This window comes from Mauremys reevesii, linkage group 1 (genome assembly GCF_016161935.1).
Source record: "Mauremys reevesii isolate NIE-2019 linkage group 1, ASM1616193v1, whole genome shotgun sequence".
In the NCBI taxonomy this organism is placed as follows: domain Eukaryota; kingdom Metazoa; phylum Chordata; order Testudines; family Geoemydidae; genus Mauremys; species Mauremys reevesii.
The window spans coordinates 38,044,969-38,117,057 of record NC_052623.1 but is presented as its reverse complement, the minus strand read 5'-3'; the positions used below and the strand labels follow the sequence as shown (position 1 = coordinate 38,117,057).

General features: G+C 43.6%; 1 protein-coding gene across 1 annotated transcript; it reads left to right on the top strand.

The window, feature by feature from the left end:
- The first annotated feature begins 37,943 nt into the window (after positions 1–37,943).
- TMEM123 (transmembrane protein 123) lies at positions 37,944–69,631 on the top strand. Its single transcript, XM_039519781.1, has 6 exons — positions 37,944–38,231; positions 50,583–50,645; positions 55,026–55,055; positions 61,894–62,064; positions 64,676–64,829; positions 69,158–69,631. The coding sequence occupies exons 1-6, from the start codon at positions 38,150–38,152 to the stop codon at positions 69,180–69,182; spliced, it is 525 nt and encodes a 174-aa protein (XP_039375715.1). The 5' UTR covers positions 37,944–38,149; the 3' UTR covers positions 69,183–69,631.
- Positions 69,632–72,089: the final 2,458 nt, after the last annotated feature.

The following is a 72,089-nucleotide window of genomic DNA, read 5'->3' as shown; positions in this document are numbered from 1 at the left end:
ACACAAAGGGATGTAGATTCACCTATCTACTGTGATAGACTCAGGCCAGTTGAGAACAGCAGAGTAGTCCTGTCCGCCCACTGCTAAAGGACCTCCCCCCAGCCTAAGGGGAGGATCCACAGGTCTTTGATACCAAATAAATGCGTGGGACAACTAATAAAAAAAAAAAACACAGGATCAGGAGTGAGGTCATAGGGCTAAACGAAGGGAACCTGATGGGGATACCGAGCAGAGAACCCCAGACAACGCCCACTGCTCCTCAAAGGCGTCAAGGGAGCCAGCGGACGCTGCCCAGAGGAACTCTGCCCGGATGCATGAACAGATGGAGGAGCGGAAATAGACCCCACAGTCGCAGTAAATCCCGTCAGCCAACCTCCTCTCCCTGGTTTTGTAGATGGCTAGTTTGGCCAGGGCTAAGAGGAGGTTGATAACGAGATCCCACGACTTTGTGGGGCCATGGTTGGGGAGTGCATAGATGAACAGGTGAGGGGAAAAGTGCAACCAAAAACGCAATAAGAGATCTAAGAGGAGCCGGAATAGGGGCTGCAACCTGGAGCACTCTAGATAAATGTGCACCAGGGTTTCCTTCATGCCGCAAAAGGGGCAAGTGTTTGCGACAGGGGTAAACCGCGCCAAAGTACACGCCCGTGCTCATGGCCCTGTGAAGGAGCCACCAACTGATATCCCCAGCGGCCCATGGGACCAGGGCGGAGTACAAGCTGGCCCACTGGGGCTTCTCACCCTCGAGAGGTGGCAGGAGGTCCCGCCACTTTGTGTTGGGGCGGGACGCGAGGGTGAGGAAGTGAAGAGTGTGGAGCACGAGCATGTACAGATGTTTCCTTGGCGCGGTCTGAAAAAGAACCGGCTGCAGGTCGAGCAGCCAGCTCACAGTGAAAAGGCGGGGTTGGGGGGCGGTTGGGTCCATGGGGCAGGGGCCCGATGAAAAGGTCCACAGGGCCTGGGGTGGAGGGTGGGCGGGGTGTGCCCTCTCACAGGACCCGGTCGAGGTTGGCCTGAGCAGCGGGCGATAAAGTGGCCTTCACCTCCTGAAGTACTCGCTGGGGAGTGCGAGGTCTGGAGAGCCCCATGCACCGGGCGAGCGTCAGGGGATCCAGCCAGTCTCCCCGGTCGTAGTCCAGGAGGTCTCTGACCCTGGTGACTTCTGCCAAGACCAGCCTCTGGCGCACCGCGGGGGACTCCGCCACCTGCACATGGAGCTGGGGGTTGTGTAGCAGGGGCTCCGTGAGGGGATCAGCCCCCACGGTGGCCGCCATGGACCTGGTAATTGAAAACAGCTTCCAGGTCTGGAGGAGGTCTTGGTAGAAGACCGGCAGCCCAGAGAGGTCTCATGGAAGACCTCTCGGATGGAGAGATCGTATCAGAGCCCTCGGAAGCAGCGCAGAAAGGCGTGCGCCAATATGCTCCACACCGGACTACCCGCACCATAAAGAAGCCGCTGCAGGGCCTGGAGGCAGAAGACATGGACCTGAGTGCGCAGGCACTTCAGACCCTGCCCTCCCTCCTCCAGGGGCAGGTGGAGGGCCCCTGCAGAGACCCAGTGCGTTCCTGGCCAAAAGAACTCCAGAATCACCGTCCGGAGGTTGGCCAGGAAACCCGGGGCCGGGACCAGGGTGTTGAGCTGGTACCAGAGCATGGACAGGACTAGCACCAGTGTCCTCCCTTGGAGGGAAAGGCACCAGAGTAGTCCTGTCCATTTCCAGAGCGGCTCCATCACCCTGCCCTCTAAGCCATGCCAGTTCTCCGGCTGAGACAGATGTGTGGCAGAAAGGTAAACGCCGAGATAGAACTTCATCAGGCATAGCTGTGGTCTCTCCTCTGTTCTGGGGAGGCAGGGGCCTGGGGTGTAGAGACAGTCAGGAATAGAGACCTCTCAGGGTCAGACCCATGACTTATCTTGGATTCTGGTGAGGCAGCCATGGACCAACCTGGCTGGAACTGACTCAGCAGGAGGGCAATGAACTGAGGGGAGAATTTGGGTCTCCACAGCAGGCGGGAATAGCAGAGCTCCCCTGGCATTGGGAGGAAGATTCCTTTTGCTTAGTTAATACATCACTGTTGGTCTTAACATTGAAACCTCGGGGTCTGGGTCTTGCAGGTGCAGCAGAAGTGTGACCCAGCTCTGTCTAACCTGGTCGGCAAAATAGGCCTTCCATTTTCTCTTTGTCAAGCGGGCCAGGCTGCCAAATAGGACAAAGGTCAATGAATGAAGAGCATCATCCTCCTACAGCCAAGAAAGCCCCGCAAGTTAGCAAGTTGGTAACTAAGGGACAATCACATCATGCACCTCACACAGCCACCTCTTCTATGAGAAAGTAGAGTGATTCCAACTACAGCTAGTTGGAAAAACTTTAACCAATTTTTTGTTCGAATTTGCTGATTCCTCAAAATATTTTAGAGACTGTTCAATTTTGATGACATTCCTCCAAAAGCCAGGCAGGGGTCCTTAGAAACCTACCTGGTGTCTTGCCAGTGCACCCATCCAGCTCCTTGGCAGCCAATCTAGCAGGCTGACTGGGAACATGGGCTTCCAGGCCCCCAGCTTCTGGGACCCTGGGAGTCCTGGCTCTCAAATTTGCAATTCCCTGGCACCTCTAGCTCCTCAGAGTTTCCCAGGTTTCCAGCACCGGGATAGTCTGAGAGCAGACTGCCCTGGGCCAAGGTTTCCAATAGAGCTCGGTTGAGAATAGTAATTCTGTTTCACAAAGAGTTTTGAAGTTTGGGGAAAGGGGTTCCCACAAATAGGAACAAAACCAAAATTTGAAATCTCAAAATTCTCTGCAAAACGGAATTATCATTCCAACCCTCTCACATAAAAATGGTATAGAGCAGGCCCAACACTCTATTGTACTCTGTAACCCCCTTTTCATGGTTATCTAGCTACCTAATCTAGTATTCAGACTTTCTTTGAGGTTCTCAGTGGAAATATAGAAGAAAAGAAGAGTGAGACTGTGGGAGCAAGGATGTCATCCCCACCCTCCTAATGTTCTCCTCCTTGTAGCACGGCACAGACTCACCCCTGCGGCGCCTCCTGCTGGTCATCATTGGGAATTAGCTTCTTCAACCCAGGAGCGCCCTCTGCAGGCCGGTGATCCGCTTGCCGTTGGCCCCCGTGTCCCTCCCAGGACCCCGGTGCCCTTGTCTCAGGGTTCTGCCTCCTGCAGTACTCCACAGTCTCACTGCGTTCCCCCCCACCCCCCGGGGAACCCCCATCCCCTATCCCCACGTTGCCTCAGTCGTGGCTACTGCCAGTCTCTGTTTAGCCCCCACATCCTGGAGCAGACTGCAGTCTATCAGCCGATCATCACAGGCAACAAGGGGTTTGGACTGGCTGCCTTTACCCACCCTCCGGCTGCCCCTCTGCAAGCCCAATACCTAGAAGGCCTAGAACTAGGTCCTGCAGCCTGGGGAGTTGCTGGCCTAGGGCTTCCCAACTCCTAAGGCCTTTCCCCAGCCCTGCCTCTCTCTAGGTCCCCTGGGTGAGTTCCCCAGCAGCCAGGCCTGTCTCCCTCTCAAGTCAGAGAGAGACTGCTCCCTCTGGCTTCCCTGGCCTTCTTATAAGACCCAGTTGCTTAGTTTGGGGCATGGCCCCAGCTGCAGCCACTTCCCCTAATCAGCTGAGGTTTTACTCCTTTGCCGAGCCCCAGCAGGGCTTTTCCAACCCCTTCCGGGCTGGAGCAGGTGTTCACCCCACTACACTCCTCCATAAAACACCTCTCTTCCCTGGGGCCTAAAATCTCTTCACTCTGACATGAGCAATGCCCAGGCAGTCCACATCACACATTGTAAATGGAGTCTAATCAAGATCAGTTGAACTGGGGTTGGAGAGTTCTGTTCACATACATTGTCAAAGTAGGTCCGGATCTGTTGGGTGAGGTCTCTGAAGGAAGAACCTACATCCTTCTCCTTCAGGACTTTGGCTGGTGCTTTCATGCTCTCGCCAATGACTTCAGAACTGAAAGTGTCATTTAAGGCCCTGCTCAGTATGTCCAGAAGAAACTTTTTGTGCTTTTTCACCTGTACAAACATATGATATTAAAGAACACTTATCACTGATCACACTTCTAATAAGTTTTCTTTAGCAGTTATGAAGCTGTGGGAATTTCATCTACCTCCACCCCCAGAGACCTACCGCTATATTTCAGACCAGGTGCTAGCTACAATGAGCCCAACTCAGGGCCATAATACACCTGTGTAATCCTATTATTAGATTCCTAGTTACTTAGATTCCAAGGCCAAAAGGGACCATTGTGATTATCCAGTCTGACCTCCTGCATAACATAGAACTTCCCCAAAATAGTCTCTGTTTGAACCAGAGTGTATCTTGATTTTAAAATAGCTAGTGACAGAGAATCCACCACAACCCTCGGTAAATTGTTCGAATGGTTAATTAAAATTACCATTAAAAATGTATGCCTTATTACCAGTCTGAATTAATCTAGCTTCATTTTTCCCCATTGAATCATGTTATACCTTTGTTTGCCAACGTGAAGAACCCATTATCAAAATTTGTTCCCCATGTGAGTAGTTATAGACTGTCCTCAAGTCACTCCTTAACCTTCTCTTTGTAAAGCTAAATAGATTGAGCTCCTTGAGTCTATCACTAAAGGAGTAAGTAAGAGGTGCGGACTCACCCCTGCAGCACCTCCTGCTGGTGACTTCCAGGAATTAGCTCATTCCAGCTCCGGAGCACCTCTGCAGGCTGGTGATCCGCCTGTCCTCTGGCCCCCGTGTCCCTCCCTGGACTCCGGTGCCCCTTTAACTAGGGTGCTCCCCCCGCCAGCAGTACCCCCACAATTCTGGGTCTCCCCATTCCAGGGGAACCCCCACCCACTATCCCCACTTCGTCTCAGAATATGGCTACTGCAAGTCACCATCTAGCCCCGGCTCCCTGGGGCAGACTGTAGCATACACACCATTCAACACTGGCAAAGCAGGGTTTGGACCCACTGCCTTTGCCTACCCCTGGGCTGCCCCAGTACCTGTTGGCCTTATGCTAGGCCGCAGCCTGGGGCTTTCCAGGCTGGAGCACCCCAGCTCCTCTGCCTTTCCCCAGCCCTGCGCCACTCAGGTACCCTGTGTCTAGCTCCCTGCAGCCAGGCCCTTCTCCCTCTACAGGCAGAGGGAGACAGACTGGCTCCCTGCCTCTTATAGGAGCCAGCTGAGCCTACACTCCCCAATCAGCCCAGGCTTTTTGTCCCAGCCACAGCCCTCTCCTGGGCTATTTTTAACCCCTTCAGGGCAGGAGCGCTCTGTATCCCTGGGCTGCCCTGCTGGCTGGAGCGCTCCCCCCTTTCTCTGGCTGCCTTGCTGGCTGGAACTCTTTCTCCCTTTCTGAGCTGCTGCTGGCTGGAGTGCTCCTTCCCTGGACTGCTGCTGAGTGCGGGGTCGAGAAGGCCTTGCTGGCTAGCCCTCACTCCCCCACCTTGGAGGGAGAAGCAAGGACCCCACCACCACCACTACAATCCTTCCTGCCTGGCCACCAGGGTTGCTGGGGCTGCTGCTGCTGGCGCTGTTTGCCCTGGGGAGCTGCTGGAGCCTAGAGGAGGAAGAAGAGGACTGAGAAGACCACCGGCTGCTGAGGGAGCGCACGGGACTCTGGAAACCACTGTGGAGGGGGCCATCAAAGACTGAGTAACTCTTTAACTGTGCTTTAGTGATGGGGGTTTAGTCTGTGTTTGTGGGGGCACAGGGGGTGTGGCGTGGAGCCTGCCGCCTGGTCCATCTATTCCCCACCCCAACCATCACCGTTGCCCCCTCCACCACCCCCGCAGGCCACTTACCATCTGCCTTGGTTTCTACCTCTGGGACTCAGCTGCTCGCCTGGCCTGCCACGCCCTATTGCCACTGTTTGGGCCTCCAGCAGCAGCCAGCCCCATATTGACTTTGCACAAGTGCTCATGGGTGCACGCACCCCCCTCCCCCGAACTGACCCCTTCCCCTCTGCACCAGGCCCCCTAGCTTTGCCTCTTGTTGCCTGCCCCGTTTGCCCCTCGTAGCCTTCCCCCTGCCCAGCTTCAGTTTGTTTGCCTGCCCCGCCCGTCTCCCTTTGCAACTTTGTTTGTCCTGCCCCAGCTCTGAAGCTAGCCCCTTGGTCCCTCTGCCCCACTCCCAGCCTGGTTGCTCCCCTCCCTCTGCGGCCCCTCACCCTGATTAACCCCTCCCCTCATGTGCCCATGCCCCCTTCGGTGAGCTTGTGCTTCTCCCCTGTTTGGCCTAGTGCATTGTGTGCAGCCTCTGTAAACTCTGAACAACTATTTCCCTTGGTTTCTCTAGTTATGCTGCATTCTATTCAGTATTCTCTCTTATCTTCTCAGGCGCCCCATAGACTAAATTTCCCAGGCCTCTTACAGCCATTTGACAGATAATGCTGTTCCTATCATGTGACCTTTCTTCCAAGATGTGTAAGACAGACTTAAGGAACTTCTTCTCCCTGAGCATGGGATCACTCATTAGCTGAAATAAAATCAACATGTCCATTAGCCCCAATATGATCATTAAGATTGGGAATATAATTTGAGCAGACATGGAATACACTAAAACCAACAATGAGTCCTCCTACACCCACAGTCTCGTGGATATAGACTAATATGGCTACCCCTCTGATACTTGGCACATAATACACTGTAACTTTATTATTCCACACAAATGAGAAATGTCTTAAAAACATGGCACTTTCCTTTTGGGCACTATAATAGGGATCCACTCACCTCTTGAGAGCCTCTTAGTGGCTGGATATGGTACCACAGTCCTTTTCTCACCCCGGTGCATCCTGCCAGCCAACCTCAGTGAGTCTTCTGTGGCTCAGGCCTCTGACTGAGTCCCAAAATCCAAATGACTCCCTTCTGGGGTAGTCAAGAACAGTCCCATTGCCCTCACAAGGGTCTCCAGCCCCAACTCTGGGTCCTTTAAATTCTGCCCTTTGTTCAAGCTCTCAATAACATTGTCCCCTTCATGGGGCTTATGCCACTGTAGATGGCAGGGGAACCTGGGCCTGCCCATAACTCTGGGTTCCAAACCATTAATCCTATAAACAGTAGCTAGGCACTGCTTAATTTCAGTTCATTGTTACTTCTTCTCTGGGCTTCTTCCTACCAACCACTTTTAGCTTCACCCTCACCTCAGGGTTAAAGTTCTTAGGGACTTTCTTCCTGCAAACCCAGCTTAAGCAAATGCTGCCAGAATCAAACTCTGGCTAGCCTCTGAATTTCTGTGGCCAGAGAGCAGCACCCTTTCTTGCCAGGAACTGACCTGCTAAAGCCCTGCAGCTCCTTTTATCTGAGCCTGATGGGCTCTGGTTGGCTGCTTTCATGAGGGCTCTCTAGACAGACCCAGGTTTGTGGCTCTTTTCCTGGGGCAGGGTGTAGTAGGACCACGGGGCCTCTTGTAAGGAGCCTCAAAGCCCAGGTACAGCCCATCAAAGGCACAGATCGATTGTTTTTCTTAAAACCAGATGAGCCCCTAAGATAGTTGCTTAGCATAAGTGGGAAATATGATGCAGCTGTTAGAGGAAGGATGTGGAAAGGGAGGATGGTCCAGCAGTTAGCACACTAGCCTAGGACTTAGAAGACCCCAGGTTCAATTTCCTGCTCCCTCGAAGACTTCCTGTGTGACCTTGGGTAAGTCACTTAGCCCATCTGTGCATCAGTTCCCTGCCTGTAAAATAGGAATAATAGTGCTTCCCTACCTCCCAGGAGTGTTGTGGGGATACATACATACATACATTAAAGAGTTTTGAGGTACTCACATATTACAGTAATGAGAACCTAAGATAGATGTTAATGTATTTGTATGTTGCTTGTTTTATAATATTAGGACACTAGGTTCATTCAGAAGATCTGCTGAGCTAAACCAAAATCAGGAGCTGTTGGTTAGTATCAGCACTAGGACTTGGCAGAAGAGGTCCGTTAATTCAAACTCCTCTGTCTTTATCTCTCTCAGCCAGCACCAATGGTTGTGTAGCTAGTATAGGCAATGACAGCAATAAAAATAACAGAGAGAGAATGACTCAAAGGTATAATGAAGTTCCTTGTGAGGTTTCCATATAAAGGAGGATCCATTCTACTATCTAAAATGACAATTACTCCTATGAACTGAACTGTACAACTCCCAAAAGAAAGGCATACATCAAACAGTCTAATGGTGAAACTGCTCTTCAGAGCCCTGTGTTTGACCTGGGCAAAGAAAGCTGTGCTGGTGACTCGGTGGTTTTCTGTTGGGGAATTCGCCCAGGGGAGGAGGCTCTGTATGCTCTCAGGTGTTATTAGTCCAGATTTTAGCAGAACACTGGAAGACAAAAGAAACCGCTTATGGGGTAGATTGAACACTTCAAAAACTCAGCTGCTCTGAGCATACAGCTCTGATATCTATGAGTGGGAGCTGTGTGTTTCCATCCAGGGCACCCCCCACAAAGCTATAAACTGGAGGCTCCCTCTCAGCTATTCTATTTGATAGTGATTCCCAAGGATAAAATGATGCCTCCTAGATCTCTTACCTAACCAGCAGACACACTCCCTCATGGTGAGTCTTGGGGTTTTCAAGAAGAATCCAAGTTCTCTGCTTCCTGAGCATTCTCACCAGTCTCTCATTCCCACCCTTGAAAAGCACAGACTCTAATGCTTCGATAGAAAGCCTGGGGAAAGAGAGACACAGAACAGCAGCAATCAGTAGGAAGGTGCAGCCTGAATAGAATCAGGAAGCCCTGGTTACTTGTCAGGTCTGCTGTTCATCAACAGTTTATCCATTGGCAATATCCTGGAGACCAGCGTCCCTGGAAGGACTTGATGCCGGGAGGTAAGTTTCAGTCTCATACATCTCATACGACTAGTTTTGCTAGGGACAACATTTTGCAGTCATTTTTCCCTTTCTGCAAGGAGTATGGGCACTAGCAGAGTACAGTGATATGGAAAAGACACATGATCAGGACCCAAAAACTGGAGGCATAGAGTGTGGTGATCACTAATGGACATTTTGGAGTCATATCTCCAGATATGATGTGACAGAGTGCTGAGGGTTTGCACCTGAGTCAGCACTCTGGTCACTATTAGTACTAATTCGGTTCCTCACAGAAGGCCTAATTGGACAGAGGTGTACCTGATTACGAGGTCAGATTGGGGCTAGTGAGTCAAGGAACCAATCATTCCATTAACAGGGAAACTATATAAAAGGACATGGGCAGGAGCCCTTTGAGGGGAACAGACAGAGAAAGAAACTTGGGTGACCAGATATCCCAATATTTGGGACTTTATCTTATACAGGTGCCTATTACCCCCACACCCCACCCTCTGTCCTGATTTTTCACACTTGCTATCTGGTCACCCTAAGAGAAGCACAAAGACAAAAAGCTAGGAGAACCTGACAAAGTGAGGTCTCTGAGTGGAAACATCTTACCCCCGACTTTTGGAGAAGAGTTTAGAAAGTTGAGATACAATATAAAGGTGCTATGTATTGGTAGGGGGATTAAATAGACTACATGTTGGTGCTTACAAGCAAGAAAGTCTCAAAGCGGTCTGTGTTTGTGGAAGATGTGGGGGTGCGACACCCCCCTCTGTCACAGCTAGAGGCTCATCAGGGATTTCCCTGTTATCTATGCAAATGGAGAACCTGTTGGAGAAGCTGGTTTGGCAGTCCGGGTGATGGAGGGAACACTGAAATGGGTGGTGAAGCAGCAAAGAGAAGTGTAGTACAGGGGTTCTCAACCTTTCTGTTTCTGAGCCTCCCCCCACCCCCAACATGCTATTAAATACTCCATGGCCCAGTTACAGGCCTCTGCCCTGCCAGGCATCAGAGTTTGGGGCTCCTGGCTCTGGTCTTTAACCCCATGGGGTGCTGGGGCTCGAGGCTTCAGTTTTCTGCCCTGAGCCCCAGCTAGTCTAATGTTGGCCCTGCTTGGTGGACCCCCTGAAACCAGCCCGGTTGAGAACTGCTGGTGTACAAGACCCTGAAGACCTTCAAACAATCCCACCATGCAGAAAAAAACCTACCAGGCAAGCAAAGGCTGCAACAGCAAAAGAGCCTGCAGGAATTTATAGAGGAGCAAGCCCAGGTCTGGCAACAACTCCTCCAAAGTTTGGCAAGTCCTGTGACAGGAAATGGAAACCAGGCACAGAAGATCAGACTCTGTAAAATGGGACCTTCGAACAACCCTGATGTGTTTTTGGTTACTCTTAAAGGAGCGGCAGTGAGTCCTCATAGGGACAGAACAATATGGACCCTTCGACTGACACCCTATTTAACTGGGGAAGCACATATATGGCTCTTAGTGATTAGCAGGCAAGAGATTATAACATGATTAAGGCAGCCATGCTGGATTAGGTGGGGCCTCTCCACAGAAAAGTACTGCCAGAAATGTAGAGTTGAAAGGTGGATTGAGGGATTATGCCTCTGTGAATTTGGACAGAAATTAACAGATTGGGCCACTTATTGGTAAGGCCAGATACTCAAACTGTGGGGGAGATCATGGACCGCATGATTCTGGAAGTTTCTTCAGAGTCTCCCTGAGCATACCCGAGTATGGGTTACGTGGCACCAGCCAGTTAATCTGGAATCCCACAGTTAAAGTCACAGAGGAATTTGCAGAGGTGGACGTTCTCAGAGTGAGTCAGTGATTTAAGGGACTAGATTTGAGAAGGACCAGAGTGCTTACAGCTGGGAAGGGCAGCAAGAAGAAGAGGGAGAAGCCTCAAGGAACTGTAGTGGGAGCTTGGCCTACAGTGTGCTTCCGACATGAAGGACATCTAAAAGAGACTGTCCTGAAATGGACTGTAGGTGTGCACAGTTTTGTGGTTGGGACGAGACCCCCAGTCAGGGAAGAAAAAAGGAAGTACCTACCAAAAGGGTAGGGAGGAGCCACCAAAGGGACTAGTGGGCACAACTTCATCCTACTTGCTAATCAGGCAGGAGTTAGTGAAACCCCACTGGATACTTCCCAGAGGTAGAATCAAAACTGAATGTGTAGAGGGATAGAGAAAGATGTGGAAGTAGAGAAAGAACTGACAGGGATTTGAAGGGGATTTCAATGCATGACCGTCTCTGTTAGCAAGAGTCAAGCTAGCTGTAACCCGAATAACGCGAGATTTGTAGAAGCGAGGATTGTGTGAGGCGAATGGGAAAGAACTGTGTGAGAAATTGTTGTGACCTTGTGTTAGATATGGAATGTAGACTGTAGTCTAAATGGAATTGAGCAAAATAAGATATCAAACCTATGTATAATTGAGCAAAATAAGATATATAACCTATGTATAAACAAAATGCAGCTGTTGCTTATTATTATATGTAACAAAAGGTATAAATGCTTGCTGCAGTTGTTTACCTGTAGAGAGACCTGCCTAGGAGGGGGAAACCTTGTGTCCTAGTGCACTCTCTCCCTCTATGCAATTGCTTGAGAATAAAGTATCTGACTTTCCTGCACCCAACCAGAGAGTGAGAACTATGTTTTTCTCCGACAATTTGGGGGCTCGTCCGGGATGGCAACACCTACTGAGACAACGGCAGCTGCTGCAGATCGTTCCCCTTCGGACCCCATGGCGCCACAAGAGAGGTATGAGACCTTTGGAAATCTCTATTGGGGTGTCGGAGGAGGACTGTCCATGGGGCCGTCTGTCCCTGTTGGGCTTATGCCATCTGAATTTATTGACTATGCAGCAAGATCAGATGCAGAGCGTTGCTGGGGAACTGTTTTGCTGCCCCCAATAAGGTTAGTTTATGTGGTGCTGGGGACTTAGTTTTGCCACCCCCAATAAGGTTAATGCATAAGGGAAATCCATTAGGTATGCACCGGTGCTGAGGGGTTTTTACCGCCTCAAGAGGAGTCGTTACTGCCTCATAAGGAAAAGTGTATTGAGTCTGAACATAAGGTACAGATGCATCATGGTATTTAGAAACAGAGGCCTTGGTATGTGTGTGTGTGTGTGTGTACACAGTGTGAATGAGAGTTGCCGGAAGACGCCCAGAGTATTCTGCGAAGCAATAGCTCATGACCAGAAATATTCTAAAGCAAGTCCAGTAACTCCACCTAGTGGATCTGTAGAAGATCCAACCCACGGTGGGCTGACTCGGCCTGGCATCGTCTGGCGAGGAAGCTACCTGGGTCTAGGATTGTGTGAACCCATCTTTCCTCCCCTTTCCTCTCTGTGTGAGCCACTGACAGTCTGATCATCTCACTGAAAGCAATGAGAGTAAGCAACGCCATCTCTCAGAGACTAGCCGACACTGTTTGCTGAAGGGAGGTGTAGGAGGGTCATGGCCATCCATGTTTACCCTCCTGAGTGAGTGCCCTGTAGGATGAGACCCTTAGTTTCTGAGCCACTAGTGGACAGGGCATTCTCCCTGTGTGTAATTGGAAAATGGGTGGGGGACAGTCTAAGCATTCTCCCTCACCCCCTAAGGGTACCCCAGCATATTACATGTACGAACATTATGGTCCTAAAACCTGCAGGTATTTAGACATTGGAATGTTTACACACATGAAAATCATCTAAACAATGCCCACTAGAAGGTACCTTCAATCTAGTAAGTTCATACATCTCGGAGGAGCTTTTAATCACCAAAAAAAGCCTCTGACACACAGTGGGAGTAATTTGTCTATTGAGGAAAGGAACGGGTTAATTTGAAATTCAGCTTGGCCCAGAGATAAAGAGAAAGTTGCTCTGCGTTCAAGGTCAAGAATCAACACAGACCATGCTAAGTACAAAGAAAACTGCTTTTGGCCTCAGCTGGCTGTGAAAGCATATAGACAGAGGCAAACCAAAGGCAATACAAGTTACAGGACTGAGATTACATTTGCAAAGCTCAACTGTCCAGTGAGATCCAACAGTCTGCTTTTGCCCTAGGAGATCCCAGGGTGTAAAAGAACAGCCCTCCCAAGAGCGGAAGCATGTTGGAAATTCTGGACAAGCTGTATACAGGATAATCTCCTGTCCACCTCTCCCGCTTCTCTGAACGTTATACACAGACGTGGCCAGTCTGGCTGTACGTGTGTGAGTATGAAAGTGGCTTAGGGCTTGGGGAATTAATGTTTTTTTTCCCTGAGTGATGTGGTAGCGTTCCCAACACTCTCTGTTGTTGTTTTATTATTTTATTAATGAAGCTTTAAAATTCAGTCATATGGTGTGTTTTCTTTATCCTCCCCCAACGATCCTGCAGTGTCAGCCTGATCACCTGACACAAGGGATAGATTGGTAACGGAAATCGTCACAGTTTGGTGGGCAATTGAGAAGGGGGGAGCCCTGCAGAATGCACATCATCTATTTGTTTTTCCCTTGTTGTTTTATGTTTGCTTTGCTTGGTATTGTTGGTATTATATGTTGAGGATTAAGAACATAAGAACATAAGAAAAGCCGTACCGGGTCAGACCAAAGGTCCATCTAGCCCAGTATCTGTCTACCGACAGTGGCCAATGCCAGGTGCCCCTGAGGGAGTGAATCTAACAGGCAATGATCAAGTGATCTCTCTCCTGCCATCCATCTCCATCCTCTGACGAACAGAGGCTAGGGACACCATTCTTACCCATCCTGGCTAATAGCCATTTATGGACTTAGCCACCATGAATTTATCCAGTCCCCTTTTAAACATTGTTATAGTCCTAGCCTTCACAACCTCCTCAGGTAAGGAGTTCCACAAGTTGACTGTGCGCTGCGTGAAGAAGAACTTCCTTTTATTTGTTTTAAACCTGCTGCCTATTAATTTCATTTGGTGACCCCTAGTTCTTGTATTATGGGAATAAGTAAATAACTTTTCCTTATGCACTTTCTCAACATCACTCATGATTTTATATACCTCTATCATGTCCCCCCTTAGTCTTCTCTTTTCCAAACTGAAGAGTCCTAGCCTCTTTAATCTTTCCTCATATGGGACCCTCTCTAAACCCCTAATCATTTTAGTTGCTCTTTTCTGAACCTTTTCTAGTTCTAGAATATCTTTTTTGAGGTGAGGAGACCACATCTGTACACAGTATTCGAGGTGTGGGCGTACCATGGATTTATATAAGGGCAATAATATATTCTCAGTCTTATTCTCTATCCCCTTTTTAATGATTCCTAACATCCTGTTTGCTTTTTTGACCGCCTCTGCACACTGCGTGGACATCTTCAGATTAAAGGTGTGCCCACTCTCAGTTGCAGTAAGTCTGAGAACCAGAGAGGGGTTTAGCGTTCCTCTCTCCACCCTGGTTGACCAGGAAGGGTGTCAGGTGGCTCTACCTCGAGTCATAGCAGGACTGGGCAATAGAGAAGTTGGAGAAAAGGGAAGAGATGTGTACTTGATAACTAGAATTGAACAATTAAGAGCATAGATCATGAACCAGGTAGCAATTCAAACCTACGCCCAGGGCAAGTTGCAAACCTTGGGACAGGACTTCCAGGCAGAAAAGGAAGCACTGGCTAAGCAAGTACCAGTCCTTAAGGGACTTGTCAAAATTTAACCATTTGTGCTCAGCATACGCCATAACAGCTGTGTGTTTGCCACAAGAGAAAATTGAATAGCTAAATGCCAATGGGCCATGTGTTTTTGCCCAGGTGGCAAGCCTCACGGGGAAGGACTTGGATAGCCTTGTGAGTAAGAATGTTTAAGGGAAGAGACCAGGAAGGGTGCAGGCTAGTTCAGAAGCCCACCCTTCTAACTAAATTGGTAGTGGAACACGCCTGTGGAAGGGACGGTTCAGGGAGGAAAAGCAGGATCAGGCCCAAGCGGGCAGGCAACAGATAGAGAGATTGGAAAACAGGTTGGAAACTTTGAGGGCATAGTGGAAGGAAAGGAGTAAGTAATTATAAGCATGGGGATTTCAAATCCCCAGGACAATAATTGGAATGGTAAAATCTGAGTTGATTGGGTGTCGTTCTGAGAGACAAGCAAGTGATTTAAGGAAAGACAGTGAGAAGTTGACTCTGTAGTTAGAGGGAATCAAGCAGTGAAACTTGGTAGGAATGTCTGTAAGTAAACCAGGCAAGAGGTTATTTATGTGGAATTATTCAACTATGAATAATTTAGTCAAATTTGCTGAAGAACACTCCTGCTGTGTACAATCTGTGTTTTATAAGTTTGAGATGAATTGGTATTGTTTTAAAGTTGCAAAACCGAGAATACTTTTGCCAGACACAGGAAACTAGTGTTGTTTAATATGGTATTTAGCATTTAATCCTTAAGGTGACTTAATGCTTTACAAGATTTAAAATGTTTTAAATAAAGACAAAAGGTTGTGGCTGCAGCAGGGTAGTCAAAGCCAGGAGAATAAAAGATTTGAATTTCTTTTTGTGTAACAAAATAGCAGATAAAAGATCTGGTAAAGAGAGAGGACAGTGCCCCTGGCTCTGTGTGGTCAAGCTGTCACTTTACTAGGGGTGCATGGAGATTTTGTAGGCACAAAAGAAACAGTTACACCTTGTGTAGAAATTAATGTGACTAGTGTTGTGGAAGTTGAATTATGGAGGAAATGTGCATCTTCCCCAGAACATGTGCACTGTATATTGTAGCAGGGATAAAAGAAATGCAAACCTACCATGCTATTTAATTAAAATTCTATTAGGCTCTAAGGGGCACTATACGAAATGTTTTCTTTCAGATCACTGTGTGTTTGAAAGCAGGAGTTAGAAGTAAAAGGCAATCAAAATTTTGGTAAAGTTAATTGTGTCCCTTTTTAAGTAAGAATCTTTAAGCCGTGGATAGCTTTGGATCCAGAAACAAGCCAGAAAGCATCTCTATTAATGCAAATTATCTAACTGATAAGGTAGAAGCCACTGAAACTGGGCTGCCTATGAAACAAATACAAGAAAATATGGGGTGATTCCTCTGTTTTGCCTGAAATCAACTAGAATATTTGTATATAAAGGAAATATTTTAAGCAATGACTGACTGCCCAGAAAGGGTAGACCTCTGTTTTTTTGTCTTTCAGATGCCAGCTGAACAGCATTCAATGTACCATGCATTTACTGGCACAATAGGAATTATGTTCTGTGTTCTATTTCCTGTCTTGTGATGTTTGTCTCATGGCCAGAATTGTTGTGTTTAACATGTTCATAAGACAGTCTAGTTCAAAATTAAATAGAAGGGTTAAATCAAAAAGCAGATACTTATTTTATTCAACTTGGAATACAAAGTGTTTGTATAAATCAGGAAAATGTGACATACTAAAGTCTAATACATTTGCTTAAGTAAGAAAAAGAAACTTCATTGGCCAGATCTTTTAACTGAAAAATTATTGTTAAATTTGCAGTCTTTGGAAGCAAGGACATGAAAGGTTAACCCACTCCCCATATTGCACATGGGATCCTTCTGGCTACCTCATATTTCTAGCCAGAGGGCTGGGGAGAGAGGAAGCTATTGGACACCAGAGGTTGTACTGAGTGGACTCCTCAAAAGTGGGTGTGCTTGTCCTGGCTTGTTGTTCCAAAGCTCTGTAATAAAGTTATGTTACTGGAAGGGTATATGTGGCATACATTGAATAATAAGACTAATGTACTGTATAATGGCAATGTGTATGTGTTCATTGTTGGGGGAAAAAGTGTATGAGTGAAGAGTGGAAGTTTCCTTTGTAGGTTAAAAGAAGCCAAGAAGGGGAGAAGGAAAAAGAACAGAACGAATTAACTGGAAAAAAAATAGCTAGCATGCTCAGTCCAAAGATAAGACACTGGCCCCATTCAAGGACACTGTTCACAGCTAAGACTTGGCTGATAACCAAGAAAAGGCGGGGCTTGAATGTGCCCAAGCAGATGTAAAATCTGCAAACACTGCCAGGCATTAATGAAATGTGTCGGGTTTCTTTTCTCACAGGTAAAAGAAGCATTATGTAAAGACCCTAGCAGCCCTGCCATTTATTGAAACCAGGAGACTGAGGCTACATAAGGTCCATCAACAAAAGACTGCTCTGGCTCCACACTGGAAAGGCCCTTACCAAGTCCTGCTAACTACCAACGCCACTGTAAAGTGTCAAGGACTGACTACCTGGACCTATGCTTCTCACTGGAAAAAAAAACAAAACCCTCCACCTCGGGAGGATTCTCCTATTGATGATTAGCCTATTTCACCTTCTAGCTCTGCTGTGCCTTCTGGACAGCAGGGAAAAAGGACAAGGTGAAGTACTAGTAACCTCTTCCTTGTCCACTGACAGACCTACTGTGCCTCTGGATTTTTCTAGAAGAAGCAAAACCATTACAGGGTGATGTGCTGGTAACCTCTCCCCTGTATGATGCTGAACCACAACTGTTTCAGGAAAAGAGAAGAAAGAACACTCACTCCACTGAAACCACCAAAGTCTGGGGATTCCTGCCTACAAAAGACATTAAGAACTGATCCTGGTGGAGAAACAAAGAATTATACACTGGCAGGAAGAAACTTGTGGGATCTATGCTTGGGAATGTGGTATTGATTGGATTTTGGGGTTTATTCTACAGGCTGCGCCCTGTGGTTTGGATAAGTCCTTTGGCATGTATTGCCCTCTCACATTGCATTTTAAATGACAAGTACCAAAGGCATCTTGTTGCCACTGCCATCTCCTCCATTACACTATTACCCTGTAATACATCCAAATACAGACAATGCCATATATTTGATAAAACCAATGGCAAAGGCCTTCACACTTTGGTGATTTATTTAAACATTGTTTGGAAAAAGAGAAAAAAAAATTAAAGTTCTTTCTCTACTTCCACAGGGACAAGAAATTCTGCCCCATGACGGAGGTGACTCTGGAAATCAAGGGGAAGTTTAGGCAGAAACATGTAGGGGTAGTGAATGGATTGCCCCACTGCTTTCTACCGGCCATGGACTGGGATCCCTTTCCAACAGGGACACCAAGGCATGTATGAAGGCCCAGGAGGGTGGATATTAGGAAAAAAAATTCACTAGGAGGGTGATGAAGCACTGGAATGGGTTACTTAGGGAGGTGGTGGAATCTCCTTCCTTATTGGTTTTTAAGGTCAGGTTTGACAAAGCCCTGGCTGGGATGATTTAGTTGGGAATTGGTCCTGCTTTGAGCAGGGGGCTGGACTAGATGACCTCCTGAGGTCCCTTCCAACCCTAATCTTCTATGATTCTGTGATTCTATGAAATAAAACCTGAAGGGCCATGTAAAGAGGAAATAAATGTAAAGGGGCTGGAGGAACCTAGACACAAGAGTACAAGCCACAGAGGTGATGATGGAGAAGTTCCCCAAGAGACAAGAAGGAGGAGAAAGAAAACAAAAGTCAAGGAGTAAAGGTGACTTAAGATCATCCATTGGGGTCTGTAGCAGGGTGGTCCCCTGCTCATTCCCTGAAGGGCTTAAAACAGCCAGGAAGAGGGCTTGGCAGGGAAAAGCTAAGCTGATTGGGGAAGTAGCCACAGCTGGGCCATGCCCCAATCAGGCCTAGCTGATCCCTATAAAAGGCTGTGAGCCAGAGGCCCAGGGAGAGTCTCTCTCTCTGGCTGTAGAGGGAGAAGGGCCTGGCTGCAGGGAGCTAGACACAGAGTACCTGAGTGAAGCAAGGCTGGGGAAAGGCAGAGGATCTGGGGAGCTCCTGCCTGGAAAGCCCCAGGCTGTGGCCTAGCATAAGGCCAAGAGGTACTGGGGGTTACAGGGGGCAACCCAGGGGTAGGCAAAGGCAGCAGGTCCAAACTCCTTTGCCTATGATGAGTGGCGTGTACATTGCAGTCTGCCCCAGTGAACAGGGGCTAGATGGACACTGGGCAGTAGCCAAAACTGAGGCAAAGTGGGGATAGTGAGTTGGGGGTTCCCCAGAGAGGGGAGACCCAGATTGGTGGTGTACTGCCAGGGGGCAGCACCCCAGTTAAAAGGGCATCGGGGTCCAGGGAGGGACATGGGGCCCAAGAGGACAGGCAGATCACTGGCCTGCAGAGGGCGCTCCTGGCTGGAAAAAGAGCTAATTCCTGAGGACAACCAGCAGAAGGTGCCGCAGGGGTGAGTCCGCACATCTATAGGGTCAAACAGTCATCAGAGCCCTTGCCACCAGGATCTCAGGAGCTAGCATCCCTAGAACACTTTGGAGGGACAGGGACAGGAGGCAGAGGGGAAAGAACAAACCCCACCAACAAACAAAGAGGGAATATGCGGAGAGAATAGCTCAACAGGCAGCCCTTGGTGTGATGATCTGTGAGCAAAGACAGAATTATGAGCCATCCTTCACTTAGGAAGTAGATGGACAGTGAGTTTACTTCATGAAAGAGGGGTTGCTATCAGGCTTGGTTGAGAACTTTGGGTGAGAAACATCTTTAGACAGGAGGATAACCTGTTGGTTAAGTTTAGTCTCTAGGAGCATGTTATGATTTAATTTTACATATAACCATTTTTTGCTTGCATTCTTACTCACTATCACTGGAATCTTTGTTCTTTGATAATTTCTGTTCTTGTTTTCACTATAAATATACCTAAGTGCTGTGTGTTTTGCAGTATAGAGTATAAGTAATAAAATATAAAGTATAGAGTCTAAAGTATAAGTAATAAACTAGTGTGTATTGTTCCATTGGGAACAGCAGGCCTGGTAATTCTGTGGGCGTTCAGTGGATAAAGGTCTGGACAGTATACGGAATGGTCAGAAGACTCAGGGGTTGGTGTGTGCTATCACTAACTTGTACAAAGAGACTGAGACCTGAGGAGGCCTGGATGGCAGTGTTTGTTTTGCCAGAGGCTGGTAGTTTCAGGGAACTGACCCACAGCAGGCACAGACAAGACTAAGGGCAGGTGATGGTAAGGTACCTCATAACCCTGGGAACTCCTGGGGAGTATCACACAACTCTATTGGAATTCTCTTTGTTTCTCTCCCTTCCTTCTAATTACTGGCAAGGGTTGCCCTCAGTAAGTTGTTGTCCTTTTCGGAATAACTGCCTCCGGCCGCTCATCCTGGGCAAGGTTCGGCTGACCTGCTGCAGGAGAACAGGAAACAACTCTGGGAATAGCTCCTGCACAGCTTTGCTTGACTGCAGAACATGGTAAAAAATGAGATCTCTTCCCAACACCATCACACCCTTTCTCCCCTTCTGATATCTGCTGTACTGTACTAAATTCTCACTTCTGGGAGTAAAGGACAGTTACCTGTTCCGTAACTGGTGTTCTTCAAGATGTGTTGCTCAGGTGTATTCCACAGTAGGTGTACGTGCTCGCCACGTGCACCGGTGCTGGAAGTTTTTCCCTCAGCAGTAACCGTATGGGGGTAGCACCACTGCAAGCCCTGGAGTGGCGCCTCTATATTGCGCTATAAGGGGATTATGCCAGTGTAGAAAAAATGTGGGAGGGAATGCCTGAAAGGGATAGTGTGATTTCTTATGTGGATGATGTCCTGGTCTGTACACAAACCCAGGGACAAGAAGGGCGCTCTCCTGACCAACAGGGGGCTGAGTTGATTCTCAAACTTCCAGCACCCACTGATGTAACCGCTCTCCTTCCTGGGCATGATTAACTTTTCCAGAGATTTTATAGAAGAGCTTTCAGAAAAAGCAGCCCTGCTGCATGAAATGTTAAGGAAAGAGGCAGAATGGACGTGGGATCCACAGCAGCAGGAAGCCATGGCCCAGTTAAAACAAGCCTTGGCCCAAGCCCCAGCCCTATCATATCCATGGGTAGGAGAACCATTTGTATTACAACTAGCAACTACAGACAAGGGAATGGGAGCTGTGCTAAGCCAGAACCATGGGACAGGTCTCCGACCTGTAGCTTATGCCTCCAAGACCCTGAGTGAGATAGAGAAGGGGTTCAACCCATGTGACAAGGAGGTCTTGGCACTCGTTTGGGCACTACAGCATTGGGAATACCTGGTGGGTTTGTCCCCTGTGTTACTAAAACAACCCACTCCCCAGTGAAGTATGTACTCACTGGTAAAATCAACAATGTCCACGTATCTAGCCCTCAATTGGCAAAATGGACCCTTGCTTTGTTAAACAAAAATGTAGATATGGAAAAAAACCCAGTACTGTCCCCAATACCTTACAGCCTCCTGATAGAGAGGGAAGAGCATGAATGCCCATTACCTGAGCCACTGCCTCGGAAGCCGTCGCTCTTCGAGGGAGGGGCTGTGTTAAGTGAGATGCTGGGAACAGCAGATGTTGTTTGGTTTGTGGACGGCTCTTGTTTTTACGAAAATGGCCAGCCGCATGTGGGCTTCGCAGCTGTAAAAGTGCCTACAGGTGAGGTGCTGAGGGGACAGTGTACACCATATTCTGCCCAAAGAGCCAAAATTGTGGCTATAGTAGTAGCACTGGAAAATACCCCCACCACTCAGGAGGTAGCCACTTTCACAAACTCAGACTGGGTCCTTCGGTCCCTAGCAGATTGGGTTCCAGAATGGAAAAAGAGAGGGATGAGTTCAGCAGAAGGGAAACCCATAGCCCATGCCGACAAACTGACTGACTTGTGGGCATTGGCGGAGGCCTGGGATACTGTAGTACACACAAAAAGGGGACTAAGGTGTCAAAATGGAATAATTGGGAAGATGAGGAAGCAAGGAGGGGGGCCAGAGAAGGAAAATTGTGGCAGCCAAGAAATGGGGAAGGTATAGCTCCTATAGCAGCAGCCAAAAAAGGAGACTCAGTTCACATAGATTTAATAACCCTCCAAAGCCACGATCCCAGCCTGACAGAGTTAGTGAAAAAGGGAAAGCACTGGGAGTGGAAAGTGTGGCAGAATGAATCAAAATTAATTATGGCATCTAAAGAAGGGGAACAAAAAGCAGTCTAGGTGGTTCCTGCAGCCTTAAAAACAGAAATGATTTCCCTAGCTCACGATGGGGGACACCTAGATGTAGAGAAAACTTTAACCCAATTGCAGGCTGCTGGACACAGATGAGCAGCAACGTGGAGCAGTTTGTAAATAACTGTCTACAATGTGCAGCCAATAATGCTGATCCCAAAATAATCAAAGGACCTCTGGGACATCAGAGAATAGAGGGACCATGGGCCCGACTGCAAATTGATTTTATTCAGCCCCTGCCCAGGACACCAAGAGGTAATCAGTATTGTCTGGTGATTGTTGATCCCTTTACTAAATGGACTGAGGCTATCCCTACTCGAAATAACACAGCTCAAACCACAGCTCGGATGCTTTCTGAACAAGTAATAACCAGATGGGGCCCCCCGAGGGAAATTGATTCAGATCAAGGGCCCCACTTTACTGGGGAAATCACAAAAGGAATCTGCCAAGTGTTTAGGATTAAACAAAGGCTACATATAGCTGGATACCCCCAAAGTTCAGGCCAAGTGGAGTGAACTAACCGTACTCTCAAAACAGCTCTCAGAAAAGTAGTAAACCAGCAAGGGAAAGATTGGGACCAAAGACAGCCATCAGGATAAATGGCAATCAGGGGGTCCATGGCATTGCATGGAGTAACTCCATTCAAAGCGATGACTGGGAGAGATATGTGTCTCCCAGAACAATGGTGGGGGGATGGAATGCCACCTGACAACCTACAACCCCGCATCCTCATGGACCAATGGATGCAGCAGCTGTTAAAAGTTGTTGCTGACACCCATTGGCAGGTTGCTATAGCCTTGGGAACTAACATTCGGAAAATGGACAAAAGAATGGGTCCCGTCTTAAATCCCCAAGAATGGCAGGTAGGAGACGTGGTTATGTATCGACAAGTAAGGGAAAAAAGCATATAATCTCAGTCCTATTTGGGCAGGACCTGTTAGAATCTGTAACAAGGCTAGTCCCACTGTCTATCAGCTAGAAATTCGGTCAGGAAAGAAAAACGTACTGAAGTGGTTTCACTCCTCGCAGCTAAAAAGATGGAAGGGAAACCATCCCAGTCAGTCTTAGAAGAAGCCCAGCGTCAGGCCCAGGTACTCCCAGCTTGGGAGAAACACGATTCAGACATCAGTAAGTCTGAATAAATATTAACTCTAAGATGCTTTACTGCTCCCTCCCTCTTGAAGGGGTCAGGGTGGAAGGAACAGTCTATGTGTGTTTTGTTTTGCAGTCCTCTGTCAGCAGATATCTAACAACCCTGCCTGCAACATGATCCTGGCTATGTATGTTGCTATCTGGATTCTTGCGTTTGTGGGTCTATGCGCTTCTGATGTTGGTGAACCAAAAGCCGTCGTGATCGAGACATGGGAGAACCATGCATGGAAGACACTGGAGTGTGAAGTAAACAATACCCTTGACATTGCTCCAAGTCCCACATATGTCTCAGGGGAAAGCCTCCATCTTCTTGGACCCACAGATGGATATAACCCCACTTCCGTGAGGTTAAAAGGTTTGAACAAAGTAAACATCACTGTCGGAATGAGTGGGGAAGCAACATGTATAATGGTTTGGACTATGTATATGATAGTTCACTTTGGCGGCTAAAGAATCCCAGAATGATTAGGGGAAACATCACTATCCTCATGCATGCCATAATATCTCCTTCCCCTTTTGGGCCTGGGAGAGCAGATTTATTGGTGGGAGGAACTGGAAAATACTACCCAGATAAATTAGGCTGTCGTTGGGTGGGAACAAACAGGCTGCTGCATAATTGTAACCAACCTAGGTGTGTGCAGCTGTGGACTGACCTGCCTGAGAAAACAGCCCTTGGAAACAAAACAATCCGATTTAAATTAAAATATGCTGTCTACCTCACTGGGAAGCAGACGAATTTGGAAAAAATAAGAATTGCAAATAGTCACACCAGGAGGGGAATGGAAGAGCCTCCTATCCTGTTCCAACAAGAACCAGTGGCCACTCAAAGAGGAGCTCCTATCTCTCCGATGTAGAGAGCAGCATCAGTTAATCTGATGTGCTAGTGAGGAAATTATCAACGTGCGGGTTAGCATGACATGAAAATGGCTTCTGCGAGGGCCTCATGGTGTAAAAAGTTGCAATATTTGGGTTTTGAACCCACCAGTCACCAATTTAATCGGTCCCTATGTTGTCCGAACCAATGTCAAAAAGCAATTGGTGACTGACCCTACTCACTCCCTCAAAAAGGTCATTCTAGACCTAAGTTTGACAAAGGTTTCAGTGATAGAGCCCTGGTGTAAGCAATTTGTTCCACCCTTATTTGAAGGTTGGAAAAATTGGATGGAAACACACAATATTCCCAAACCAGACAGTTCTAGCAGGGAACATAGAAGGGTAAAAAGAGACTTATGGGGAGCAATTGGAATGGGAGGAGCAGTCCTTAACAGCATTAATGAGGAGGTTCTTGCAAACAAGATGAAAGCAATGGGAGCTCACATAAAAGATTTGGCTACACCTATTAGGGTATCATTCGAGCAATTAAGCTCTCTGCAATCCCAAGTAGCAAATATCTTAGAGGAATGGGGAAAAACCCAAGAGGAAGACCATTGTTGCCTCTTGCAGGCTGTTGGCACTCTGCAAGCTAACACTTCTTTAGCTATGGCATGTATGCAAATACAAGTATGGATGATTGATGTAGTAAAAGATATGATTCGCAATGGTATGAATGGGGTGCTCCCAGTAGAAATCAGAAGCTTCATTTGGAAATATTCCACCCAAATTGAAAGACAGTTACAGGCCTGGTGGAAAATGGTAAATTTCACCTATAATCAAGAGTCAGAGGAAATCACAGTCTTTGTTTTGCTAATGTCCCAAGCAGAAATAAAATGGGTTTCTCCAGTTGTGGCTTTAGGCCTCAATATTAATCAAACCATAATGGAACCTATCGACCACAGAGTGTGGGTGGTGAAAGATGATCAAAAATGGAAAACAGTAGAATTGGGAGCCTGTTTAGAGAAATCTGAAATTGGATATGAATGTAACAAAAATGCCCTCCAACCTCAGGATGTGTGTTTGGAAGTAACTGAAGGAAAATGCCATTATGCTATTAACCCATTTGTAAGTAACAATTCTGTGTTTTGTGTATCTAGAAAATCATTGTGTATGTCTTAGAAGTTGGTGTCCTACATTTCTTGTTAATTTTGTGCATAAAGTAAATCATAATTCTTATGAGATTAAATGTTTCTGTCATATTGTAGCAATTAGGATATGTGATTTTGAATTTCATGTACCCGAATTTAAATATAGTCAGTTAAAAGTGTCTTATACTTTGTATTCTACTGTAAAACCTGTGCCCCTTGGAATGGATCTATCTGCTTTACAAACATTGCTTGTACACCCTGATTTACAGAGCCAGTTACATACTGCAAAACAGGAAGTGCGCAGAGTCATGGTTACCGTGCATCATAATGCCAATGAAATTAAACACGTATTTGCCAGAATTGGCCAGGACCTGTCGCACCACTGCTGGGAAGTGTTATTGGGATGGTCCCCCACTGGCACAGGCATCCTGAATTTGGCCCTATACCCCTTCATAGTAATCTTGGGGTGCCAAATAGAAGTGGTTTTTGTTACCAGCCTAATGACTTGCTGGACCTGGCGCAAAATCTAGCAATTGCAAGTCCCCCAACAGATGAGTCAGTGGTTACTGCCACTGGCACTCCTACCCCAGGGAAAGGAACATATCGAATTTGTCACCCCTCCGTCAAATGGGAAAGGAGGCTAAGGTGATCGCTTGTCAATTGCTGTGCTGGTGTGCTAGGTATGGGATGCCAACAAGAAGATAATTTCCTCGGTCTCGGCTGAGAGCCTTGAGCTTTCATTGGATCTCAACTCAGGCACATCCAGAAAAGGTATGACAGCGATCATGTAAAGGCCCCCTTGTGTGGAAGGTGACCTTTAAGAAGGGGAAACTGTACAGGGAGATTTTGGCAAACCAGTGAATTGCCTGAAACCACTATGGCTTATTGCTAAAAGCAACCTAGTCAGCAGGCTGTAAAGTGGCCATGCAGCTTGACCAAGGCAGGAGGGGAGGGAGTTTGGGGTGCCACAGAAAGGGCAGCTTGACCCCGCGTCCTTCCTGATAATTGTGTTGAAGTTGCTGAAACATGCATTTTAAAAGAGCAGGATGTGCCCCAGGAATGTCTATTGGGGTCTCAAGGCTGCAAACTCTGGAAAAACCAACACCTGGTTAATCAATAATCAGAAGGAACCTCTTGCTTGACCATTGAAACTGCATACTTAACGAGTTTTCTTTAAGGGACATGTCATTCTATTACTAATGTATAAATAAGGGTGGGGGGAAGTTTGAGGTAGTTGGGCTCTTTTTGGACTCTCCCTCAGGATACATCTTGCGGTCCCCACCGGCAGATGGAAGATTTGGCCACCGGAAGCCTGCTGCTGTGTCACTCAAGAGCCACACTCAGCTTTGATAACTATCAAGGGTTGGGGGTATTTTACTAACTTGTTGCGGACGTGTGTAAGTGCGTGAGACTAAAGTTTAGCTTTAAGTAAAAGCACTCTTGTGTTGTCCTGTTTGTGACAGCCATCTATTGGTCGGACGGCCATGTCTCCCCTGATTTATTTCCTGACACCACCTCACACAGAGTAAAAGTTACCAAGAGCTTTGGATTGAAAGAACCCTGGGTAACAGTGCCAGCATATAACTAATATAATGCTACATATTGAGGGAACTTTCTCCCTGATTCAGAGTCTGATGTGACTAAGCCCCTATTCCATACCATTGTGTAAACTGGGGACTTGTAGAATTGCACAAGATGGAAAGTATACAGCGGTACACAGTTGAAGCCTACTCCATTTTTAGTACATAAACAGGAGGCCATTCTGCAAGAAGCTAAGGGCATGGTCAGCACAGAGAGTTTGCCTGTCTTTGCGCTGGTGTTATGCACCCCTCACCGTCTTTACCTGGCTCCATAAAGTCGGGCCTTTCAAAAATGCAGCATCATGTAGGAGCACAGGTAGTTGTAATAATGCTTGTTCATTGCAGCTGTTAACATCAGAGCAAGGCATCCACATATAAGTCCACTACAGATGGACCAGTGATAGGGAGAGTGTTCATGCATGTGACAAGTAACACCATGAACTATGTAATGCCACAGAACAAATTAAGATCAATAACAGAACAACATTATGTGTGGCAAAGCCATGACAAACACTGTGCAGGCATCAAGGAGCTCATAAATTAGCACATCATCACCCAAACACTTCCTCAGCTCAACTTAGATCTTGGGCAATAGTAGACCCTCAAAAGGAGGCCACAGCTTTACACCCATGGTCACCGTGGTATTAATTGGCTGCATTTTACAAGAGCTGGATCATCAGTTGACTTTGAGTGTATTTACAGGGGGCAAGATTTTCACAACACAAGCCTTGTGCACACACACATACAGTGTTCTGCAGCAGTCCAAGTTGAGTTGCAGCAATGAGCAGTGGGATCCTGCCCGTAGCAGGTCTTGGGCTTGTAATTCATACACTTCTCTCACTAATGAGGATCAACAGATCAACCTATACTGAATGCAGCCTGACAATACACCATTACTTAAAACACATTAGTCAGAGAGGATGATAAATATTCCATTTATGTACATTATGTACAAGGCCCAAAATGTCTGAGGATGCAAGAAAACAAATGTGGTAAATACAGAAAATGCATTACTGCAAAAATAGCTAGCAGATTGACTCCTGCTAGCAAGAATCTTCTGTGCACTGTACAGTAAAATATTGGGCTTAACCCAACTCAGTGCTAGGTTGAATTAAAGTCAGTCAAAGTTTTGTCTGAGTAGGGTAAGAGCCCAGATCCTCAAAGGTATTTAGACTCCTAACTTCCACTGAAATCAATGGGAGCTAGGAGCCTAAATATCTCTTAGGATCTGAGCAAGGACTGTAGAATTTGACCTGATAACAACAATAATAATTTGCATTTCTAGAGAGATTTTCTTTTCAAAGCATTTTACAAACATGTTTTATAACTCTCTGCTTCAGTAAAACCCATTATTAACAGACAATTACATTTTTCCATCACAGGACAGACAAATCCCTGATATTCTATGAAATATGAGAGTGAAGATAACACAATTTATTAAAGGGATTTTAAGCAGGTTCTTGTATGGAAAAAAAATTAAAAGATCCAGCACTCTATAGATGACTCTGCTTAGCTGTGTGCCTTGTGGCTTAAAGCAGAATTCCAAGAACATTACTTCGCTGTTTGAAGTAGTTCCTCAATAAATGACAACTCAAAATATCTGCTTCCACCTAGTGGTGCAGGTTTGCATAACATATGTTATTTATATTCCCTTTATTAGATATCTTTGCCTAAAGGATAAAATACATCAGAATCTACAGAGACAATTCACACTTCTGCACAAAGCCACAACAGCACTAAGAATGTATATATTTGTTAGCAAATAGGATCATTAGGGAGAAGGAAAAGGATAATATCAGAAAGAGGCTCTCTCTTTCTCCTTCACTTTATTCTATTTAGGTTTTTATACTGTTATCAACAATGCAGTTTCTGAGCAGCTTCCCCTAGTACATTAATAATATGACTAACATCTGTCATGGTAATATCTTTTACTGGACTAACTTCTGTTGGTGATAGAACTGCACTGAGTTCTTCTTCAGGTCCTTGAAAGATTCTTTCACCAGCAGAAGTTGGTCCAACAGAAGATATTACCTCAGCTAGAGTGACCAGATGTCCTAATTTTATAGGGGCAGTCCAGATATTTGGGGTTTATGTGCCTATCAACCCCAGCCCCATCACAATTTTTCATACTTACTATCTGGTCCCCCTATACCTCACCCACCTTGTCTCTAATATCCTGGAAATGACATGGCTACAACACAGTTGCAAACAACATTTGTCATGTCTAGTTCATTCTCTCTCACCCACTTTCATGGGCAGAACTGTGTGCAGTTTTGTTTTGGTAGAGCTTTTTTATTTGTTTGGGGGTGAGGTTATAATAATAATAATAATGGAGATATACCCCTCTGCTAGAACTGGAAGGGACCTGAGTCCAGCCCCCTGCCTTCACTAGCAGGACCAAGTACTGATTTTGCTCCAGATCCCTAAGTGGCCCCCTGAAGGATTGAGCTCACAACCCTGGGTTTAGCAGACTAATACTCAAACCACTGAGCTATCCCTTCCCCCATATACACATTACTCTATACTTATATTAGAGAAGCCAGGTTGAAGAAATGCCCCTTGCATGGGAAAGGTGGGGAGGTTTGTGATGGTCCTTAGTTCCTTTGGGAGTTTGTTCCACTGTCACAGACTGTCCCCTGAGAAAGCTCTATCACCTGCACAGACAAACCTCATCCCTATAGTAGAAAACTTCATAGTGCCTGAGAAATAGGACCTGTCAGCCACAGTCCTAATCCCAGGGATTTACCTGATATTTTAGATATACTGGGCCCTGGCCATTGAGCACCTTAAAGAGAAGGACTGAGACCTGGAACCTGACTTGATATGTTCATGTTGCAGAAGTATGTACACAGGTGCACAGTGTCTAAAGGCAAACAATAAACAAAACTTCAATTACCGTTGAATGAGGGGGCCTGTGGAAAAAAATAGTACAATTGTGTAATTAAAGACTGTGTCAAAATGCACATACACCGTACTCAGACTACCTTAATCCTGGCATTTCCTAACTTTCCATTGCTCAATTTTGAAAACTTACTAATCGTTATTTTAATGCAGATTTTTATATATTTGTTTGGCATATAAAATATAAAAATACAGACATTGATTCATATAATTTTAGTGCAAACATCCCCATTTGTTTGTTTGTTTGTTTTTAAATTAAAAAGTACAGGACTGGGTTCTGGCAATTTCTATATTGAGCTGTAAAGAAATATTTTTAAGGGTTTTAAACTGTCGAAACAGAGGCACAGACATTGTCTCACATAGGGAGGAGTGGGTGATGCAGTGCACACCTTCCTAAGCCAGCAGAGTTGCTGGACCCCAAGAGATTCCCCCTCTATTCATGAGCCAACCCTTGTCAGAATCAAGCAGACAGAAGGACAAAAGTGGCTCTCCATTTTAATAAAGGCTCTTGTAACTTCCTAGGTAAACTGTTCCCTTCCATTCTTTAGTTGACTATTACTCAGGCTCTTTTCTTACTGGCAAACTTGAATTTTGATTTTTCAACCTTAAACATCTCTCTTGTAAACTTGAATATGCCAGTCCCTGAGAGGACATACTTTCTTGTTTTTTCCTGATTTGGCAATCATAGCTCTGGGGATTGAGCTCCCATTTAAGGTATTTTTAATGACGACCCCTAGTCCTTTATTTCATCTATCAGGATGTTCAAAAGAGAGCAGCTATACTTCACTGAACGCCATTGCTCTGACTTTGGAATCCCTTGTAGAATGTGTGGGGGACTGGGGTAGCTGTTTTAGCTGGATTCTTAATCCAGAGGAAAGATACTCTGTCCTGTTAAATCAAGATCACGAATGGCACATAGATTTGCGATAAAAAGTACATTTTACTTTTACTCTATTTTCTTATTTCTCAAAAGGAACAGTACAACAAAGATAAAAACATTGTGAATAAACATTATAGATATTGATGTATCTTGTATGAAATGGGACAGTTGCTCTTCTACTATAGGGATGGATGCCATATCAACAGATAAGATCAAAAGACAGGCCTAACTGAGAGACTGAACCCATATTAGGATCAAATTCTGCTCCTCAATTACATGAGTATGTCGCCCTCTGGCCAGGCCCCAAATCTGCGTAAAGGAGAGTAAATCTGGTCCCGAGGGAGTATAGAACAACTTCCAATTGTTTTTATTTTCTGTGTCTTCCAGCAGAGGGCGGTACAAGTCAATAGTATTGTTCATCCTGTAGCTGTATTACGTTTCCTTGACTTTGGCTTGCTCTATGACAATTTTATATTTGTTATCAGAGCCAAACCCTCAGCTAATGTTAAGTCATATCATTTCATTAAAATCAAGGAAACTTTGCCAATTTACCCCTCCTGACACTCTGATCTTTGCAGTTTAATATTAATTAATCCCCTTCTATATTTATAGGGAATCATGTTTCCTCAAATGGTTTAAAATCTGATGTCAAATCATTTCAAGTTTAAATGTGTTTAACAAAGATTAACTGGTTCAAGTTAACACATTTGGAAGCACAGATATGTTATAACTGTTTAAGAAGGGTGATTGAGTCTAAACTATAAAGACAGTTCCAAATATGGACCACAATTCAGGAAAGCAGCCCTATTCATCATAGCACATGAATGATGTAAGCAAGTTCTTAAAATTTGGATCTTAGATCATGGTAATAATTTAAAAAAATTAATTGACACAGCTGGACACCATTCACATTTGAAACATAAAGTGGCTTAAAACTGTCCTAGCTTGAAGTGGTTTGAAACTGCTTCAGAAAATGTGGTCCTCTTACAAGTGTAGATGCGAGGTTGCATATATGGTAAAGCCATGTATACAGAGGACATGCTGATTTTAATCATACAAATTTCCTAAGCACTTTACAGAATATCTAATTGCTTATTTTTAAATCCTAATCAGAGAAAAATTAAAATGATTTGTGCAAATAATTGAATTCTAAATATTGTGTAACAACACTCTTATTTTCTAGATCTACTGATAGCTATCTCTGAGCCAACAAAACAGTATTTTCAGAGTTTATGGTTCTTTACTGAAGCAGGTCTATTCTTTATCTAAGAACATGAAAACAAAAGAATTCATAATATTGTTATCCCTTTTAACCTGAACAATTAGTGAATATTTTGGGTCTTGTGAGTTGTTTCCACTGGGGGAGAAATGGATGATGGAGTCAGGTATTTTTTTGATGAAATCCTTTTTATTTACAAAGAATGCACACAAAGTTCTATTTCCTGAACGACAGCGGGAATAGTTTCTTGGCTCACAATTCCAAGCCTCTTTATATCCAGCAGTCTACCCAAAAGCTCGCTCTCTCTCTCAGCTTTTTCTGAGATCACACTAAAAATACTTCTCTGGGGCTCCTTTCTGCTTCTGCGGTGTCACACTCCCTCTCCCCCACCCCCACCCCCATACCCATACCCATACCCCTGCATTTGCATTCAGACCCCAGTGAAAGCCCCTTGGACTGTATGGCTCAACCCCTATTCCAGCTTTACTTGATGATGGCTTCTATTAAGTCAGGCATCTATTCCACAAAAGAGCTTGATTGTTTTTACATTTATCGTGAATAAAGGACAACTAGTACACCCACCAGCTTCAATAAGGCTTCCCCTTTCCCCAGCATAACTACCTGTTTTCATGTTGTTTTTATAAATCTGTATCTTGTACACTTCCATAAAACCTACAGCATTCTTTTATTTTTACTAACCTGAAACAGGTTATTGAATGCATAATTTCAGTTACACCAATGTAAATCTGTGGTAATTCATTAGAATTATTCCATATTTATCCTGGTGGCAAAATATGTTAGCAAGTCACTAGAGAAAACATTAAACTTTTTGATAATTGTTATAACAGATCTATCACAAGCCCAAAGAACTGAGATAATCATTTTTGGTTGGAAAATGTTGATGAAAATTAAACACTTTGTGAAATTTTTTCCCCATTTTCTAACCAGCCCAACAAGTAATGTTTATAGCCAATAAACCTAATGGGCATTCAGAAGGGGCAGCTCCAGGAATTTAGTAGAAAGAAAATTGTATGATATTAAAGTGATGAGGAGGCTGTTTCTATAGCACTTAATTTCCAACAGATTTGGATTTAACAAGTCAAACAGAGCATATTTGCAGGTATCAGTAAAGCTATTGCTACATGGATATCTTCCAAAGCAAATGCACATTCCATTAAATAATTATTCCCCACCCTTGCCTCAACCAGTGGTTCGAGGCGATAAGTTGAAGATAAACATCTGTCTCTCTGACTACACTTGAAAGATTTCAGAAGAGAGCAGGATTTGTGAGGGACAGGAAAGCAGAGCAGATAGTATGCTCAGGAGAACCATGATGGATGATGACAAAGGTAAGTGTTGTTTCTTCTCCTTCTCTCTCTTCTCTTTACAGACGAGGCTGCAGGTAAGACCTGTGACCCATGACTGTCCCAGGCTGCCACTCAGATGGACAGCCCCGAGGCTGTGTCCAGGGCAGCCTTTTATACGCTGGCCCAGGAAACCCCTTAGAAAAGGCGGGAAGCCCTTCTGGGAAACCCCTTAGGAAAACTGGTTCTGACTGGAACTTGTTTACAACTTCCAGGAGAACTGAAAGAGCAGGAAAATGGACCTATGGTGCAAAACTCCATTTTGAAAACAATATGGATTCCTGTAGCAGGAAAGTATCAGAGGGGTAGCCATGTTTGTCTGGTTCTGTAAAAGCAGCAAAAAATCCTGTGGTACCTTATAGTCTAACAGACATTTTGCAGCATGAGCTTTCGTGGGTGAATACCCACTTCTTCGGATGCAAGTCAGAGGCTGGCAGAGTCTTCCTGAACAGAGTGATCAGAACGGAAATTTGACAATACTTAAATTATTTTAATCCCGAAGCTGTTAATAATTAGAGGCCTGATTCTGCCACGCTCATTTACATTAGTTAGTACTTTATTTCATGAGTAGTGCTCCTGTAGTAAGATAATTCCATGTAAGCGTGATGGCCACCATCTTGGCCGATGCACTGGGGACCTCCAGAGTTAAGAGCACAAGATGCTAGAGCTTAAGCTAAAAAACAAGGCTCTGTAGCTGGGGCCTGTCACAGCTCATATGCTCTGTGGCTGGGTAGAGTAGGACCTGTAACACACACTCACCACTGGGTTACAGAAGGATGGGAAAATCAGGCCCCATGATTGTCTGTGTGGGTGTGCAATGGAAACAGAGGATACAAAAAGTGCTAGCACCACCAGTAGCAATAGAAAATCCAAAGGGGCCAGAATTAGGCCTGATGCCTTTCTGCACAGGCTGGTGGGTGTAGACAGCATAGCCAGCCCTATATCTCTAAAAAGGAAATGCTTGAGCCATATCTGAACTCCCAGCCAGAGCCCATACGTGCTCCACCACTAGAGGCCCTGATGCAGCAAGCCACCCCTATTCAGCAAAGCATATGCTTAACAAGCTTTTGCTTGAATCCCATTAAAGTCAATGGGATATAAGCACATGCTGAAAGTTAAACATGTGATTATGCAATGTAGTTGTAGCTGTGTCAGCCCCAGGATATTACAGAGACAAGGTGGGTGAAGTAATATCTTTTACTGGACCAACTTATTGGTGAGAGTGACAGGCTTGCTCCAAAGTTGCTCCAATAAAAGATATTACCTTACCCATTTTGTCTCTCTAAGCATGTGCTTAGGTGGTCTAGCTGAATCAGGGTCAACTTAAGCATGTGCTTACCTCACTCAGGACTCATTGAGGACTAGTTCTGGTGTGGTACCCCTCGACACCCTATGTACATGGATGTACATTCTAAAGGCAGAGTCCTCACATAAGAACATAAGAACGGCCGTACCAGGTCAGACCAAAGGTCCATCTAGCCCAGTATCTGTCTACTGACAGTGGCCAATGCCAGGTGCCCCAGAGGGAGTGAACCTAACAGGTAATGATCAAGTGATCTCTCTCCTGCCATCCATCTCCATCCTCTGACAAACAGAGGCTAGGGACACCATTCCTTACCCATCCTGGCTAATAGCCATTTATGGACTTAACCACCATGAATTTATCCAGTTCTCTTTTAAATGCTGTTATAGTCCTAGCCTTCACAATCTCCTCAGGTAAGGAGTTCCACAAGTTGACGGTGCGCTGTGTGACGAAGAACTTCCTTTTATTTGTTTTAAACCTGCTGCCTATTAATTTCATTTGGTGACCCTTAGTTCCTGTATTATGGGAATAAGTAAATAACTTTTCCTTATCCACTTTCTCCACATCACTCATGATTTTATATACCTCTATCATATCCTCCCTTAGTCTCCTCTTTTCTAAGCTGAAGAATCCTAGGCTCTTTAATCTTTCCTCATATGGGACCCTCTCCAAACCCCTAATCATTATAGTTGCCCTTTTCTGAACCTTTTCTAGTGCCAGTATATCTTTTTTGAGATGAGGGGACCATATCTGTACACAGTATTCGAGATGTGGGCGTACCATGGATTTATATAAGGGCAATAATATATTCTCAGTCTTATTCTCTATCCCCTTGATGTTGTGCGACACAAAGGTAGTCATTTCTAGCACAGGATTCAAAATACTAGAATTAGAAGGAAAACTGTTTGAACGCATTAATCTCTGGCCAAATATGCATAACACTAAATCCTGTGGGGGGAACTGGCAAAGCTGATTGAAAGTGAATTTCAACTCAAATGATGTATGTGCTAGGGAATTAGAATATGAAAATAGCTACGATTGTTGGGGGGGGATAAAAGAGGGCTTGGGAGGGTGATATCAAGTGAAGCCAGCAGACCAAAGTGGAGACACCTAGCCAAATTCTGCTTTCAGTCATACCAGTAACAACAGAATAATTCTGGATTTGCACCAGGGCACCGGAACGGGGTGCAGGGAGCCACTATTTTACCAGCCATAAGGGTAAGCAAAGGGTGAAGAAGAGGGAACATGGGGGTGGGGCTTTGGGGGAAGGGGAGGTGAGAGTGCGGGGCCACGGTCCAGGGACGGGTGGCCACCACACACTCACTTATAGGAAGCTTCTGCCAAACCAGATTCACACAATCTTAGAGCAAAATTTGACCAATATTATTGATAATATAGAACACCCTTATCTGAAGTTTACATTCGGTGTTCTAATCTAAACTATCTTATTCCACAACATTTTTGTCCAAAATAATGGTGTAATTTTAAAATTAGTGCAATAAAATGTGTAATTCTCTTTTCTGTTGACTTCTTCCAAGGACCAATATACAAAATATTTTTACTTCCAAAGAAAAAGGATAACTACAGCACTGAACATTTTTCTCACTCTGGGACTAGAAAATATAACTCATTAAAACTTATGAAGCTATAAAAAATATATTGGTGCATCAAGTGGAGATCTGCATTGTTTTTCAATTTGCTCATTAAAAGTCTCATTTTCAGATATGCCAAGTTCTCAGACCTAAAGTCAATGAGAGCTGCAGGTGCTCAGCCATCTTTGAAAAGCAAGCCTTGTGAACTCCCAGTCCAAGATTTTCAACAACTGGTAGCTAAAATTAGGCTCCTAAATCCATATTAAACAATAGGTATCCATTTTTAAAAAACCCTAGCCTTATTGAAAATTCATTTTTTGAATAACTATAGCCATTCCATTTGCAGAAGTCTCTATTAAGAAACAAAAACAAAAAGAAGGAAGAAGGTTGTTTGCATTTCTAAGTGTATTTATTTCTCCAAACTGAAAGTAATTCATTTTTTCTGATTTGACTAACAGAAGATTTCATAACCAAAAAACTTCTGGTTTCTGATGTTTAGAGCCTGCTGTGCAGGACATCCTGTGCAGTGAGGAATCTAAATTGTATCCGGCTTCCAATGTACTGGTGAAGTGTCTTTAAAGATGAGTTAACTGTTTGAAGTGCAATATTAATTGAGTTAGTACCTGAAAATAGTATCAGAGGGGTAGCTGTGTTAGTCTGGATCTGTAAAAGCAGCAAAGAGTCCTGTGGCACCTTATAGACTAACAGTCGTATTGGAGCATGAGCTTTCGTGGGTGAATACCCACTTCATGTACATGCATCTGACGAAGTGGGTATAACAGTGGTCCCCAAGGCGGCGCCCGCGGGGGCATCTTAATGCGCCCATGTCCTGGACCCTGAGAGAGCACCTGCCGAAATGCTGCCGAATTTCAGCAGCATTTCGCCGGGGATGCCTCTCGATGACAATGCTTGTCGCCGACAAGTAATGTCATCGAGAGGCGTCACCCCCGAATTTCGGCGGGGACGCCTCTCGATGATGCCACTTGCCGTCGACAAGTGACGTCATCGAGAGGCGTCGCTCCCGAATTTCAGCGGGGATGCCTCTCGACGACGTCGCTTGTCGACGGCAAGCGGCGTCATCGAGAGGCATCGCCGCCAAAATTCGGTAGCATTTCGGCAGGTGCTCCACCGCCACAGTGGTCCTTCGTCTGGCGCCCGCCAGACGAAAAGGTTGGGGACCACTGGTCTATAAGGTGCCACAGGACTCTTTGCTGCTTTTACCTGAAAATATGCATCTCCATCTTGAAAAAACTATTCTTATGCTTATTTCAGAACACTACAGTAATAAATGGGCTGTTTTGACTTGATTTGTTATTTTATTTTGACAGTTCAAAACTGAGTAGTTTAATCATTTTTAATATTTCCATTGCTATCAGATCTCTCTACTCTGTCTATATACCGGTAAGTATTTCCCAAGAAGGATCACCACATTAGTGTCAGTCTTAATGACCTCTTGTAAAAAAACAGATAATGAACCGATAGTAGCATCCTGCATTGTATTGTGAACCTGTCAGAACCTCTCAGAAGCTATCGCTGGTTCAGTCAGTACTTAGACAGGCCATCTCCAAGCACTGTAGAAAATAGCATTGGTATGAAGAATTTCACGTCTCTGGGTCAATATGGAACTGGTGCCCCACAACGTGTTGGTCAAGGGCAGCATGCTGCTAAATCTGTCAATTGTAAAATGAGAGGTAAAACTGACACCTGTGTGATCAGTAAGGGTCCCATGGTGAATTTTGAAAAGTAGGCATTTTTTAACTCCAGTGATCTAGCCAGGTTCCAAATCAGCTAATTACATTTTAATTTAAGTGTTCCTGCAGCTGCAATTAGACAATGTATTCTTCATCACTTCCTACCCTAAACTATTGTACTATAAAAGAGTCGCGGCATCCCATCTCAGAACTAGGCGAGTGACCCCTTGGCTACAACACAAGGCTGTTGTGAGACTTGAGCTTTCCATATATGATAGGCAGGGCTGTCCCTAGCTATTTTGGTGCCCTATGCAGCCCCCCCGTGGGGGGACTATATGGGGCCCCAGGCCTCCACAGGGGAGAGCTGGGGGATCGCTGGCCCCAGGCCTAGGCGGGCGGGAGCAGGGAGCTGTGTGGGGCCCCCACCCCAGGCCTCCACGGCTGGGAGCCGGGGGAGCGGAGCAGGCTGGGGCCCGGCCGCTCCGCTTACCACGCGGTGAGTGCAGGGGAGCGGGGAAGAGCCGGAGCAGCGCGCCACGGCCCGCGGGTGAGGACGGCCCGGCTTTGAGCGAGTCGTAGGGCGGAGCAGCTTCTCCTCCCCCGCCACAAAGGAAGCCGCCGCTACAGCCCCCTCCGCCCTGCCGCGCTGCGCCCCTCCACCACGTGAGCTGCCTGCCCCGGCGCCCTGCTTTCCGCTGGGCCGCTCCAGAGAGGCGCGGAGCTCGTGTCTAGGCGGCCGCAGCACCGCTCGGCCCTCACCTCCTGCCCGGGGGCGTCTCGGGCTAGGCACGGGGCAAGTCCTCCCTCTTCCTCCCGGGACCATGAGACTCCCCGCTGGGGCTGCCAGCCCCTTGCGCGCTGCGGCGCTGCTGCTGCTCGCCGCCTTCTGCCTCGCCGCGCCCGGTAAGTGACTCAGAGCCGCGGGCAATGGTGCGCCCAGAAGAGGCTTTGCCCCGTGTGCCTGCGCCTTGCCCCAAGTGGGGACCCGGGCCGGCCGCTGACCGGCGCTCACCTCCCACGTGGGTAAAGGGCCCCTGGCAGAGCGAAGCACAGGGGAGACCTAGCGGGCTGGCGAGTGCTCCTTGTCGGGGCTGCCCGGCCATTGGAAGTGGCCTTAGGTCACCTCGCTCAGTGTTTCTCAACCTTTTTTATACCAGGGACCGGCTTGCTGCTTCCCTAAACTGTGTCAGCGATGCCAGGGGCCGGAAATCTAGCTTGTTACCCGGGCGCAATTGCCACGCTGCTGTTCAGGTATCACTGTACTGAGGTCCCAGTTGAGAACTGTCTTTTAATTCCATAGCTTGGTGAGATGTAAATCCAGCTTTCATGAGAGTCCTGGGAGCTGCTGGTCATGCAGGCTTATAAAAGCATGTTTCCTACCTCAGGGATACTAATCGGGGTGTTAGTCTCTAAACTAGAGTAGTCATCTTAGTTTGTTTCGCACTAGGGCTTTTTAAGATAAGGGATCAAATACAGGTCTAGCAGAAATGTGTTGTGCTTTTCAAAGACACTTGCAAAAGATGCTTTTCACCATTCTAGGATGATCTAATCCAGGAGTTCTCAAACTGGGGGGTCAGGACCCCTCGGGGTCATGAGGTCATTAATGGGGGGCTATGAGCTGTCAACCTCCATGTCAAACCCTGCTTGCCTCCAGCATTTATAATGGTGTTACATATATTTAAAGGGTGTTTAATTTATTTTGGGGATCGCACTCAGGCTTGTGATGTGAAAGGGGTCATCGGTTTTAAAAAAAAAAGTTTGAGACCCCCCTGAATCTAATCTAATGCGTAGATGGCTACTTTATGTCAGAATCACACTTTGCAATCAGGATTACAGTTTTACAGTGTGCAGAAAGGTTTGTGATCTGCATTTACTGAGCGATGGTATCATATTTATTGGCTCAGTTATGTACATCTTATCCACCCTGTAAGTGATGACATGCCAAGCTATGTCCCAATATAAATTTTACTCCCTTAGGGAGGGATGTAGGGAGTGGACTAGGTTTGCCAAGTACAGAGTCTGAGAATCTGTTGTGCACACTTCCAAAATGACCCTCATTTCAAACACGCAGTTTACCTTTGGTTTATCATGTTTACTGTTTGGTTACATTGTAAGCTCTTTTCCTAATAAAATCTGGACCATGGCACTAAGGTTGCAGAAATAATCTCATAATTTGATGTGTTTATCTAGAGTAGGAATTGAAATAAAATTTTATTAGCCATTTGTAAAAGCAGCAAAGAATCCTGTGGCACCTTATAGACTAACGGACGTATTGGAGCAAGAGCAAAAGCTTTTACAGATCCAGACTAACACGGCTACCACTCTGATACTTGACACGATTAGCCATTTGGTTAGTGAAGAAGCAAAATCCCAGAAAACCAGACCAAAAAATGATTATATTGGAGAGAATAGCCATCTGTTTTAAAGGTGGCTTGCAAAGGAAAAGAAAATTGGTTTTGATGTATAAAAAGGCCCAAAGTGTGTGCTTCTTTTAAAAAAAAATAGTCTGCTGCTTTCTTTACAATGGAAATTCAGTCAGATCTTCCCAGTTTTTCTTGGAGGACCCTATGGATGACTAGTAGGCTTTGATTTCACAGATACCAAGGAAGTGAAACATGACTGAATTAAAAATCACTTCCCCTCTTAATTACAGTGTTTAAAACTTTCTTTTTGGTTTCTGTTACGATGCATTTGATTCAAATGTCTAACAAAAGACCTTTCTCTTCCAATCGTTTGTTAAAGAATCAATTCCTAACCCCTTCAATTTATAGCTGAAAGCTCCCAATGCATAACTGATTCCTCTAAAGGAGACCTCCAAGAAACTAGGGAAGACAAGACTTGACATTCTTGATACTTCTAAAGTGAAAAAACAAGTAGAACCCCCCTCCCCTTTTTTTCCCTTTAAAAAAAACAAAACAAAACATAAACCTTCTTGTACATTGCAAGAAAGCAGAAAAGGAAACAACGAACCTAGATTTTTTTTTTCTTGTTCAGCTTTGAATTCCACTATCCCCTCTTCCCTTCAACAAAGAAAATACTAATATATCTGGATACAAAATAGGGAGAGAAGATACTTATATATGGGATCAGTACAAGCAAAACCATAGCTGACAGAAGCAACAGGAACAATGGAACAAGACACATAGATTAAGGCCCTTCTAGTGAACTACCAGGGGCCTACACTAGATGTTAGAGAAAGGAGAGGAGGCAGCCATAATACTCCTGGCCAGTTGTGTAGTATAGTATCATAAATTGGGGGAGGGGGGAAATAGTTTTCTTGATCCCAGCTGAAGCTCTGCAAATGCCTTAAGGCATTTATGGCCAGACTGGTATCTGCTGCTCTCTCTGCAGTTGTGGGATTACTCTTTAATGCGAGGAGGGGGCCCCTTTTTGTCATGCACGGATCTGGTGCTTATGATAATGTTTCCTTTTAGTGCCTGATCCTTCAAGAATACAGATTGCTGCTTTCTCACATCAGATGAGTTCTTTAACTCAAGTGGTGAAGGTACCAGAATCAGTCCGCACTGATAACCCTCTGAAAACACTCAAACCGCAAGGATGTCTGTAAAAAGCTAGACAGAATGCCAGAAAAATTACTTTCAAGGAGTCCCACACAAACACAACAATTTTGTTTAAATAAGTAATCAAAATAATCTACAAAAAAGCAACCTGATATCAGAAACTAAAGTGAAATGTCACTTGATCTAGCAATCCTGAGTTGTTTCTCATGTTACAGATACAGAGTTAGTAAAAGTTTTTACACTGAGTTTACTTTGGTGAAACTGCAGTGAAAAATAGAATTTAAAAAGCAGGTGGAGGAACGTGACAGGCTTTGAAGTCTCTGTTTCAGTAGAAAACAACTCTCCCTTGTATAAAAAAATGCTCTTTTTGAAGGAACATATGCTGTATCCTGTCTATTGTCTTGTTTAATGCATTATGACCCTGTCATACAATGAAACACTGCAGGAGGTTCTGGTTTACATAAGGAACAGCATGATTTGTCTTTGTAAACCAATACAAGACCCTGGTAAGCAAGCTGACTGGCAAATATTGGTTAAATGTTGTAAGAAGATAATTCTATTTTTATTATCTGTATTTTCCAGGCACTGTAAAGTAGCACTTTCTTTTTTTGAGAAATGTGATATTTATGAGCTGTGCTTGATCCAAAGACATTGGAAAGATTCAGATGACTTCAGGGGGCTTTGGATCAGGCTGTTAATATGATATAGTGATGAAATTATAAGTTCTGTTCCAAGACAACTTCATTAAAGGGACACTCTCAATTTAAAGGGTTATTTTATATTAAGTAATTTTAAAACATGGCCAGTTGCTAATAGAGTACCCCTTAAATATTATGTTCTAACTTTTTAAAAAACTAAATTCTGTTAAAAAAATGTTGAGGGTTTTTCTGCTCCCCTGTTGATGTTTGTCTATTTCATCAAGGATGAAAATGATTCACTCATTAACAATACACTGGAAAGTGTGAAACTGACTGTACTCAAAATGCTGTCAAATACACAAAGTAAATGAGCTAGGAGAAAATAGAGAGAAATAGATGTAACTATAGTGGATACAAAATTTTCAGACAGAATTGTAATTTCAAGTTGATAGTGTTTTTTTTTTTAATTTGTTACTAAGTTATGAATAGGCATCAAATATTTAAGGGAAAAACTTTATTAGAAAATTATGGTTTAAAAATAAAAAGAAATCAATTCATGAATGAATCTCTGGGATTTCACACACAGGTATGGTTACATTTAAAAACAAAAAAGTGGAAATGCAGAGTTAAGTTATATCAGACAAAACTCTACTGTGTGTTTGTGTCCTCATCCACCATACATCCAAAGATAGATAACTGGACATTGACACATTATAAATGTTCAACACTGACAATACCAGCCGCATACCCCTACCGTACAATGCTGTGCTTGATATCTGGACATGTGCACTTGCTCGTGAGTTGCTGGTACCAAGCCCTATAATGGCTCCTGTGATCATGGATTCTCAGCTTGGGAGCTCAGGGCCCCAGGGTGGTCACAACCACCTTTCCTTTCTTTATCTCTACATGGGAGTGAGAAAGAGGTGTCCCCGTACCTCCCAATGTTTTTATACATAAGAGCGGCCATACTGAGTCAGACCAATGGTCCAGCTATCCCAGTATCTTGTCTTCTGACAGTGGCTAATGCCAGGTGCTTCAGAGGGAATGAACACAACAGGGCAATTACCTAGTGATCCATCCCCTGTTATCTACTCCCAGCTTCTGGCAAACAGAGGCTAGGGACACCCAGCACATGGGGTTGCATCCCTGACCTTCTTGGTAACCATACCCATTGATGGACCTATCCTCCATGAACTCATCTATTTCTTTTTTGAACCTTGTTATAGTTTTGTCCTTCACAACATTCCCTGGCAACAAGTTCCACAGGTTGACTGTGTGTTGTGTGAAGTACTTTCTTTAGTTTTTTTTAAACCTGTTGCCTATTAATTTCATTGGGTGTCCTCTGGTTCTTGTGTTCAGGAAGGAGTGAATAGCACTTTATTACCCGCTTCCACACCAGTGAAGATTTTGTAGACTTCTATCATATAGCTTCTTAGTCCTCTTTTTTCCAAGCTGAAAAGTCCCAGTCTTTTCAATATCTTTTCATACAGAAGCTGTTGCATACCCCTAATCATTTTTGTTGTCCTTCTCTGTACCTTTTCCAATTCTAATATTTCTTTTTTTCCTGTTACATGGTGTCACAGTATCAGAAGTTGTTCTGGTTAGACTTTGGAGCACCAAGGTCCTTGCATTCTGAGTTATGTTGGTAGAAGTTGAGTGACTCAGGGCTGAACCTAGCCTACCTTATCCGTTGTCTCTCCTACCAATTGCTTTAGTTTTGGTAAAGTTAGATTAGGATACTGATGAAAGCTAACTTCATCCTCACTACCCATAATGTGAGATTTTATATAGCACCAGCTCTATACAACACTTGGATTACTCCTACAGACTCTCGCCCTGATCCTGCAAACACATCCATATATGCTTAACTTTAAGCGCAGGAGTAGTCCTTCAGTAGTCATTTCAATCATAACTTCAATCACAAAGTGCTGGTGAGTGATCTGCAGTGGAAAGGAGTCTATTATAGCCCCAACTGCATAGCTTTAGTGCACTCTCAAGGTATGTCTACAGTACCCGCCAGATCGGCAGGCAGCGATCGATCCAGCAGGGGTCAATTTATCATGTCTAGTCTAGACACGATAAATCCACCCCCGAGCGCTCTCCCAACAACTCCTGTACTCCACCACTGTGAGAGAGACAGGCAGAGTCGACAGGGGAGCAGCAGCAGTCGACTCACCGTGGTGAAGACACCACAGTAAGTCAATCTAAGTATGTCAACTTCAGCTAGGTTATTCACGTAGCTGAAGTTGCTTAACTTAGATCGACACCGCCCCCCCCACACACACACACCCCACCCCACCCCATGCGGTGTAGACCAAGCCTTAGTTTGAGCAGCTCATGCTTGTTACTATGGAAGTCTTAGGTTCAATCCCCATCTGTCAGCCAAGATAGCGGCTGTCACAGTTTAGGATCAGGGCTTTCTTTAATATCCAGAATAAAACACATTTGTAAATTTTGCTCTTCTTCGTTTTATGCAAGTGACAGAACTGCGTATCTCAGACCTTTTGGGCCCAGCAAAGCAATTCCGTTGCATTTTGTCTGTCTGTCTACCAGAGCCTGTGGTACAGTAGAACCTCAGAGTTACAAAAACTTCAGGAATGGAGGTTGTTCTTAACTCTGAAATGTTTGTAACTCTGAACAAAATGGTTGTTCTTTCAAAAGTTTTTACAGTTGAACATTGACTTAATGCAGCTTTGAAACTTTACTGTGCAGAAGAAAAATGCTGCTTTTAACTCTTAATTTAAATTAAACAAGCACAGAAACTGTTTCCTTACCTATCAAATCTTTTTTAAAACTTTCCCTTTATTTTTTAGTAGTTTATGTTTAACAACGTACTGTATTTGCTGTGTGTGTTTCTGCTGTTGTGTACTTCCGGTTCCAAATGAGGTGGATGGTTGTTTCTTGGTCATTTTGAAACTCTGGTGTTTGTAACTCTAAGATTCTGCTGTATAAGGGAGGGGTGTTGGGGTTACAGGGGGTCCCTGAAATAGAGGGGGATGTCAGGTTGACACACAGGGAGGTTCTGGTGGGGATGGAAGAATGCAAGGAGCCAGGTGTGTGCTGTGAGCTTAGCCTACAGATGCAACAAAGTGCACAACCCTCTAGTTATGCATAGGTTTAACACACATGAAGGTTTCCACTTTCTGTATATGCAGTATCATACAATTTCATCGATTCACTCATAGAAATAGCCGTTGGAAATGACTCTGAGACCCGTTCCACATAAAACTGGAACAACTGACTGATTCTCTGTGTATGAAAGTTTTTGTTTCTGGTCTGTCCAAGTTAGCTTGTATCAGAGATTTGACACTGCATGTGGTATAGACCACAAGTGTTTTCAGGAGACAGGAATGAATCATCATGACAGACACCATCTTAGAACCCCACAGGAAATGTTCTTTCATTCAGGCTAGGCCAGCTTGATTCAGCTGACCTACCTCAGCAGAGCAGACCACAAACAGTCATGTTTCAAGATGTATCTACAGATGACACTAGCAAAGGGAAACAACAGAACGACTGTAAAATAGCTGGTAGATCAGATAATGAATACACTTTTAACAGAATTAAAAGTAGGTCATTCAAAAAGCATATGATTGAACTTGCATATAAAATGTCATCACTAGAACTTATAAATGGTGGTTATTACATTAGCTGAGACAAACTATTGCAATAAATTAACTTTTAACAGAATTAAATTCCATTCTTTGGGCTGCCAGGGAAAGAGAAGCTTGATCCTTCTGGCCTCTCTCAGGCAAACTCCCCACTCCCTTACACTCTGAGTAGGAGCTGCAGGATTGGGTCCTTTCTAGGGGGAAATTTTTTAACTCTGCTCCCATGCTGCTGTTAACATAACCAATCTGGGAAATTTCACTGTTATTGTAAACAAGTATTCTACCCATTACATCAGTCCCATCATAATATCAAAGTGTCTTGCTACACTGCACTCTGTGTGGGCACCTTGGGTTTAAAATACAGTGGGAACTAGTTCACCTCACTGATTTGCAAGCCTGATCATTCCGAGATCTTTACTGGGAAGTAAGAATGGAGGTTTCATTGTTACTAAGCTTGTATTGTATTTCTGAAGTAGATTACAGGACGTTGACTTGTATTTTATGATGTATTGTCATATAATCAGAACTAAACTATCCCTGTCAGAGTAATAAACAGTATGTTTTGCCATGCAGGATCACTGATCTCTTCTATTGTGCTTGTTTTCTTGCTAAGTCACAAAAATCAGTAACCACCACAAGTCTCCTAGTCACTCGTGCAAATTTAGCAGTTTCTATTGTGTGCATGTCTGTTTTCTCTCACCTCTTTTCTCTTAACAGTTGTATGTAGCCCACGTACTAGCACTAGGCTGACCCTGCTGCAGAGAAGAGGCTCAGAAAAGTTAAAATGAATAACTTCACAGCTTTCATTGAAAGTGAATTAAACTCTTGTGTGGGTGCTCTGATTCAGAACTGGTTTTAGTTCATTGTAGCTTAATCCTCTTTAGGATTTAATTTATGTTCATTAACTTCACAGCGCTAATTGATTTGTCTTAACTTTCCTGAGTACTTGGTTTCTTAACTTTAGCCTGGTCTACACTAGGCGTTTAAATCGGTTTTAGGAGCGTAAAACCGATTTAACGCCACAACCGTCCACACTAGGAGGCACCTTATATCGATTTTAATGGCTCTTTAAACCGGTTTCTGTACTCCTCCCTAACGAGAGGAGTAGCGCTGGTATCGGTATTACCATATCGGATTAGGGTTAGTGTGGCCGCTGATCGACGGTATTGGCCTCCGGGCGGTATCCCACAGTGCACCACTGACCGCTCTGGACAGCAATCTGAACTCGGATGCAGTGGCCAGGTAGACAGGAAAAGCCCCGCGAACTTTTGAATATTTCCTGTTTGCCCAGCATGGAGCTCCGATCAGCACGTGTGGCGATGCAGTTAAAAATCAAAATAAAGAAAGAGCTCCCGCATGGACCATGCGGACGTGATCGCTGTAAGGGCAGGCAAATCTGTTCTATCAGCGCTCCGTTACAGAAGACGAAATTCAAAATCATTTTTTTAAAATCTCCAGACAGACGCCATAGCAGGGGCTCAGCGCACTGCTGCGTGACAACCGTAACGGAAAGCCAAAGAATCAAATGGACGCTCATGGACTGGAGGACTCAAGCTATCCCACAGTTCCTGCAGTCTCCGAAAAGCATTTGCATTCTTGGCTGAGCTCCAAATGCTTCTAGGGTCAAACACCGGGTCCGCGGTGGGTCAGGGCATAGCTCGGCAATTTACGCACCCCCCCCCACCCACCCCCAGAAGTGAAAGGGAAAACAATCCTCTCTTGACTCTTTAACATGTCACCCTATCTTTACTGAATTCTGCAGATAGATGCGATGCTGCAGCACTCAACACCAACATCCTTGCTCCCCCTGCCATGGGTGGCTGATGGTGCAATATGACTGGTACCCGTCCTCATCATCAGCCTATTGGCACATGGGGCAGTGCAAAAGGACTGGTAACCATGCCGACTAGCATCAGTTAGGTCAATCAAGGGCGCCTGGCCCTAATTTTTCCTGGCAGATGGTGCAGTATGGCTGATAACCATCGTCGTCATAGCAACAGGGGGCTGAGCTCCTTCAGCCCCCACCCTTCATGTGTAAAGAAAAGATTCAATTGCCCCTGGACTAGCAGAGGGATGCTGGGCTCCTCTCCTCCACACTCCTTACTGTCCTGTCTGGACTATCATAGCAGCTGGAGGCTGCCTTCCACTCATTTCTCACTAACAAGTCACTGTGTCTTATTCCTGCATTCTTTATTACTTCATCACACAAGTGGGGGGACAATGCTACAGTAGCCCAGGAAGGCTGGGGGAAGAATGGAATCAACAGGTGGGGTTGTTGCAGGAGCGCCCCGTGTGAATAGCATACAGCTCATAATTTCTGCTGGATCTGACACAGAGCAGCTGTGCTCTCTGGTTCTATGATACAGTAGTTCTCTAGTACACTTGCCCATATTCTAGGCAGGACTGATTCTATTTTTAGATACCAAAAAGGAGGGATTGACTCAGGGAGTCATTCCCAATTTTGGCTTTTGCGCCCCTGGCTAAGAGCAGCCAGGGGCACTTATGATAGCAACAGATGGAGCAGTGCAAAAGGACTGGTAACCATGATCATCTTTTTACCAATTTATGGATTGGTAGATGGTGCAGTATGGCTGATAACCATCTCTGCTGTCATGCAAAAGCAAAAGCATGCTGCTGTGTAGCGCTGCTGAATCGCCTCTGTCAGCGGCATCTAGTACACATACGGTGACAGTCACAAAAGGCGAAACAGGCTCCATGATTGCCATGCTATGGCATCTGCCAGGGCAATCCAGGGAAAAAAGGCGCGAAATGCTTATCTGCCGTTGCTTTCCCAGAGGAAGGAGTGACTGACGACATTTACCCAGAACCACCCGCGACAATGATTTTTGCCCCATCAGGCACTGGGATCTCAACCCAGAAATGCCAAGGGGCGGGGGAGGCTGCGGGAACTATGGGATAGCTACGGAATAGCTACCCACAGTGCAACGCTCCAGAAGTCGATGCTAGCCTCGGACCGTGGACGCACACCACCGATTTAATGTGTTTAGTGTGGCCGCGCGCACTCGATTTTATACAATCTGTTTTACAAAACCGGTTTATGCAAATTCGGAATAGTCCCGTAGTGTAGACGTACCCTTTGACTGAACTGGTTAAATAAACTGAAATGAAGAAAATATTCTCTCCGCTTTTTGTTTTTGTTTTTGTTTTGTTTTTAATAGCATTGACTTTTATCCACCCTAATGGGTGGTGTATGTGCTGCACCACCCCACGCAGCATTTTGACTCAGAGGCACACCCCAAAATCAGTTCCTCCCCTGTTTCCTTGCTGCTGTAATTTGTTGCTGGCCAACAAGGAGGGCGATGTAGCAAAGGCTCTGCTAAGCTCCACTTTCTCTAGTTACAGCGGCTCTCCCAGGTCCATGTTCCAGGCAGGCCATGTAGGGTGGTCTTAGTGATTCTTACTCCCATGCATGGGCATGTAACCGATGTCCGAACATAGCACCGAAGTGGCACAGGTTAAGCACTCAGAAGTCAAGAAATTTCAAAAGTGAGCATGCACGCTCACCCATTCCTTACCCCACCCCACCCCCAGTATAGGGCCTGTGATAGTAAAGGTGGCTTCACTAATGTCAATGGAATTACACAAGTGTAAAATCATTGTAGCCAAAAGAAGAATCAGGCCCTATATGTTTAATTATTAATGATCACACACTATTTCTCAAATACAATAGGCTAGACAAGTAATTAATATCATTTTTCTGAGTATTAGATACCCGTGTAGCATTTTTGTAGCATTGTTTATTACTCTATATGTGCCAAACAGGATACCTGAAAGTCGGTCTTATGAAGATTACACAGCAAACTATCAGAGGGGTAGCCGTGTTAGTCTGGTTCTGTAGAAGCAGCAAAGAATCCTGTGGCACCTTATAGACTAACAGATGTTTTGCAGCATGAGCTTTCGTGGGTGAATACCCACTTCTTCAGATGCAAGCAGGATTCTTTGCTGCTTCTACAGCAAACTATGTGTGCGTGCGTGTGCACATCCTTGCTTGTGTGTAATTTGCTTCACCTGTTTTTAAACCTTAACACCCTAATTGCCTGTGTGCAGCTGTTACAGAATCACTTGGAAGGGAGAGGTTTAGAGCAGAGATTCCAGACCTTAGGAACATCAGGGCCTTTTAAGGGGGACATGCTTGGTTCTCTGTCCTGCTCCTGCCACCTCTAGCCCTCCCTCCCTCCCCCCAGGCAGCTCTGTATAGTATGTGCTCTCAGTACAATCATTATGGAAGGAGGTGGAGGGCAGTGGTGTAGCACAAGCAACATGGGAGAAGAGAGAGAGAATATGTGGTAGCCACAACTTCAGAGATCCTTAAATCAGGAGAGGGACACAGCCCCAAACTGGTGGCGGGAAAGGTAGGGAAGGAACGGCCCCAAACATAGGTGGAGAGTAACAACCCCATTAAGATAGAAAGACTGGAGAGGGGACACACCACAATGGGGGCTGGAGGGACCATGGGAAAGAGCACATAGAGAGCGGGAGGACTGAAAAGAGAGACGGGGTTAGCAGAGAAAGATGGGAGAGAGGAAGAGAAAAACTGAAAAAAATAGGACTGTCTTTTTGTTCTGTGTTTGTATAGCGCCTACCGCAGTGGGTCCTGATCTGTTACTAGGATGCTACAGTAATACAAACAATAAATACATTTTAAAAATGGGACTAGGAAGGTAAGGAGAAAATGGAGACGTAAGGCCTAATCTGCATCAGAAAAGGTTTGCACCGCTGTCTCAGCAGACCTTTCCAGTGTAGACGTAGCATCTGATGGCTAAAAAGTGATAAACTATACCAGTTCCCTGAGCAAAATAAACTCTACAGTACTTGCAAAAACACTTTTATGCCAGTATAACTGTTTACACTAGGGCTTTTGCTAATATAGAAATGTCATTAAAAATCACACCCCTAATTGACATTATTATTTTTACTGTAGACTTGGCCTAAATCAAATGCAGAAGCAGGAGCGGAGAGAATGTGATGGGGGGCCATGAGAGAAAACAAAACCAAAATACTCAGAAGCAAAACTGAGGGGGAGAGGAGGGAGAGAGACAGGGAAAAATGCAAAAATCCAGACTCTGGCAGTCAGAACGTGGCCACATGCAGCAGCTGTGACAGACCATGAAGTGAAGGGGGAAAGGGAGAAAGTGGAGACAATTAGTAAAAAGGCAGGTGAGCAGGGCTCTAACCCAGGAAGGACAGGGGTCACTGGACTTAAGGAATGTGGCCCTGATCCTTCTGAAAGGGAAATCAATGGCAAAATTGTGATTGCCTGCAATAGGACAAGAGCCACCCTTTGTGTGAGTGTGCTTTCTTCCCTGACCCTAGTTGTGGCCTGCAGTTGGATGCCATGAAGAAAAGATGTGCATGCCCTTGGGACTTGCTCATTCAATTGCAGTACATTATGGTTGTGCAAAAGTGGCTTATTTTTAATGCTAGAAAAGTTCATTCTTTCACTATTTTCTTTTTTCTTTAAAGGGGCTACAAATCCATCCATCCCAACCACAATCTCACAATCCACTTCAAATACTTCAGCACATGGTAAGTGTCTGATAATACTTTTCCTGCTGGTACTATATAGGCAAGCACCAAAAATACCCAAACAGAAAAATTAGGTAACACTCCATAGACTGCGATTGAAACAGTGCATTTTATGGAGGTATTAACATTTTCTGCAATGGGATGGCACCACTAAGAGACCTTCCAAGATAGATTTTTATTTTATTGGTAAAATTAAAGGAGACACTATTCCAGGTAACTTGCTGGCCCCAAGCCATGAGCTCCCCAATGTCATAGGAAGAGAAGAGTCAAGAAAGCAAAATCTAAAGCTCCTTGATTAATTTTCTTCTTGGTCATTCTGAACTTTACCAAACACGCTCCATTTTAGTGCAGTAGAACAGTGAATAGGCTGTCATGCAAGGAGTGGATATTTGTTTGAATTTTCCTACTGTGTAGTATCCTGTGAATGTAACCAACAGGTAGGAATCCACGTGACATGGGGCAGGGAAAGAGAGAAAAATTTCTGTTTGTATGAGGCTCCAGGGTAGCTGCGCCATGGAAACGTGTTCTGTCTCCATGGAGCCTATGTCACAAAACACTGCAATTCAAACAAGATATTGCCAGTAAGAACGGGTCACTCTATTAAAGATATGCCACCAGCTTCCGTCCCCCATTCCATGGGGAAAGAGCCTTAATACTTGGAGGCTCCCAAATCCTTATTTATAATACAAGTGAGTCAGACTTTAATGCTCTACTATTAGGGGGCGCAAGAGGGATCATATGTCCAGGTGTATTATGGTAAACGAAGTCAATGTGTATAATTAATGTGTGGGAGCTGTAGACGTAGAACCCTGTAAAACTATGCTCCCCTTCCCTAGATCCCTGCTCCATCCTTAGCAGGGCTGAAGATAGGAATTTTCTATGCAATATTTAATCTGCTACTAAAACAAATTATCCATCTCCTTTGATTTGCAACATTCCAGCCTTGGGTTGTTGCAACATGACATTATTAAAAGAGAACAAAGCATGGCAAGAGAACTGAGAAACTCAAAAGTCGTTTCTTGTGGGAGCTTGGCACGGACATGTTTCACCATGTCAGTGAAAGGTTGGTTGAGAGCTAGCACATCATACCACTTTCCAGTGTGTGTTGAACAAGCATTAGAAAATAATCTGTCATGGTGCGCTGAAATTTCCCACTTGAAAGAGGGAAGAGAAGGAAATCTAGTTTCTTCCCCTCGTGTCTATTTTGTCACTTTTATTATTTGCTTTAATATCACAAGTAGAATACTACTTGTTTATTATTTGGATTGCAGTAGCATGTAGGGGCCCCAGACATGGACCAGGACCCCTTCGCGAGTGAGGTGCTCTACAAACATGGAACAAAAAAACAGTCTCTGCCTCTGACTGTGTAAATCAAGGGGTTGCTATATCTTTGGTAAGAGCTACTTCTACATCAGTTAATAAGTTCCCAGTACTCCTATTTCTGTGGGTCTTGGTGATTACCAAGTAGCCCTGAGACCTGCAGCAATCAGGGAGGTGAGCAGTGGGCTGTGAACATTCTCACTTGGCTCATTCCTAGAAATTCCTGTTGAGTCTTGAATATTGTGCTGAAGAATGTGGTGATTCATACAGATGAAACTCCATCTTCACTCTCCATAGCCGTTAGCATTTTAACTTAAGGATTCAATAGTGGGTACAAAAAAAAAAGGAGAACAGAATGTAATCTCACCAAAGCCTGGTAGTCTTGGGTAGCGGTGGAAATGGTGCATGTCTTAATTTAACTGTTTGCAGAATCCCTATTCAGGCATGCAAGCATAGGCATGAATGAAAGAGGGGAACAGAGAGATTAGTATCTTACAGTTACCCTGTCTGCAACAGAATTTGACATTGCATTAGAAACCATTGTCAAATGTGGATTGTGCTCACACTCAAGATGATTCTTAAATCCAGGTTTCCTGTAGACGTACTAGCTTTATTATTATTTGTATTGTGGTAGCAAGTAAAGGCCGAAGTCCCATTGTGCTATGCACTGTACAAACCTAACAAAAAGACTGTTTCTGCTCAAATGGCTTACAATATAAGTAAACTTTAAGGGCATGTCTCCACTTACTGGGGGATCGACATGCGACGATCAGTCCACCAGGGGTCGATTTAGTGGGTCTAGTGAAGACCCGCTAAATCGACTGCCGATCGCTCTTCAGTCAACTCTGGTACTCCACTGGAACAAGAAGCATAAGGTAAGTCGTTGGGAGAGTTTCTCCCATCGACCCAGCATGGTGTAGACACTGCAAAAGGTTGACCTAAGCTACATCGACACCAACTATGTTATTCACGTAGCTAGAGTTGCGTAACTTAGGTCAACTGATCCCCGTAGTGTGGACCTGCCCTAACACACACACCCATTTGAAACAGATTTGTCAATTTTAAGGATAGAAGGGACCACTATCATCCTCTAGTCTGACCTCCTGCATAACATAGGCCATAGAACTTCCCTGAATTAATTAGTGATTCAACTCCAAATCTTGTCGTTTAGTTTTTTGCTAGAATAAGTTTTTTACAGTGTTGGTGAAAATTTTCTCTATTTGCTAGCAGTAAGTAGAAGAATCCTGTTTCCTTGAGAGGAAATAGGATTTCTTTTATTTTAAGATGCAATCACAGTGATAATTATTAAACATGCCATACTATGGTGCGTAAAATTATGGATGCATTTGGATGTGACACTAGATCTTTTTACACTTGTGATGAGTCAGAATATGCACTAAAAATTAGTATTCAGAACTGATGTCTTCTTTATGCACTCTAAATATTTGACTGAAAGTGTCCAGTATATCTTTAAACGCAGGTAATTTATCATGCGCATACCAGCATAAGAATTGTGGTTCATCTTTTAAAAATAAAACAAAAACATATGACATTTAATTGCATTATTAGTTTTCCCTTTTTTAAGTAATAAATATGAAATAATGCAATCGAGGTATGTTTAGCATTATCCATATCCGAGTACAGCTGGTCTTTTAGGGAAAATTAATAGGCGAAGTAGAAATATAAAAGGACAGATGTTTTTCTTCTGTTGCTAGCTGATGTTCTTTCATCTTAGATTGTCTGGTAAAATATGAAGGGTAAGATTTTTTTCTTTTTTCCAAAGACACAAAAGAGGAGTTGGGTGCCCAGCTCACGTTGGCTTTCACTAATTCCCTTATGTGCCTGTGAAAAGCTCATCCTTCATGTTTGGAAATTATTGAAACTAAATAAACTGCAAGAGGCCGGTGTATAGAAAATATACCTCTTTTCTGCAAAGAAAAGGCTTACTGCGTCACTGAGCACTATAGTCTTGGTACAATAAGAAAAAAAGATAGTTCAGAATGGGACTGAGAGTGCAAACGTGCTGAGGAACTTTATCAGAATCCCTTTGAATAAGAGCAAAGTGCTTTTTTTGGGGTGACTCAAGGTTTGTATATCGTGGTTCAGTGTGTCTGCTCATTGCCTAAGAACCACATGTGTAATCATGCATATATCTATAGGATTACACAGATAAATAGATAGAGTTCCTGGGCCATGAGCAGACACACTGAACTATAGATACAGATATCTAATATATAATCTGTAACTACAAAGTCAATTTGGCATGTTTGGAAGTGATGGACTTTTTAAAAATTAAAAACCTAAGACTTGAAACCCTTTCACTGGGATTTTCCTTGTTTTTGAATAGACTCCTGTTTTGTTCAGGTTTTATCTTTTGGAGTAGGAGAGCAGTTAGCATTGATGTTTGATACAACTCTCCATGTCTGAAGATCTTTCTAGGAGGATGTCTGAAACCTTCATGTAACAAGGAGCCAGTTAGGAGACACTGCTCGAATTCAGTAAAGATGTCATTCATCGGACAAGGAGCTACATGGCTCTTTCAAAGAAAGACAATCTGCATTGCCAGCCAGCATTGTCTTTGCTCTCCCCAGGGTTGGGGTTCAAGAGTGCAGCCTGCACATCGTATAGGAGACACAGCCAGAGTGGCGTAGTTGGGGTGGTGGCATGTGTTGGGGAGAGGTTTATTTGTGGGTATTGAAGAAAAATCAGCATCTGGGGCGGTATTTTCTTACCTTAGCACCTGATCCAAAGCCCATTGGAGTCAATGGGAGTCCTTCTATTCATTCAGTGAGCTTTGGATCAGGACATTAGGACACACCCACAGCTGCAATTTCTGTTAATGGGACTTGCACAAAGACATCAAGTGTAGATATAAACCAGTGTTTCACCATGGATTAATTATGTGGCAGAAGGTGCTGCAGCCAGACACTCCATCTGCAAGTCAAAACAAGATGTAAGCAATAGGTAGCTGCACTTTTGTAATGCATTTTAATGCCAAAAAACCCTTGATTTTTATGTCTAAGCATTCTTGGATTTATTTATTTTTTTTCTTCCTTTTAGATAAAAATGTCACTCTCACGACTACATTGGGTGAGTTAAACTTTTAAATTGTGTGATAACCCTTTTTAATTACACTTTAAGCTTTATAACGGTGCAGTCAAGTTCTTAATCATTACTAAGTTGATCTAGTTAGTGTTCATATATTGTGCCCTTTAAATTACATATAAATAGTGCTATGGTTTTAGATTTTTGTTTCTATAATATTTGATTGGTTTAACCACTTACTGATTTGGATTAATCTGTGATTCCATGACAGGATTCATTATCTTGGAGGTGAAAGAGCATATGGTATTGCTAGAATGGCCACAAGTTGAGCACGCTGTGGTCTAGATTGGTCTCTAGCTTCTATACATGCCTCATTCAGTTGCTCATGATTTTCTCAAACAAATTTCTTGTGTGTGGGTGGGGGAACACTGAATAGAAACAGCTGAGTTATTTTTGAGTTTTTAATCAGGGGGAAAAAATCTTACATGCTTCCCCCTATATGTTCTGATTAAACATTTTGTACAGTGATTACTCAAATGACTGGAGCTACAAAGTTCAGGGTTGCTCTCTTTTATATCTTTGGATCTCACTGAAATCCAAGGAATAAACCAAGTTTTAAGAAAATAGTTGAATAATTTTAAAATTTAGAATATATGTTAATTTGGTCTTTTCATGACTGAATAACTGCCATCAGTGTAATATGTTCCATTTCTGTTTCCTCTGTGGTGAAAAGTACAGTGAACATTGTTAACTGACATGCATTAGTATAAGAAATCCATCCTTTATATATATTTTTTTTTTATTCCAAATGACTTCAGCACACTTTTAAAACACAAGAATCACTTCACCCCTCACTAAAATTCAGACACCTATGGAGTGAGACATCACCATTATTTATTTGTTGCATAGGAACACCAGGTCATGAGCTGAAGAATATTGTAGCCAGTTATACCTTCAGGGGGAATTTAGGCAAAATTTAGGCAGCCACACTGAAGACTATTGTCCCATATCAGTCCTCAGTGACCACAGTTGAACACACCTCACTTCGGAAGCACAGTGTCCCCATCACTGGGTTAGGGCATTGGGTCCGTACTAATTCAGAGGGAAGAGTTACCTTGCTTATAGCCAGACTGAATTTGTTGCAGGCTATTGTGTGTAGGCATGAGCCTACAGTGCTTATAGCCTCCAGCTTCAGTGGCATCTGTGCACTCTTTAGACCTGATGATATGAAAACAGGTGTAGTTGTTATCAGGGGACAATTTGCTCTGCTGACCATCTATTACTGGTAATGATGGGCTTTTGTTTGACTCTGGATTTTGACTCGAGATCTATGACCGATTGCCTGTGTAGCCACAGGCAAGTCAATTTCCGACCAGTGCCTTGGTTTCACATCTGTAAAACTTGGACAGTGCAACTTCTGTACCATACAGATGTGTTATGAGGATAAATTCACAGTATCATCCAGATACTATGGCAATGGAGGCCATGTAAGTACCTGGAGGCAGTGTCATGTAGTAGAGAGAGCACTGGACTAGGATTCTGGAGACCTGGGATCTGTTCCTGGCTCCGCCACTGGCCTGCTGGGTGACCTTGAGCAAATCACTTCCCTGCCCTGTGCCTCGGTTTCCCCATCTGAAAAATGGGGATAATGATACTGCCTTCATTTGTAAAATGCTTTGGGATTTGATAAGTGCCATATAAGAGCTGGGTAAGAACCGAGCTCAACCGTCAAAGCCCAGGGTGTAATGTGGCAAGGAGAAAGGGCATGGGTGACAATCCAGTGAATGCAAGTGTGTGTTATCACCAGTTGTTTTAATCATGCTACCACCCAGTAGTTGTGGCTCTGTCGAGTGTGTTTAAGACCTTCTCTTCAAAGACCATGTCAGCAGAGCCTGCCGGTGACCAAAAACCAGAGCCAGCTGGTGACCAAAAAGTCTGAGGGTCCCAAAGGTATCTATCTCATAGTGTACACTGGCAACAGTGGTCCTTGCCAGTCTACCTACCAGCAGTATGAGCCTCATCCCAGTTTACTCCACTGTACTGGCTTATAAGGAACAAAGCTCAGCAACCCTTCTGGTAGCTCAGCACTACTTTTTGTCAACCCTTGTCCCCTCCCCTGCAGGTTCAAACCCTAAGTGAAATCTTAAATACTACCTATGGTAAGGGCTGTTTTGATATTTACAGATGATTGTGCCATTTGGAGGGTTTACATATCATTTTTAAAATGTGTTCTGTATTTTACTTAATGTGTTTTACGCATGCTTCAGAGAGGAGCTGAATTTCCTAATTGCTACAAGGTAAGCACATGAATGGAACAGCGCCAGATATTTAATCTGAATGAATGTTGCCTTTGAACTGCACATGAGGGATATGATGTGCCATCTCACATTATCAAAGGAGAGTGATAAATAAGATGTATTATGGGGATGGTGTAGTGTTCTCTACCGTATATTTTCTAACATTTTGACGAGTCCAGTTTTAAATTTTTCAAGGAGTAAGATTTCTACCACTTCCCTTTTAAAGTTTATTTCACAGTCTGGTAGATCTGTACTGCAGCCTCTCAATTCTTTTTCTTGTTCTCAGCTGCATTTGAAGCAGTGCTACTCAATCTTTGGGAGAACCTCATTCCTAAAATCAAAATGTGGCTTCTCAAGTTTTAAATAAAACTTCTCTGTAAGAGTGACATTCAGTAAGAGGTTATATGGTGCTGAACAAGGAGTGGAAACTGAGTGCCAGTTTATATGTGCAACATAAATTGATTTCATTTCATTTACTTCATTAACTTTATTTTTAGTCAATTCAAGTAAACATTAGTATTACTGTAAATTTGAATAATCTAAAATCTGAATCCAGTTAAGTACAAATATTTCATTTTATCTGGATGAATCTTAAATGCTGTATAGTTATATAAATAATGCAAAAGTAGCCAGCTATGAATAGAACTTTGCATATAGTAATTTGGCAAGAAAAGTAGAAAACTCTTTTGTCCAGTATTGTCTGTTTGGGGGAATGTTAGGATATAATGTTTTAGTGGTTTACGATAGTGCTTTATCTTAGGAATTACCTTTTCTCAATATTTTTCTGCTCTTCTACTTCAATATTCAGGATTTCATTATATCAGATATAGCATATTACTCTCCTCTATTTTTGTACGTTTCCCTATGGTATTTTTATTCTGAACAGTTCATTGTCACTTTCTTCAGAGTGAGTGTGTTTGGTAAAAGTGAAATCAAAATTACAGAAGAGATCACATGTCAGCCAGAACGTGTGAAACAGCATTCCATTCTTTGTTTGAAGTTTGGCAAAATCGTCCCTTTCTGAGGAGACAGTATAAATAGCTGTTCCTTATGCAGTATTACTTTAGCTGAATTTTCACCATAACAAGGAAGACCATAAGAAATCCTGGGCCTGATATATATCCGATAGGTATTCTTTTGTGCTGTGGTTTCAGAAGTGATACAAAAACCAAGCCTTGTGGATGGGGGAAGTGGCAGATATGGTATCTCTTGACTTTGATAAGGCTTTTGATACTGTCTCGCATGTATCAATTAGGGAGATGCAACCTAGATGGAGCTACTATAGGTGGGTGCATAACTGGTTGGAAAACCATTCCCACAGAGTAGTTATCAGTGGTTCACAGCCAAGCTGGAAGGGCATAACAAGTGGGGTCCCGGAGGGATCAGTTCTGGGTTTGATTTGGTTCAATATCTTCATGAATATTTTAGATAATGGCATAGAGAGTACGCTTAAAAAGTTTGTAGATGATACCAAGCTAGGAGGGGTTGCAAGTGCTTTGGAGGATAGAATGAACATTCAAAATGATTTGGACAAACTGGAGAAATGGTCTGAACTAAATATGATAGAGTTCAATAAGGACATATGTAAAGTACTCCATTTAGGAAGGGACAATCAATTGCAACCTACAAAATAGGAAATGACTCCCTAGGAAGGAGTACTGTGAAAATGGATCTGAGGGTTATAGTGGATCACAAGCTAAATAGGAGACAACAGTGTATCACTTTTGCAAAAAAGAAAGATCATTCTGGGATGTATTAGCAGGAGTGTTGTAAGCAAGGCACAAGAAGTAATTATTCCGCTCTACTCTGCATTGATTAGGCCTCGACTGGAGTATTGTGTCCGGTTCTGTGTGCCACATTTTGGGAAAGATGTAGACAAATTGGAAAGAGTCCATAGAAGAGCAACAAAAATGATTAAAGGCCTAGGAAACATGAGGTCTGAGGGAAGATAGAAAAAATTGCAGAACATAGTAACAGTTTTCAAGTACATAAAAAGTTGTTGCAAGGAGGAGGGAGAAGAATTGTTCTCTTTAACCTCTGAGGAGAGGACAAAAAGCAATGTACTTAAATTACAGCCAGGGCAGTTTAGATTGAACATTAGGACAAACTTCCTATCAGGATAGTCAAGCACTGGAATAAATTGCCTAAGGAGGTTGTGGAATCTCTGTCATTGGAGATTTTTAAGCGTAGGTTAGACACACACCTGTCAGGGATGATCTAGATCAGTGGTTCTCAACCCATGGCCCACTTACGTCCCAGTCAGCACATAACTGCAGCCCATGTGACATCATCAGGGCTGAAACTAGGGTGGGGCATGCGGGGCACCTGCCCCAGGTGCAGAGCTGGTGGGGGGAGTGTAAAAATGAGGTGATGCAGGATCAGGCCCAGTGGCGTCAGCCCCCCACCCTGGCAGGATTGGGCACAGCAGCATTAGCAGGAGGCCAGGGTGCTCAGCGCCCTCACACCCTGCAGAATTGTGGGTTCAGTGACATCAGCTGGAGTAGGCTTCCCAGTCCCTATGAAGGTGGGCGTTTTGCCCTGGACAGGGCATCCTGGCTCTACCAGGCAGGTATGTGTGCCAGCCCAGTGTTGGTGGGGTCTGGGTGATGGGGTTGGGTGATGGGGTGGTATTACCTGGCTGAGAGCAGCCCCTGGATGGAGGGGGCTGGATATATGGAGGAGAGTCCCTGGCTGTAGGGTACCTGGCACCAGGCAGGGTTCCCCATCTTTGCAAGCAGGCGCTGCAACCGTGTTCTCCGGGTGCTCAGCACAGCCACGCTGCCAGAAGCCCCACAGAGGTGGGGGTGGCAATACACCAAGCAATGCCACCCTTACAGTAAATTAATTAATTTTAACAGTTAATGTTTTGACTCATTTTGCTGATTTAAAATGCTCTTGGTAGACATTTGCCAGCGTTGAAATGAAAGATGTATATCGTATTGCTGTCATATAGCAAATACTAAACCTTTTTTGGTAGCTGTACAGGCAGCATATATATTGTGTGGATGCGGCCCACATAACACAGAGAGCTGCATATCTGGCCCACAGTGGTAAATAGGTTGAGAACCACTGCTCTAGGTCAGGGGTAGGCAACCTATGGCACGCATGGCAAAAGCGGCACGTGAGCTGATTTCCAGTGCCACTTGCACTGCCTGGGTCCTGGCCACCAGTCCAGGGGGCTCTGCATTTTAATTTAATTTTTAAATGAAGCTTCTTAAACATTTTTAAAACTTTATTTACTTTACATACAACAATAGTTTAGTTATATATTATAGACTTATAGAAAGAGACCGTCCAAAAACGTTAAAATGTATTACTGGCATGTGAAAACTTAAAATAGAGTGAATAAATGAAGACTCGGCACACCACTTCTGAAGGGTTGCCAGCCCCTGGTCTAGATAATACTTAGTCCTGCCATGAGTGCAGGGGACTGGACTAGATGACCTCTCAAGGTCCCTTCCAGTCCCATGGTTCTATGATTAATTTAAGATTTGTCATGTTGAAAACTCCAAAAGATCTCAGTCCTGCAATCTCTCACACAAAGCCCTGATTCAGGAAAGCATGTAAGCACCTGCATAACTTCAGTAGTAAAGCATGTGCTTAAGGGCTTTCCTGATTGGGCTTACTTTCCTAAATTGAGGTCATAATTAGGAGTAAGGTTGGGCACAGAAATATCTTTATATGAACAAGGTTTGACACACCTGCTATTTAAGTAGAGTGAGTATCATCTTCAAGAGGAACTTACGAATTTAGGAATAATCACTGAAGCCTATTGGAGTTTCGCCATAGACTTTAATTAGAGCAATGTAAATATACTGGTATTTTATAGTAAAATTGTTTTTCAAGGCCAGATTCCTATCGCATTTAGATCAGTGTAAATCCAGATTAATTCTGTTGAATTCAGCAGAGTTTCTGAAGTACAGTTGTGAAATTGATCAGAATTTTTCCTCTTTTTTGGGTGAGGGGGCCTTACAACCATAATATTTGTATTTATAATATTCTCATCTAATGGACATGAGCATAATTGAATTCACAAGCGCTTTGGAATTCAGATGTTAATGGGACACAGATGAAAGTGAACAGTTGTTGCTAACAATTTGCAGAAGTCAAACTCACCTCTCTTCCTACTACCTCCAATCCACTGTTATGGCTCTGAGCTCAAGTTAAGAAAAAGAAAAAGCAGGATGAAGAAATGCATCATGCATAATGAACTCCCGAATGTGGGCTCTAGCTAGGCACAGGACAGAGCAGATTAAACAGCAGAGGGCCCTGTCACCCACTTGTGGAGGTCAGCACTGGGGACTAGCAATTTAGGAAATGTACGTGGGTAGGTGGCCTCTGAAACACAATAACAATGTGCAGAGCGTAGGTGCCTACGAGAGCAGAACAACACCCAGAGTGATTAACGTGATTCCTCCTTTCTGAAGGGATAGTTTGCCATTTTGTAAGGGAGCAAAAATAGTTATTTTTGACTTAGGGAATCTTTCAAAATAGTGTTAATCAAAAGCTGCAATTTCATTCACAATTAGCATCATCTTTTTAAATATAATTTTCCATGTGATATCATTATTGTACACTGTTCATAGGTTCTACCAAAACAGCCCCCGCCCAAACAACCCCCACCACCAACCAGACAACCACCACCAACCAGACAGCTTCTTCAACCACCACCTCAAAACTCACATCAACCATACAATCAACAGCCAGTGTCACAATGACCACTTCCAAGACTATGTCTCCTTCCAGCTCCGTCACAGGTACGTACTATAGACTGTTGCCTATTTCCCACAGTATGCTAACTTATATTCTTCTATTATCTGCATTGCTCTGCAGTCTTGAAAGCTTGCTCTAAATATCTTTGGTTACTTTAGCATTAGGAAAAGGCCATTTGACCCAATGTGCATTTGAGGTTTTTAAATGGCACAACATGTTTGTGAATTCATATTCAGGAAATAAACATGCCAGACTTACAGTTAATTGTAGTTTTATCTGATTGGGCATTTTAGACATGTTTTTCCATTGTTTACGAACTGTAGCATTGAAAATTTCCTTAAAAGAAAGAAGAATCTACTGAGTTATTGGTGTAAATCTTGAGTAACTCCACAGAAAGATTTACACAGGTATAATTGAGGTCAGATTCTGACCTGTCAACACTTAAATAAGAAGGAAGTTTTGTTAAGATGACTCAAGAACTTAGGACTCTAAGCCAATTTTGAAAATGTTACCTGGAACTTTGAAATGGGCATCCTCCTGCTTTAAGACATTTTGAAAATCCAATCCTCAAGCTAACGTAAGGACAGTATACTCAAAGGTTAATGTAAGATTTGATTGTTTTTTTGTTGAGGTATTAGGGAATGGAATTATATCTCATACACTGTTAGTGGTGACTCAGTATTTTGAGTTCAGAAACACTTGTGTTTTACAAAAACAGTTAACTGATATGATGGCTTGATTGTTCATGGTGGATTAGATTGTTTATACTGACCTACCAGTAGAGTACTTTTTTAGCAGCTGTTCATCAGACCTTCATATGACCAAAATATGTCCTCTCTCTACTGCTATGAAAATTGAAATCAACAAAAACATCAGTACAAACAAAATGCGTAACAACTGTGCATTGGAAAGGTGACACACATTAGATAATATGATAAGTCTCTCTTATCTCCAGCTTCTGTTATTCTTTGATACCAGCTAAGCCCGTCACACTTGTTGAGTTCAATTAGTTGATGGCTTACAACCTCTAGATGCTGGAGAAGAATTTCCAAGAGTTATCTCTGTGCCTATAACAGGGAAAAACTGTAATGACAACACCATCTTACCATCTTGCAACAGTTACACAGTTAACATTCAGTTAGTGTGCTGGCAGTGAAGCCAAGAAAGACTCTACTTGTTGGCTAAATAGATAAGCCATTCTCTCTTCTAAATGAGAGCCATGTTGGATGGAAGCCTGTTATAGTAGACAACAGGAACTCTTCAGGAGGCTAAAGAACTCCATTTCTGTATTTCTGTCATTCCTTCAGTTCTGTTTTCTTTGAATGCAATAATTCATTTTGGGAGAGGATTTCATCATAAGTGCCAAATCTAAATGTCCAGTTGAACTCAACTTATATTCTAAATAACCTCTCTTCGCCCAATACAACTCCTGTGCATAACAATTCCATGTAGGAAGTATAGGCCCTACTGAGCTTATTTAACACCAGGCCTCTGGATGGGTCATTGGTGGCAGGGGTTGAATTTAGGACTGCTAGATCTAAACACATGAGCCTCTATTGCCTGAGCTGAAAGATCTGTTAGCCAAGACTGTAACAGACTCATGAACCCCTGTGTGTGGCCGGGCACCAGTAGAGGAGGAAAGAGTGCCACAATGAGTGAATTACACTTCACATCTGACAACCTGTATTCATATGAATATAAAGCTGTCAGTCAATGTTTCCTAGCAGGCAGCTGCTGACCCAAACTACTTTCATCATTGACACTTATAAACAGATCATGTGCTTCAAGTTAGGTGAAGCCTTTTAATGTGGGCAGTGCCTGTTAACCTCAGCAGGTGCCATGGCACATTTGGTTGGCCACATCAGCTCAAATTGCATCTTTTGATTGGGATGTTCAATTAGTTAAACCATTCGGAAATTGGAATCTGCCTGGGTGAAGGTGTGGGGTGGGTTATCCAGGCGCATGATATCTGGGGCAGGAATCTGTCATAGGTGGATGATGATTGTGCAGGTTTCTGTTGGGCTGAATAGCTGTATCTACAGGTGGGAAACTCAGTTTTCCTAACCCACTGAGTTAGGAGTTAAGCCTATGAGTTTTGATTCAGGTAGACTAGTAGTTTATAAGGAAAAGTGTGTGGTAAAAATGTATCCTAGTGCAGGAATCTATGGACATTAATATTCAATTATGATTGATCGGTTTGTTTGCTGTTCCAAAATTCCAGTTCTCCTGTGGATCTCTGGAAAGTACCAACCTTGAAGAGAGTTTGTCGCGCTTTCCACTCCATGCCTGGCCAGCTCCACTGACTGGAGCAGAAAGAGGTGTGGGGGTAGAGGGAGTTGCCTGCCAGTTGTACTCTTGTCAACTCCTGTGCAAGTGTATAAGGGAGGAGAGTGGCTCCTAGTGCCATCCTCCTCACTCGTTGTATGTGCTGAAGCTGGCCAGAATCTGGCACTCCAGGAATGTGGCTCTGGGTTTCAGTGGAGTTGGTTGATATTTTACCAGCAGCACGGTATAAAGTTGTCACCTGAGATCCTCAGATGATGTGATGATTGGGCAGAGGGTATATAAGAACCTAGACAGATAGAACTACAGTCACAGTACATTACATCAAAAGTTACAAGTGTCATAAAAACTGTCTTTTTGTTTTCTTCTTAGCCACGGCAAAATCTGCAGCTGTGCTATCCAGAACCTCCAGATTTGATGTGGGCAGTTTTTTTGGTGGCATTGCGCTGACACTTGGAATGTTAGCCATTCTCTACGTTGGATGTAAAACATATCACTCAAGAAGAGGTGTTCAGTACAGAACCATGTAAGTTTTTTGGAGGCGTGTTCCCCTTTTAATTTGTTAGTTTCTTGTTGGAAATGAAGAGAAGAAAATGCTCTACTTTCTTGCTCAGTGGAGATTTTTTTATTTTTTTTTAAAAGGCAGGTCGGTATCTCAGCCGCTTAGAGCCTTCATCAGTTTCACCTCCTCAACTGATCCTCATTTATTCATGGGGCCTATCTTTATTGGGGATTTTCTTGCTTAGATTTTAAGCTACTTGTTTGTACATTGTCTAGCACAATGCACCATTATGCTAGGCCCTGCAGTAATGCAAATAAATAATAATTCTAATCTGTTCTGTAAAATCCTTTCTTACTACCCTGCCCTTTGGCTAGTCTAAATTCATTCATTCTGCTTTTTTTGTTGTCCTTGTTTATGTCCCTGAAAGTTCTGACTGATTCTAATCTTGTTCCCACTTCCTTCTCCATTTCCACTGCAGGGTTAGGGTTGGGTTTTTTGGGGGGTGGAGGTGTTAACCTTCAGATCTTTTGAGAAGTTCCTCAGAACAATATATTGATCATCTCTGGTTCTCTGCATTCTTCTTTTGCGTATTACTGTTATGCTGTCATTGTGCTGCCTTTTAGAACCTCCAGCCCTCTTCCAGAATTTTGCATGTTAATATTTACTAGAATTCTTCACTGCTGAATATTTCTTCCATGAACTCTGATGCCTGAAGAATTCTCTCTCTCTCACCCAGACCCTTATCTCTCTTTCACATCTGCACACTCACCAGTCCTATCATTTCTTGGTATTCTGCATATAGCTACTCTTCCTCTACTTTCCTCTCTATCCCTCCTGTACTTATTGTACCTATCTGTGGTGACATTCCAGTAGCTGTATGGTCAATAAATTACCATTTGTCGACACTTGTATTTCTTCTTCCTAGTTTCTCATTCCTTTCCATCTGCGTATAGACTGTTTTGATGGTATTTTTTTCTTCTTCATTTTCTGTAGTAGAGCAATTCAGCTTTCTATGTGAATCCACCACATCAATCCTGGATGTGTTGGATTCGCATGCCAGATTCTTGGAATTAAATTGTCCCTCTTTCCTTCTTACAATCTACCATAATTTACGGACTGGCTAACAAGCCAGTTTTGAATCCAGGGTTTATTACACCATCTGCTTAAGCAGAGACTGTCTAAATCAGTCACCCCTCATCACAGAAAGCATTCCAATGATCTGTAGCCAACATTTACAAACTTAAGCCTAACCTGAGGCACTCATGTTTGAAAATGTTGAAGTGAACCTCAAATCCTCCCCTCTACAATATAGGCCCATCCCCAGCTTTGTCTCCTATCTTACTCTTGACTTTCCAAGAGATCACATGTATAGAGTCTGCCTTCAGGTCTCTTCCCAAATCCCTGAAGTCAGATAACTTGGTCTTTTGTTTCTTACTTAACACTCCCTTCACTTGTTCCTATATGGGTTAGACTTAGTGGAAATGTCCCTATCATTTTCTAGGTTTTTCATCACATTCATTACCAGATCATAGAATCATAGGCTTGGAAGGGACCTTTCTAGTCTAGTCCCCTGCACTCATGGCAAGACTAAATATTAGGATCCTTCATCCTGGTGCCTGTTTCTTTATATGGGTCACATTTTGGACTAGGTTCCTTGCTGTAGAGTCACTAATTAGGATCACTTGCCTTTGCTTTATTTTTTAATCCCATGCAGTACTTGTTTCTTAGTCACTGACCAAGCTACTGCATATTTTTGGTTTATTAGTGATATGTTTCTCCTTCTTGTAGGGGAACAATAGCTATTTTGTCAGGACATATTTCAACTGTATAGGTTCAGAGAATGTCTTTTTTGCTTTTCTTACTAAGCTGCCTTCGCTCTTTTTTCATTGTGCACTACTGTCCAAACTGTAATCTCACCCTGGGGTGTTAGACCCTCTGGGACAGAAGCTGGAACGTCTTTACACTGGATTACCTTACTCCCTATGGTTTCCATTCTCCATGTCAGTTGAAGGTGTTTGTTTTACTTCAGGTGACTTGTTAGAACTTGATAGTGTCAAGGGATTCTGGTACATCTCCCTCTTTTGAATTCTGTTTGCTAGTCTCAGGATCCATTGAGTCATGGCTCCACCCCCTCATTATCAACAGTGACTCTTCCAACACCCCACTGTTCATCCAGCCTCCACCAGCCCCCTTCCAAACAAAGAAGCACATACAAGAGTCATCAACTAGCTCTTATTTTCAGTCATTCTTTTCCCAGTATGCCAATCCTAAGCATTCAAAAATCATGTTTCAGCCCCCCTACCCTCCCAAGATCATAAGATTAGCTTAAAATCATTAATTTTTAAAAATGGGCATTCTTTTTCTTTGCCTTTTGTTTTTTTGAGTCTTTTGATTAGTGCTTTTTAACTTTTTCTCCACAACAATAAGGACTAGAAACATCTTTGTTTAAAAGGAAAGCTGAGATGCCTCATGTACTCACATGACTCCAGGGGGTGGGCTTTGAGAATAACATCATATCTTCTGGAAGTCGTCACAAAATTGGGAGTTGGCAATACTGCTTTTCAAAGCACTGTAGTGCTAGTTGCCCCTGTCTTTTCACAAGAATCGCTCTATGGAATACTCCTCTCTGATTTTACTCTCCTCCATTTTTAAAAACTGTCTTGTCTTTATTTTTCTTGTTAGACCTGTGTGGACACTTAGGAAATAATGACCACATTGTCAAAATAGCTATTGATAAAAAGCAGGTAAAATGAGGTACTTGATCGATTGGAACATATGATATACCAGTTAGTGAATCTGAGTTAAATGCACCCTGGAAATTAAAGGCGGTTAATGAACCTATCAAACAAGTAAAATCTATTTTGAAAGGGGTGTGGATAGCTGGAAAAGCATTAGACAATTAGGAGGAAAAAAAACAGGGTTTCTCAGAAGTGATGTCCTGGTAGTTGCCATTTGGCATCTTTAAATCCAAATGTTAGGAAAATCTAGAAGAAATTGGAGAAAATATAAAGAACAGATATCAAGGGCCTTATTTTCAGAGCAACTGGGCACCAGCGGCTCCTTCCTGGACTTCAGTTGGAGTTTTGGATGCTCAGCACTTCCAAAAGTCAAGGTTGAAAAGGATAACACAACCGTAAGCAAGAAGCGATGCAGGTTTATAGAGACAAATCAGGCTAAATAAACTTTAATTGTTTTTCTGATAAAATTTCAAAATTATTGACTGGAGAGAAGTAAGGTAGATGATGATCTGCCACCAAAACTCTCATTGCCTTCAACCATTATTATACATCAGATATTTTATTTTGATTGCAAGTGCTCCATCATTAGCAAAGCAGCTAACGCAGGCAATTATTACACATCAAGAAATTTGTTACTGGAATGCCCTATATTAAAATTCTGTTGTTGTTAATAATTATTTATATTGCAGTAAGACCTATAGATCCCACCCCAGTTGTACTAGGCACATTACAAACGTAACAAAGAGATGATCCCTGCCCTGAAGAGTGTACAATCTGGGGGTCAATAGAGCCATTCTTTTTCTAAAGCCAAAAAGGGAGCATCAGATATCCAAAGAATATAGGATTGGGCCTGTGTGCAGCAAGAAAAAATGTTCTCTTTATGTTTTGGTGACATACTTGTTGTTTCTCTTAGTTTGTGTAACTGCTGGGGTAATGTTTGTGGGTAGTAAATAAAACACCAAGTAAAACAGTTGATGTGTAATAGCAATTTAAGTCACAGGAGTGTTGGGTGAACAAGACATGCAGAGCCCAAGTGTATTATTTGGACAAACAAAACACTATTAGCCATTTGTTTCAAAATGTTTACCTGCCCCAAAAAGGGTATCTGCTTTGGATTGGGGTTTTCAGAAACCATTATTTAAAAAAATGCAATCCAGTACATAAATTCATGTAGGATTAACACTAGAAAATTGTCTTGTTTGTTTTTAAATAATTTCATTTTTGAGAGTAGAAGAGAAAGTAATAGTGAATAGCTTCAATCACTAATATAGGCAAGGGAGGACAGAATAAAATGTACCCATTGTGAACTTTGGTAGTTACTTAGCTAGATGAATGAAATATGAAAACACTGCAATGTCTTGTATGTCGAGCAAGGCTTAAGGCATGTGGTGAAAGATAAGTGTTTTAACATCAGGCCTGGTTCCGAGAAGCACTGAGTAACAGACAATCCCATACAGGCATTGTGGGTGCTCAGCACTTGCCAGGATGAGTGCCTTTAGTAGCAAATAAACCTTGCTAGCAGTAAAGTGCGTCATGACATTCTGAAACTTTTGATATTGTCTTGTAGAGCATTGATGCTTTTGCAAATGATTAATTACCATGTTTCTGTTACAGTGATGAACATGATGCTATCATTTAAAGATATTTCAGAGAAGACAATGAGGAAATTCCACCCGATCACTGCTTTTAGAACATCTGTTTGAAAAAGTTTTTTTCCTTTCATAACGGTAGTCCCAGTCTCTAATGCATCCATAGATCTGATCCTGCACAGTGTCAAGATCTTCCCAAGTACCCTGAGCTCCCATTTATTTCAATGGGAGCTGGAGGAAGTTAGTACTTTGAGACACATGCCCTGTTGGTGATGCAATTAAAAAAAAATCCTTTAAAGTTCGTTACCTAATGATGAACTGAAATGCTTTTTAAAATAAATGCATAGAAACTTTTGAGATCCCAAATCATTACCATAATATACCATGTGACATTACAATTGTGAATACATTTGATTATTGCCTACGTACTCCATAAATGCGGATGGTTCTACGTTGGGTACAACAGGCTGAAAAAATACTAGCCGCAGTTAAGGAAAAATGCAATAGGCTTGGCAGGTAAAATACAAGAGGAAGTGACTTTGCTACTATTTTGTATTAACATATATTTATTTGTAACTTGAAACTTGAGATGGACTTTTGTTAATGATTTGGGAACCTCAGACTGTTTTTTAACAAAAATGTTTCAGTTCATTGCTGATGCTCGTAAAGGGATGTGAGATTATTCCAATTTATCAAATTACAATGTATAATGTTGTAAAATATCCAGAACAGGATGATAGAAAACGTACTTAAAATATAGTCTACCGATGATCCGTGATCTGTGGGCATATTCCTTGATGGGTCTTCACAGAGACTACTCATAACTGTTCATAGTGGGGGGGCACAATTTAAATGTTCTGGTATGCGGGGTTCAGGGTAGGGCATATCAACCCTGGCGGAAATCTGAGGGGGCACATGACCCTATGTGCTACTTCCACCACATTTCCTCTGGGTGTGCGGAATAAAATATAGTGAGAATCAAACTGTGGGGAACTGGGAGTGGGAGGAGATACAGTCCATGCAAGTACTTGTCTCTTATGAAGTGGTCTATAAGTTGAAATGGGCTAGATAATCATTGTAATATACAGGTTTTATTTAGAATTAAATTAGTGGTTCATATCCAGCAAGTCACAATGGTATGATTGAGATAAAATTGTACTTAAAAAAAAAAAAAAGGTTTGCCTCCTACTGTGAATATGAAGATTTCCACTGAAAACTGTTCTAGCTTGAATGTAATTTAAAATCCCTGCTCTGGTTTATTCGGAAGCTTTATACAGGGTTTCTAGTAGGATTTTAGGAAGAGTTGGGAATAACTCTCCAAATGCAAGTGGTAAAATATAGTATGTAGGATAGCATTTAAAATATATATCTGTGCCCTACATTCTTAAAATTGTTTGCAGGACCTGGTGCTGCTGTACTTACACATTATGATCTAGTCCAGGGATGGCCAACCTGTGGCTCCAGAGCCACATGCGGCTCTTCAGAAGTTAATATGTGGCTCCTTGTATAGGCACCGACTCCGGGGCTGGAGCTACAGGCACCAACTTTCCAATGTGCTGTGGGGTGCTCACTGCTCAACCCCTGGCTGTGCCCCGACTCCACCCCTTCCCACCCCCCTCAGCTTGCTGTGCCCTCATTTCCTCCTCTTCCCCTTCCCCCCCCCACAGCCTCCTGCATGCCACGAAACAGCTGATTGGGAGGTCCAGGGAAGCGGGGGAGGGGGAGGTGCTGATCGGCACCGGTGGGTGGGAAGTGCTGGGAGCAGGGATGGGAGATGATGGGGGGGCTGCTGATGTATTACTGTGTCTCTTTGGCAATGTACATTGGTAAATTCTGGCTCCTTCACAGGTTAGCCACCCTGATCTAGTCAAAAGTCCATTGTAGTCAATGAAAAGACTCCCATTGGGTGATATCAATGGACTTTGAATCAGATCTTTATTTCATTGAGAGTCATATGCAAAGGGCCTGACACTGATTTCTAATTCCCTTCGTTTACACTGGTGTAATTGTATTGACTTCAGTGGATGTAGTCCTGATTTACACTGAGATATATATATATATATAATATGAAGATCTGAGTGAGACTCAAAGACTACAAATCTGGAGTTCCTTTAGATTATTTCAGCAACAATGAGCTAATGTTCAATCCCAGTCAGTTTCCCTTTGCAGCTGGCCCTGTATGGAAAAATGCCTCTGATGGATAATGATAATTCACCATCCAAGACACAACCACATACGTATTAGACAGCTATTGAAAAGTTTGTCCAGGGGCATTTTTGCATGCAAGATGGCCAGTAGTGTGTGATGCAGCACTTTGGTGGAAACAGGTCTTATACCAGTTACTATTTTGTTTAGAAATATTTCACTCTTTTAAGTCTTGCACTTTCATAGGATTTTATTTAAAAAAAATATATCTGTTCTAAACATAATTCTTTCTGTATATGATAAGACCTAGTCCTGCAAACCCTTCCTGCTATGGGTAGTCCTTACTCACACACTCCCTTTGCAATCAGTAGAGTTACTTGTTTGAATACTCACAGGAAGAAGGGTTTGCAAGGCTATGCCATTAAAACTTTTTTTTCTTTTGTTTTAAAAAAAAAATGAAGTATTTTAAGTGATTGTTAATTTCACTGCTTTGGGGAAAACCTTGTCTTTTTCTTTTTATATGTGTATATATAAAGAATACAGCTAAACAGTTTGCAAATCATTGTTCTACAGGATTTTTTTTGTAGTTGCCCAGAGTTTTACTGTATTAAGTGCTACTCAGTAGAGTTACTGAGATCTTCTGACCTCTGTTGTGCAGATGAATAATAAAATGAAATGTTTGCCTTTATTACCAGAATGTCAGATCCAATGTATTTTTTATTTTATTAAACAGTGTTTTAATTCCTTAAGAATCATTCCCAAAAAATGTTGGATGAAAATGTCAATTTACAATATACAGGTGTTTCATTATC

Bases quoted from the DNA above. Each gene is read 5' to 3' on its own strand.
- TMEM123 (XM_039519781.1), top strand. From the start codon at position 38,150: ATGAGACTCCCCGCTGGGGCTGCCAGCCCCTTGCGCGCTGCGGCGCTG. The intron at 55,056-61,893 runs GTGAGTTAAACT...CACTGTTCATAG, and splicing joins CACTCTCACGACTACATTGG to GTTCTACCAAAACAGCCCCC. The intron at 62,065-64,675 runs GTACGTACTATA...TTTTCTTCTTAG, and splicing joins TCCTTCCAGCTCCGTCACAG to CCACGGCAAAATCTGCAGCT.